Here is a 72,089-nt window from a genome sequence, read left to right as displayed (position 1 = left end):
GGCTCCATGAGAGAAATAATAGTGAAGGGCACTAGAGATTCTGAGAGATGGAAATGAGGAGGGATTCATTCCATGCATCCAAGCATAGAGCGACTAGTGCAAATTCAGGGATGTGGGAAATAATATGTCAGTTTTGACAACAGCTTATAAAGAATACAGATTGACTGGAACAGACATCGTATGGATGGGAGTAGTGTGAAATTAAATTGGGAGGATAAGTGGGAGGCAGATAATGGGGGATCTTAAAAACCATGTTAAGGAATTGGTAATCAATCTTTGAGTCGCAAAAGATGTCTGAACGAGAAAGTGATATGGTCAGATTTGTGCCTTTGGCAAATTATTTAGGTAGCCGGGTGGAGGAGATGTCCCAAAGGGGAGAAGTTACAAGCAGGTCATTGAATTAGAATGGGTCAATGGTTGGGAACCATTTTATAATACCACTACAATTTTTCAAAACCACAAAATTGCAGTGATTTATATGACTATTTAAAAATTTAAAGAGTACCACTCATTAGAATGATGTAGCCAACCTTCATTCAAGGTTTTATATTTTTATTTTATATATATATATGTATATATTTTAATGTTACTTATATATAATTTATTATATATATTATATTATTTATTATTATATATATTATTATCCTATATATTATATATATATTTATAGGATATAGACACAAATATATTATTGTACTATTTCATAGGATGGAGAATTTTCTTTTTTTTTATTAATTTTATAATTATACATTTTTGACAGTATATATGCATGAGTAATTTTTTTATAACATTATCCCTTGTATTCATTTTTCCAGATTTTCCCTTCCCTCCCTCCCTCTACTCCTTCCCCTAGATGACAGGCAATCCCATACATTTTACATGTGTTACAGTATAACCTAGATACAATATATGTGTGTAAATCCCATTTTCTTGTTGTACATTAAGTATTGGTTTCTGAAGGTATAAGTAACCTGGGTAGATAGACAGTAGTGCTAACAGTTTACATTCACTTCCCAGTGTTCCTTCTCTGGGTGTAGTTGTTTCTGTCCATCATTGATCAGCTGGAAGTGAGTTGGATCTTCTTTATGTTGAAGATATCCACTAGGATGGAGAATTTTCAAAGGTTAAAACAAAAGGACACAAAACCTGCCAAGCTAGAAAATCCAGGGACCACTACATTGGACATTTGAGAATAAATTTATTTTGCCCACAACTTGTGCAACAGTGTCTAGCTGCTCATCCTCTCCACCTTCCTTACTGCTCTCTTCTTCCCCTCTCTCCTTCACATAAAATATTTTTTCAAAACTTAAACAACTCCCTGAGACTCTCAAGTTCCAAAGAGATAGCTGATCTACATCACTAGAGGTTAGATTCATGCTGAGAGTTCCTTATACTGATGAAGGCTCAAAACACAGAGCTGGGAGATGTTCCTAATGGTGTGTTAGAATTGGGGCCTGCCTGAATGGAAGAAGTCATGAATGGGAAGTCCAGTCATGAGTCTTTTGCTGATTCTCTACTCATTAGTCTTTCTTCCCTCTTGAAGTTATTTTTCATGACTTTAGAAATAGCCATTTCTCTGTGTGCCCATTATTGTTGCCGGTAGAATGGATGCCCTTTAAGCGCAGAGACTATTGAATTTTGGTCTTTGTAGTCGTAGCTAACTCTAACACATAATAATAGATTAAAGTCGTAGCTAACTCTAACACATAATAATAGATTAATAAATAATAATAATAATAATAATAATAATGAATTGAATTGAAGAATCATAGGGCCATATACTATCTAGCCGCTTACCTGGAGCATTGTGCCTCTGCTCTATTGGTTCTACGCACCTTGAAGGACACCCTGAAACTCCAGACAGTTTTCCTCCCCCCACCACACACACTGTGAGAATCAATCTACTCAATTTAGAAATAGTACCCCAGGGTTGAGTGACTCAGCCAACCTACAATAGCTAACCAGTCTCAGATTGTACTGTATATTCAGTCATGGATTCTAGGCATCTTATCATTTTCCCTCCACTGCTACCCCCAATTTCCTACTTTTGTTCTGTGAATCCTAACCTAATCAATATGACCATTGCCTTCAGAAAGGGTAAGCTTTGAATTCCCTATAGATCTACCTACTCAACATCATCATTAACCCCGGTGACTGCAGGGTTTAGATCTTGAAAGAACTTAACACATCATTTGGTCCAACACTTTCCTTTTTTTTACAACTGAGAGAACTGAGGACTAATGAGAAATAGAGATCATAGATTTAGACTCTGATCCAATCCTCTTATTCTATAAAAGAGGAACTGAAGGCGAGGTGTTTCAATAGACGTGGCCATGCTTCCCTAAGTAGTGTCAGGAAAGAGATTTGGTTCTGGGCCCTTCGACTTCAGCCCCAATGTTTTGTCCACCATCCCACACTGATCTCCTCACCTCCAGTTTTACTTTTTTTGAATGCTGACGTGGACAATAATTTTGTATGACTAGAAATGTAATCAAGCCAAATGGAAATATAGTAGCATCTGTCCAGTCTTGGAGAATAGCAAGAAATCATAAATATGCAACATATCATGATGGCATTGGGAGGAAGAATTGTAGCATTGTGAAACAGCCTGTGCCACCTAAGTGGAGTGACCTGGAGATTCATCAAGACTTGGTCTGACAGCCATTCAGGCAGAGAATATGAGAAATGTAGTTAGAAATGAGCTGTTTGTGTTGTTCTCGTGTCATCTGACATTAACTAGTCACTATTCTTGGGCTCAGAGATCACTTGAGGGATACTGAGGGAGTCTTTATGTAGAGAGAAATTCTAAAAGTAGTTGTGATACAGAGGTAAAAACGTTGATTCTAAAATCAGAATTATATGGATTCAAATTCAAAATATATGGTACTTGTGTGATTTGGGGAAAGTTAATTAGAATATTAATGAGAAAAAGATAGTCCATATGATTGAATTTTGAATTTAGAGCAGTTAAGTCACATGGTAGATAGAATATCAGATCCACAGACAGGAAGTCATTTTCCTGAATGGATGCCTCTAAATTGGAGAAGGGTTGGGTAAATTATGGTATATGAATGTGATGGAATATTATTGTTCTGTAAGAAATGACCAGCAGGAAGAATACAGAGAGGCTTGGAGAGAGAGACATGAATTGATGCTAAGTGAAATGAGCAGAACTAGGAGATCATTATACACTTCAACAACGATACTGTATGAAGATGTATTTTGATGGAAGTGGATATCTTCGACAAAGAGAAGATCTAATTCAGTTCCAACTGATCAGTGATGGACAGAATCAGCTACAGCCAGAGAAGGAACACTGGGAAATGAGTGGAAACTGTTTGCATTTTTGTTTTTCTTCCCAGGTTATTTTTACCTTCGGATCCAATTCTTCCTGTGCAACAAGAAATTGGGTTCTGCACACATATTGTATCTAGGATATACTATAACATATCTAACATGTATAAGACTGCCTGCCACCTAGGGGAAGAGGTGGAGGGAAGGAAGGGAAAAATAAGAACAGAAGGGAGTGCAAGGGATAACACTGTAAAAAATTACCCATGCATATGTACTGTTAAAAAAAGAGATATAATTATAAAATAAAAATATATTAAAAAAAGAGAGCATTTCAAATCTACGACTGAACACTTACTATGTGACCCTGGGTAAGTCAGCTAATCCTATTTGTCTCAGTTTTCTCATCAGCAAAGCGAGCTGGAGAAGGACATGGCAATCCACTAGTATCTTTGCCCAGAAAATTTCAAATGGGGTTATAAGTTAAATATGATAAAAAAATGACAGAACAACAACTCTGAAGTAGTTAAACAAGTAATTGAAACTTTAAAAAGAAGAGAAAGGGATAACAGAAATGATCTTGACACCAGCTACAAAAATATCATCGAGAAGTTATATTAATCAGTATAAAATAATTGCTACAACAAGGACCCTGAAAGAATTTAGGAAGCCCCTGGGTCAGCAAACATCCAGCTCAGTGGCTAAATGGAGAGAGATGACTGCCAAAGGCTAGAATAGCAAATTGCTTATAAAATCTAATGAAGAAGCATGATGGATGGTTATGAACAAGATTATACCATAAGAAGAGAGAAGCAGTGGAGGGGAAAGTAGTTTAAGAAAAACCTTGGCAAGTCATAAATAGAAGCAAGGTTAAGGGCATTAAAAGATGAAAATGGAAGGAGGAATACAAACAGAAGAAAAATGGAAAAGATTTGCAAAAATCATTTGAATGAACTTTTTTTTTTTCCTCTCAAAGAGGGTGGGAATTCCCACACTTTGACCTTAATTTTATCATCCCTGAGGTACTTATGGAGAAAATAGATGTGAAGCTAAGGACAACAAAAGCAGGAAAAAACCAAGTTACATTGAATGAGTTCTTTGTAGAGGAGTTTGCACCGGAAGAGATGCAGTCCTGAGGACACAGAATCACTGCTGTGCAAGATATTTAGAGGAGAAGAAATAACAGAGGCAGCATGGCCAAAATCTCAGACTGTAACTCTGAAAAAGGCATTGAAGGGAGCATTATTACTATTGACCTATGCAACTGCACTTCTATAAACATCTTTGAGAATCACCTAGACAAGGATCAATGATATCCCTAATGGAGGTATTTTTTTGGGTGAATGAAGTCATTAGAATTCAGGGGGAGGGGACTGACAAAGGCTTCTTCCTGAAAGTAGAATTTGATATGAGTTTTTAAGGAAGTAGGGAAGCCACGAAGAAGATAGGAGCAAAGTGAACACCCTAGTCATGGGAGACTGGCGGTCAGAATGCAGAAAACTGGGAGACGGGGTGTCATATATGAAGAGCAGGAAAGAAGGCCAATGCTGATTGGTCACAGAGTATGTGGGGAAGAGCAAGCTGTAAGAAATATGAAAGACAAATGGAAAGGATTAGGTCAAAGGGCTTTGAAAACAAGAGAAGGGATCTGATAATTGGTTCTGATGGTTATTAAGTATGACGTGGTAAAACTTTCAATATAGGAAAAAATAAAGGAAAAAAAGGTAAAAGTTCCTGCTAATAAAGTTTCTTATAAGAGAGGGGTCTATCAAGGCATTTATTAGTAAATATTTAAGAAACAAATATTTTTAAGGAAAGGCTTCTCCCTTTCCCCCATAATCCTCCATCATTTGGTGTCTCTATGGCACTTCAAGGTTTGCAAAGCATTGCACACGTTTTATTTCATTTGGTTCTCACAGCAAACTTGTGAGATAGGTGATATTATTATGCCCATTTTATGGGTGGTCTCTGTTTCTTCAGCTACAAAATCACATGCATGAACTCAGTGGCTGTTAAGGTCTGATCCAACTTGAGATCTACAGTCCTGTGAAACTGGGGGAGGTTTGTAAACTTGGCCAGGGTGATACAACTAGTGAACATCTGAGACACGAATTAAGTCCTCTGACCCGGAATTTTATCCATGTTCTCTTTTTTTATATGATTAGCACCTTACATATATTATCTCATTTGGTTCTCATAATATTACATGGCAAATGGTATTATTAACCCATTTTACAGTTGAAAAAACTGAGACTCAGAGAGGGTAAGTGACTTATTCAAAGTCACTCAGTGTTTAAATGTCTGAGTAGAATTTGATAGAGTACAGCATTCTGTCCCCGTGTCACCTAGCTGCCTGTGGAACGTAATTAATCAGAGTTCACTAAATTCAACATCCTTTTGTCCCAGTACATGGGAGGATGGTGAGATCCCCTTCATTGGGAATTCTTCAATGGAGGCTGCATGAACAATTGATAGAGATGTTGCTTTGTTCAGTCACTTTTCAGCCATGTCTGACTCTCTGCGATCCTATTTGGGGTTTTCTTGGCAAAGATGTTGGAGTGATTAGACTAATCCTTCTCCAACTCATTTTACTGATGAAGAAAATGTGGCAAACAGGGTTAAGTGACCTACCCAAGGTCACCGTGCTAGTAATATCTGAGGCCTGATTTAAATTTAGAGACATGAGTCTTACTGACTCCCCCCTGCTCTATCCATTGCAGCGCCACGGAACTGCCAAGAAGTGTCTCAGATGTGAATAAAAAGGGGACTTGCTGTGTGTGGTAGTGAAGGAACTAATTACAAATGAATAACCAATAATTCTGAGGAAGGCAGCGGAGTGTGCATCCGCTAAAGGCAGACAATTGTCCGCACTCCATCAGGTGGGTTTCAGGCTGCCTATCGGCAGAGCTCTTTCCCTTTAGGGATCAATATCGCCAGAGATCATTCTTCATATAAGCTCATAAAATCACTAAAGGTCAGAGCTGAGGGAGAACGTTTGATGGCACAGTTCTACAAATCTAATAAAAGGAAACAGAAAAATGCTCCGAAGGTTCCTTGTTATTAAAACCAGATCTGTCTTGCAAATTTCTTTTGGTCTGACTCCTGCATACATCTCTGGGCTTCCGTATTCCTTGAGCTTCTTTGTATGGTTTCGGATCATAGATTGTCAGGGGAACCTTTGTCTCCCATCTACTATGCATTGGGATCCTATGCTCATTCGTCTCAGAGGCCTCTAAAGGGAGGCAGGATCTCAAGTCAGAGGAGCTGGGCTCACCTCCTGCCTTTGCCATTTACTGTGTATATGACCCAGAAGAAGTCATTTCACTTCTGAGCCTCAGTTTGCTCTTCTGTAAAATGAGAGTATTGGATCAGGTTTCTTCCAAGGTCCCTTTCAAATTTAAATCCATGATCCTATGCAGCTGGCCTCTCCTCTATCATGTCTCTTACAAATAAAAGGTCTCCCATCTTGCTGTTTCCCAGGAAGCCCATTCCTTCTTGGGTAGTTGGGTTGACAAAAAGCCCATATTATTTCAAATTAATCTTTTTTGTAAATTTTTGTCACTGGTTTTGGTTTGGTTTAGTGGGAGCCAAAAGTAATTATCTTCTCCATGAAAAATCTTTAAATCTCAGAAATCTTATGCTGATAAAATGTCCTCAATCCCTTCAGTTGATTTTTATCAGTCTTCTCTTTTCATCTCCCACCATTTTGGTGTGGGAGGTAGATTCATTTCCTGAAGACTAGAACAAGGAAGAAAAGTCTATCCTCCTGAGATTACCCATAGAATCTTAACATTGGAAAGCTGGTGTCTATCATTGTTTATCTGAACAAGATTCCATTTTACATGACGTCCAATGACTGGTCATCTAGATTCGTTCTGGAGACTTTGAATGATGGGACATTTATTACATCTTAAAGTAGCATATTTCAAGCTTAAATAACTTAGATAATGAAAAAGATTTTCCTGACATTAAGTTCTCATTTTGTTCTTTGCAGTTTTTATTGTTTGATTCCGATTCAGCCCTCTCAAATCAAACAAGGCAAATCTTGTTTATACCTCTTGGTCATTGCAGACCTTCAAATATTTGAAGTTGACTATCATGTTCCTGTTGTTGTTTAGCTATTTCAGGCTTGTCTGTTCTGTGTTTTCTTGGCAAAGATACTGGACTGTTTTCCCATTTCTATCTTCAGTTCATTTTACATGTGAGGAATTGAGACAAACCGGGTTAAGTGACTTGCCCAGAGTCACACAGTTAGAAATGATCTGAGGTTAGATCTGAACTTACAAATATGAGACTCCCTGATTCCCATCTAGACATTCCCTTGCACCTCCGTGACTCCACTGCACTACCGAGCTGTCCCATTGTGTCCACGCTCTAAGTTTTAACTTCTCCAGATTAAACAAGGCTAGTTCTTTCAACTGACCCCTACATGGCATGAATCAAAGGTCTTTTTTTAATCTTTGTTGTCCTCCTCCGAATACTCTCCTGTCCATCAAAGCCCTTGCTTTGTGTGACATCCTGAATTTAACACAATAATCCAGATGTGATTTGGCCAAGCTGTCTGGTTGGATTGTGATTTCCCTCAGGTATGATCACTATCTTGCTCTTAATAGGTCTTACATTATACTTGCATTTTTACCTTCAAGATCACTTTTTTTTTTTTTTTAAATCATAGCGAGCTTGAAATTCACTCAAACTCTCAGGTGGTATTTTTTTTCCAGATGACCTGATTTTGCTCATCTTATTTGTGAAGATTTCTTTTCCTTAGGGAGTAAGACTTTATATTTATCCCTTGAAATTTCTATATTATTAGATTTTCCCCTATGTTCCAGTCTGCTTGCCTTATTTGGAATCCTGACTATTATCGAACGAGCCAGCTGTCCCTCTCAACTTCATGTCATCTCCAAGTCTGATCAGTTCTGCCAGTAATTAAGAAAAAGAAGTAAATGTCACTGACTTCATTTGTAATGAAAATGGTGGGGGAATCTCAAATGCTGCTTTTATGTATGGAATAGAATTCCTGTTTTCACATTTTGTATTATGTACACTGAATAACTCTCCTATGATTGGAGTGAGGCATTTAACGATACATGCTTTCGTTTTTATTTAGCAAGGTTGATTATGTGTATTATTGAAACTGGAGTCACCAATTTTTCATTCTTTATTAGATTTTTCCTTGCCTCCAAATGCTGAGCTTTTCTTTACATGTCTAGAAATTGGGAAAAGAGTAATTTTTCCTTTCCTTTTAAATCTGCAGAGACCAGGATAATGAGGCCTCCTGGGCAGCAGCAAGACTAAACTTTTGTTAAATTGTCAGTGGGAGAATTGCCTCAAAACATTCTTTTTATTTTACCCAGAGTTTCATGTTACAACTTTCCATAAATCCCCTCCTTAAGCCATATCCGTGTTGTAGGTTTATGTGCTCCTCTTTTTTCCCCTCATTGTCTAGGAAAGCTATCAATTATGGTGCATCTGGGAACAGAAAATATGGGCAAGTCAGGTGTGATGAGGGCCAGGCTCATGGGAGTACCTGGAGGACTAACTCTCAGCATGATCACTTGGAAATATTCACACACTGACCTGGGTGTCAAGAGATTTTGAGTTTCATTCCCAAATTATTGAATCTTAGAGCAAGAATGAAACCCAGAAGTCATTCCACCCAGCCCACACCTGACCAGTAATTATCTATAGAACCAATCTGAAAAATGGTTATTCCGTTTTTGTCAGAAAATCTTCCAAAATGGGGAACCCATCACTATCCCAGGCAAGCCTTTATACTTCTAGATGTCTCTAGTTGTTAGGAAGTTGGGTTTTTTCTCTTTCTGAAAATGTAAATATTTTTCTTTGAAATTCCCCCGTTTATAGATTATAGTGCTTAACAGAGTGCCTGGCACCTAGTAGGTGCTTAATTCACATTTGTTCACTGACTAACTGACTATCATGCCAACAGACAATAAGTATTTATTAAGTGCCTACTGTATACTAGGAATCATGTGAAGTTCCTAGAGAACAGGCAAAGGTAAAAGTCTTTGATCTTGGAGGGGTGATATTCTATTAGGAGAGAAATATGCAATTCATTGCTACCTAAAATAGATACAAAGCATATTTAAAGTCAACTTGTGGCCAAAAAGTCCAGGAAATTGATTGGTCTACGTCTGCAAGGAAACCTGTGATTCCAAGTGAGGGAGAGGAGGAAGGAGACCATGTGGGGCCATCATGGAGGAGCAGGTGGAGACAAAGAATATGTGAGGACCAGCAAGAAGCCTAGTATGTCTGAATCTGTGGCTGTCTGGGTGGGAAGCATATTTAATCAGACAGGAAAGGTCCGATGGAGCCTCATGGTGAGAGAGTTGAAAGCCAAACTGAACTATTTACATTTGAGCCTCTTTGAGCAAGGGAGACATAATGCACGAGATATGGTGAGACTTGAAGTTTAGGAAACTCATTTTGGAGGATGGATTGGTTGGTGAGGGTAGAGATTCCTAACTTTCCTATTACAATTACCCTCTTCCGTTAACCAGAAAATACTTTTCTTTGAAATTCCCCAGTTTATAGATTATAGTGCTTAACAGAGTGCCTGGCACCTAGTAGGTGCTTAATTCACATCTGTTCACTGACTAACTGACTATCATGCCAACAGACAATAAGTATTTATTAAGTGCCTACTGTATACTAGGAATCATGTGAAGTTCCTAGAGAACAGGCAAAGGTAAAAGTCTTTGATCTTGGAGGGGTGATATTCTATTAGGAGAGAAATATGCAATTCATTGCTACCTAAAATACATACAAAGCATATTTAAAGTCAACTTGTGGCCGAAAAGTCCAGGAAATTGATTGGTCTACGTCTGCAAGGAAACCTGTGATTCCAAGTGAGGGAGAGGAGGAAGGAGACCATGTGGGGCCATCATGAAGGAGCAGGTGGAGACAAAGAATATGTGAGGACCAGCAAGGGCTAATATATCTGAATATGAGGCTGTCTGGACGGGAAGCATATTTAATCAGGCCTCATTTAATGGGGTCTAATGGTGAGAGAGTTGAAAGCCAAACTGAACTATTTACATCTGAACCGCTTTGAGCAAGGGAGCCATAATGCACGAGATATGGTGAGAACTTGAAGTTTAGGAAACTCATTTTGGTAGTTGAGCGGAGGATGGATTGGGTTGGTGAGCGTAGAGATTCCTAACTTTCCTATAGCTGACAAAGGTACACTCTTTCCAGTCAACGAGGCATACAACCCAGACGTATTCCTTATTTCTGGATTCTCTCTCCTCTTCCATATCCAGTCCTTTCCAAAGTCTGTCCCTTCTACCTTCATAATATCTCTTGTATATACTTCTATTGCTAGGTATGTAATAATGATAATGGTAATACTTGTATTTATAGGGGGTTTGTATCTTTTCCAAGAAATTTTACATGTATTAACCCATATCACCTCATGATTCATCCAGGATTCTGAATAGGGAATAGTTTTTTGAAAGGAAAAGTATGGTTCATAGGCTATCACCTGATCAAGGTCACACCATCAAGCACTGGCTGAAAAGGAGCTTTTATATCCTGGTCTAGTGCCTTCTCCATACGTGGGTATTATTTATCCTAGGAAACATCACAGATGGAAGGAACAAGGAAGGGATGCAGGCCTCACACTTCAGGAAATTGAGGAATTGAGATAAGGAAGAATAGAAGCCAAATAGTGATGACATTCTAAAAGAGAGCAGAGGTTTCATTATCTCCCTCATCTTTTGGGCAAGCGTTTGTTGGTCTTCTGATTCATATTTGTCATTTTAATCTTTGAAACATCACAGTCATGGTTTCAGTGTAGCTTTGGATGGAACTCTTGGGAACTAAACATAGAGAAGTTACAGGGAGGCAGATTCAGGCCCAGATGAAATAACATTACTGAATGATGAAAAGGGTTCAGAAATGGGATTCCACTTTGTTTGGTTTACTTTAGATTCTGGTGACTCGATGATTGGCCAGTCCTTAGTCTTGTCTTGCCCTCTCCCATCTCTTTATGTTTATGTAAGTCAATGCCTGTGTTTGGTGCTGTAGAAAGTGTGTTGGGCTCGGAGACAGGGGATGTGGGTCCAAATCCTGATTGTGAGGCTTAAAGTCAAATTATGTGACTTTAATATCTCTGGACTTTGGTTTCCACATTTGTCCAATGAGAAGATTGACCTAGATGACTTCTGGAATTCCTTCTAGCTCTAGATATCAAGCCTAAATTTGACTCTTTCCCTCTTGTAATGATTCTTTTCTTTCCTCTTTCCCATTTCAGAAACCATGCCTATCATGATGCTTTCCCCTACTCCCTCAACCAGAATTTTTCCCAGACTCATCAATCTCCCATCCTGTTTTTTCCATCCTCTCTGAGACTTTCATCAGATGTAACAAATATTACATTATAGTTATTTCTACAATATTTCTTGCTTGAAATAGATTTCAAGCTTCTTCAGAGTAAAGACCGTGTTCTTGTCATTTTTGTATCTTCAAGTTCTAGCACGCTGCTTTGCCCACTAAGCCGGCATGCTTATGAAGCATGTAAGTTTTTGTAAAATGCTTTGCATTTGTCATTCCATTTGATTTTTAGACTAGCCCTGTGAGGTGGGTACTATTACTATTCCCATTATGTAGATCAGAAAACTGAGGCTGAGAAATTAAATGATGTGTCAAAGAGTCACTTAAGTAAGTAAAAAAAGAATAAATAAATTTAGGTTTCCCTTATCCCAAATACAAAGTCGATCCACCTTATATTTATCTGTCTCTGAGGAAACCTAAGTAGCTTTTTGGTTTGACAGATTCTTGAAAAAATATCCCTTATCTACACCGACATACTCAAAAGACCTCTCAGCATTTCCAGTGAAGGAGAATCTCAACTCTTTCTAACTTCAAATTCAGCACTTTACCCACTATAAAAGAGAAAGAGAATAAACATTTATTAAGCACTACTATGAGCTTGGCACTTTTAGTAAGCATTTCATAAATATCTTAGTTATTATTATAGAAACCCTGTGAGGTAGTTACTTTTATTATCATTTTAAAGATGAGGAAATTGAGGCAAACAGAGGCTAAATGACTTGCCCAGGGTCACTTAGGCTGCATTTAGACTTAAATTTTCCTGACTCCAGATCCAACTTTCTATTTAGTAGACCATGCTGCTTCTCAGCAGGTTTTCAATACATTTTACATTTGGATTGAGACAAAATACCCATGAGCTTTACTGTGAGGTTATTTATTTTTAGATAAATTTATTTTAAAATTGTTTTGAAGTCAACATGTAGAGAAGTAGATGCAAGAGGGAGTGATCTGAGAGCCAGGAAGGCATTGATGGGAGTTTGGTACTCTACTATCCAATCAGAGGAGAGAGGAGGCTGATAGAGGCAGTATTCAGTTGCTAGCCTGGTCCTGAGATGAAAAGTGATGAGTTAACCCTGGGAGAGGAGTTGAAAGCAGCCAGAGCAGCAGAGGAGAGTGGATATAGACGGGGTGAGCGCATGTGTCTTGGATAAGCGAGGATGAAGGACAAGAGCTGAGTTAAGAATCGAATAAGAGGGAGAGATTGAGTTCGTTTGCATTTGACAAATTGTCCAGAACTTTTAATGAAACCAAGCATCTCTTTCATATAAAAAGCATTTTTCAAAAGCAGAAATATTCTCCTGGTGATTCTGTAGGACTATGAATGATGAAGTGTGATAATCTGTAGAGATTTCCAGTTGTGGATGATACAGATGGCTATAGACATGATTCATGGTGATAGAAACATAGCTTAAAGCCTGGAAGTCTTTTTAGCCACCATCTAGGCCAGCATCTTCATTTTCTAGACAGGGAAACTGAGGTCCACCAAGCTTATATAACTTGCTCAAGGCCATAGAGATTACTAAGTAGGTCAGTGAAAAGAATACAGGATTTGGGGTTGGATAATACATATAGGATTCCCAGCACTATTGCTTCCTGCTTGTGTGGCTTTTTGAAAATTCCTTAACCTCTCCGAGTCCCCCTTCCTCATTTGTAGAAGAAGTTGGTGGTGTGGCAGATAGGGTAGTGGGCCTGATGTCAGCAAGATTGAGTTCAAATATGGCCTGGGAATTTCCCAGTTGTGTGACTTTGGGAAAGTCACTTAAACCCCTTTTGCCTCTTTTGCCACGGATCTCTGAAGGCTGATATAATACTTACAAAGTTCTTAGCACAATACCAGGCACATAACAAACATTATATAAATTTTTTTTGTTTGTTTTGTTTTGTTTGTTTTTTTCTGAGGCTGGGGTTAAGTGACTTGCGCAAGGTCACACAGCTAGGAAGTGTTAAGTGTCTGAGGCCAGATTTGAACTCGGGTCCTCCTGAATTCAAGGCTGGTGCTCTGCACCACTTAGCTGCCCCCATTATATACATGTTAGCCATTTTTAGTAATACTGTCCAGAATTGTGAGGATCAAATGAGATAATATTGAAATTCTTTCCATGGTGTCTTTTTAATAGATACTTATTATTTCCTTCCTCCTCTCTCCCCAAATAAGGATATTAGCCTGGATAAGGTTATTTCTAACTCCAAGTCAATGGCTTTTTGATAAGTCAGGATTTGAACCCAGTTCTCGTACCTTCCAATCTAACTCTCTTTCCATCACACCTCACTGGGTTATGATGACCTATGAATTGTTACCAGTGAATATTTAAAATATCAACGGATAATATAATAACAGAAAAAGAGGGGGGGTTGACCATATTGTGAATGAAAATTGTGGATTTTGATAGAGGAAATAAGTGTTGCATGGGTCCCCAAAGAAGTAAAAAGACCCAGAGGAAGGCCTCAAGCACATTGGACATATTCTCTGAAAAAATGGGGCAGGAATATAGTACTTGGTATCAGGAAGATTCATCTTCTGAGTTCAAATATGGCCTCAGGGACAATAGTTTGCCTTAGACAAGTCACTTAACATGGTTTGCCTCAGTTTCTCCTCTGTAAAATAAACTTTAGAACACCTCCATTAATCTTTGCCATGAAAACCCCAAATGATGTTATGGATAGTTGGATATGATTGAAACTACTGCTCAGTAACATGAGTTCTTGTTTTCATTCAATGACTCTACTTGTGTCTAATGAGAGGTAATGTTCTCAATGAAACAGGCTAAGTGGTCTTTCCCTCTATGAGGTCATATGGCTTAGAACTCAGGCCTAGTACTCTCTATTTGTTCTCTTCCATTTTAGGTAAAAAGAACTTCCATGACTTTGTGATTTATGAACTGTCCAGAGGGTACCTCTGCATCCCAGAATTCCAGAGTTTGGGAAACATGATCATCCCTGTGTTTCTTACTGAGCTTCAAAAGCATCTTAACATCAGTACATCAAAGGTCAAGGAGTGAAATTTTGGACCTAGGGGAATAGAATGAGAAATGAGGATTCATCTTGCAATTATACTGTGTTTTGATGTGAACTTGGTAGAACCATTTTTATGTAAGAATGGAGCAAAGTTGAACCCGCTGTCCCCTGAGAAAAAGATACGATAGGAGAAAGTATACCTCAATGTATTGGGTGGGTGGGAGAATATTTCTATCTATGTCTTCTATACATTTGATGTGACTATTCCTCTGTTAAAGATAAACAAAGATTGTTGGGAGAACGTAGACAAGTATTGCAAAGGGTAGGGAGAAATGGGATGCTTGCACATGTTCACCATTGGAGGGAGTATCGGTATCACTGATCCACTGAAGTATTTCACAGGAAAAAATGGGAGTTGGAAAGAATCTCAGCAACCATTTATAAGTTCAACCCTTGCATCAAAGGGATTTTCATTCTAACACACTCCCTCTGTAAAAATCCATTTTTGGGGGGGCAGCTAGATGGCACAGTGGATAGATCATTGACTCTGAAGTCAGAAGGATCTGAGTTCAAATACAGCCTCAGACACTCAATGCTTCCTAGCTGTGTGACCCTGGGCAAGTCATATAATCCCAATTGCTTCACCAAAAAAAAAAAAGAAGAAGAAGAAGGAGAAGGAGAAGGAGAAGGAGAAGGAGAAGGAGAAGGAGAAGGAGAAGGAGACGGAGGAAAAAAAAGAAAAAAATCCCAGAAATTTGTACTTGAAACAAGGATTCTTACAAGGTATTAAGTCAGCGGAATTGATGAGATAATGGTTATCTAGTTTAGCATGGTGCTTAATAGTTCTCTAGTTCAGTATGATTGAATTAATCTTGCAACAAATAATGGTTCCCTAGTGATTGCTTATTCTCTTACACTGCATATAACCTGGGACAAACTTGGCTCAGAGATAGACTCGGAGAAAACAGAGGATTGGAAGTGGGAGCTCAAGCTCTTGGAGCCAAGGAGACACATTCACTCTGTCTCCCAACACCCTGGTGGCTGACCTGTCCTCTAGCTTCCCCCACAGAAGCCAAGGCCTGTCTAAAGGGCCTCTAGAAAACCAGCCGAGCCCCAGACTTTTGGACTTTATCTCTGGCTACTTTTGTGGTGATTATTCAGCTGAAACAAAGGCTGGTCCAAAGACCTCCAGAGAACCATCACGAACACTACAATTTGTCTCCAATGTGCTCCCATCTCTTTATTTGTTGAGCAGTAAAACTGACTATTTCCCAGTTCTTGTACCTTCCAATCTAACTCTCCCAGGGAGCAAAAGAGGACCAAATTGGGTGAGAGTAACTTGGAAGCAAGGGATCATGAAAGGAAAACCAGAATAGAAGACATCATAGAAGATTGTAACAGCCCAATTATTTGGTTAGAGTGGGAAATAAACTATAGAATTCCATGTACTCCATGTGGGATGCTCATAATGCCAGGAAGATCTCCAGCACATACAATGGACCTCCCAGGATGACCTTATAGTAGGATGTGGAATCATTCAAGATGGGCAGACATAGATGAACTGCATCATTGGAAAGAACATTCATACAGATGAGATCGTAGATCCATGAGGTGTCCCCAAAGATTTAATAACTTGAAACCATACTAAGACTTATGGGATTCCGTATAGTCATGTCATGATGGTCAGCTGCAATTCCTTCTCTGCTCACTCCCAAACTCTGAGCCATCCTAGAGCCTTTCTGCTATGTCTGGGTGGCAAGAAGACGTAGCACTGGGGATACCTTTCCTCCTTTCCCCCCCTTAGTTTGGGTTACTTTTTTGTTCCCAGAGTTGGGAAAAGATGGGAAAGGACCCCAAGAACTTACCATCCACTCCAACTATCCCCTGTGGTCCTCCTTTATTATTATATGACCTATGGATATAATCTAAAGACCTCTGGACCTTTCCATGCCTTGTACCCACTACTGAAACCTAGGATTTCTGGGTCTTTTCAGCTTCCTTGAAACTGAGCTCTCTTCTGTATGTTTCTCCCCTAATTAGAGCACTCCTTGAGAGCTGAAAACCATCTCCTTTTTCTACTTCTATCCCCAGCACTTAGCACAATCTTTGGCACACAGTTAGCACTTAATAAATGCATTCTCAATCATTCTTAAAGGAAAAAAAAACTCACATTTTATCCCAGCAGTGAAAAAAAAATTGAATTTCTCAAAAAGCAGCAGATCAAAAACCCATGAGCAGCAATGACATTATTTTTCCTTATTGCCCCATGAAAATACTTAGCACAAATTAAGCATTGCAAGTTGTTGCTACATCCTGTCAAGGGGTTTATATAGATACCTCACCGGCATAAGTAATCTCTTCTCCCCCTTCCTTTCCTTTAATGACTGCCTCTAAGAGTCCACTTCAGAAGAGCATTTGGCTTTCTCCTCATTATATATACATAGGCCCCGAGCCCTTTTTTATGCTCCAATAATCATAATTTGTGTCTCACATCATGCTATGAGCTTCTCATAGAGTAAACGCTTTGAAAAATGAATTTATAAATATTTTTTATGGTTCAGTGCAAAAACCATTAAGGTGTTTGAAATGTTGGAAGGCACAAGGCTTGGGAGGCCACTTTGATATTTATAGAACCCTCCCCATGAGGATCTATAAAGCCAGGTCCCTGTATTTTATCACAAACACATCTAATGACAAGAATTTTCTTTTGGGGGGCCACAAATATGGATTTTATGCAAACAGCTAAAATTTGCTTCAAAATAAAATAAATAAAGACAAGGCCTGGAGACATTGCTCCTTGACTGGTAAGTAATGCAATTTGTCGCACGTTTAGCTCAAGTCTTGCCTCTCAAATACATGCATATATGTTTCCTTGGGGAGCTGGGGAAGTGTTCCCGGGGCAGGGTTTGAGACATGCTTAGAACTGTGAAGTGCAAGGAGATGGTCCGAGGGGGATCCGGTTGCAGATAATGATATGCCCTGCGGGACTCTGGTCTTTATCTAGTATTTATATGTTTTTGGTATAGTCATACTAGACAGAGTGTTTTTCTTTCTGATATGCTCTATATTAGGGAAACTATGGCTCCAGTTGTTCTTCCATTGTATTTGAGAGTAATGTCAGTTTATAAAAATCAGAAAGAGATTCTAGACGCTATACAATTCAAAGACATGAGAAGTCTTGTGATGTTCTCTTTTCTCTAAGTTATGATTGTTCTCTGGGAGGAGGTTTCTTGGGGAGCTTCTGGAGACATCCTTGGTTTTAGTTTCTGGTCAATAATCCTCAAATGCAGCCAGGAGGTAAAGTCCTTTACTGTCTCTTTCCAAATCTTATCTCCAGATCCTTTATTTTCTCCTTCAAGTCTTGTCTCCTTCACTTGGGGCTCAGCTAGCTTTCTAGAGGCCTTCCTCTCTCTTTGGTTCCTAGAGCTCTTGTCTGAATGTCTCCAGCCTGTCATCTTCCCCAATGTCTCTAGCCAGCAAGAAGGTAGAATGAAATCTTGACTCTGAATCACCTAGAGTGTGAAAATCAGACTGTGCTTCTGAGAGTGGGCTTGTGGGTACTCCCTGGGCTTGTGGGAGCTCCTTAAAAGTATGCTCTCTTAAAAGTGTGAACTCTGAACTAGAGAATTGTTAAGTACCATGCTAAATTAGGTAATTATATCCATTCCAGTGACTTGTAAGAAGCCTAACAAAGTCTGATGCTCTGAAGGAAAAATGACTTGTCCAAAGTCATACATAGAGTAAGTGGAGGATTAGGGAACGGACCCCAGGTGTGCTGACCCTACAGGATGTGGGAGGGTACGTGAAATTATTGAATTTAAGGTTCAAATTATCAATGTTATTTGCCTGCCAAATTGGCAGTTTAATCAGAATATTGTAGCAGAGAGAGTTCTGAGGAGTTCAAGAGCACCTCTTCAAGAAGACTTGGATTCAAATTTTATGTGTTTTGCCTGTTGCGTGATCTTGGACAAATCACATAATATCTCTTGGAAGCCGTTTCCTTATCTATAAAATGAGGGGGGCAGACTAGATGAGCTCTGAAGTCCCTTTCAAAAACAGATATTTGTTATCTGAAAAACTGATCATCAGTGAACAACAATGGAACCTTATTCAAATTGCTTTGTTTCTCTGAATATTATATAAGCTGAATGTTCCTTGTTAGTATGGATCTTACCTGAAATCCCACAAGTGTTTTATTGCTCTCATTAAAACATAAGAATCTCAAGGGCAGGGATTACATTTTTGCTTTTATTTGTATCCCCAGTGCTTAGTACAAGGCCTGGTTCATAGTACATGTGCCAGAAATGTCTGTTGCCTAAAGAAAGGACAAAAAGGGTTTATTAAGCACCTACCATGTGCAAGGAACTTTACTAAGTGCTTTAGAAATAAGATTTTATTTGAATCTACAACTGTGAAGTCCTAGTTGGCTCCATGTTGATCTCAGGATCAGCCAGAGTCAAGAGCAGCAAAAGTCCTTGGTCTTTAGGGGCAGAAGTAAAGGAGATGGATGAAACTCTACGAGGCTTGCCACCAACCTCCCTTCTCCTCTTTAGTGGTCCAAAGTGACTCTGGCTTGCCTTACTCCACCACCTAATCCCTCCTACAATTATCTGTATACATCAAAAGATCAAACCAGCACAGAATAATGGGAAGGGCCATTTTCCAAGCAAATGCTAATAGAGTATTGTCCAATTGGTAATTAGCCTTAAGTGCTTCAGTGCACCTATTGAGAGTTTCAGCCCTTTACATACAAGGACTGTGTGATGTAGATCCTGCAATTATGCACATTTTATAGTTTAGGCCACAGACAGACTGAATTAAGTGACTTGTTTGGGGTCACACAGCTAGGCTTGTAGGAGGCCATATATAAACTCAAGTCTTTCTGACTCCAAGACCTGTGCTCTAACCAATGTGCCACATCTCAGAATCACGGTAGCATCGGCAGGCAGGGGACAAGTATTTAAGAAAGTACTTACTATGTGGCCAGGACCATGTTAAGTGCAAGATATAGAAATACTAACCAAAAGACAATTCTCAAAAACTTCCATTCTAATGGGAGAAGACAGTGCAAAAGAAGAGACTGAAAGTATGTGTTCATGTTGTGTGTGTGTGTGTGTGTGTGTGTGTGTGTGTATGTGTGTGTGTGTGTGTGTGTATGTGTGTGTGTGTGTGTGTATGTGTGTGTATGTTGGTACCTGCAGGAGCCCATGCTAGCAAGGGATGAAAATTCAGAAATAGAACAGGAAGGGGAATAAGACATGGCAGCCTTGGAATGAGAACATTTTGGTTATAGGGGACGGTTTTCGCAAAGGTGCAGAGGTGGGAGATGACCTTTACAAGGGACAGCTGGTAGACCAAGATGGCCAGAATATAGGATGTATGACGGGAGAACTGTGAAATCTGGGTGGCTTGAGAAGTTTTTTGGAGTTAGATGAGGAGGGACTTTAATACCAGATGAGAGCTTTTGTTTTATCCTAGGCATCATGGGGAGCCAGTGAAGCCTCCCGGTCCAGGCTGTATTCCATTGGAATATTCATCCTCCTCACTAAGTTTTTCTGTCCTGCAGCCAAGCAGTAAAACAGTTATTCAAGTAGAAGGATCGTTAAAGGAAGGGACCATCAATATTCTTTAAAGATTTTCATTTTTCTTCCAATTTTGAAACGGGATCAGGCCACCTGAATCCCGTGTTCTCACTTGGCAAGGCCAGATTTTCCCATGTGCCTCTCTTGTTTCTTTCCTCCCCTATTAGCGGCTTCATTAGCAGAAAGATCATGGGGAATGCCAAGGTGTGAGGGGATAATGGGACGGGAAAAATGCTAATGAGAAACAAGGCCGATTCATGGCCCCTTGCCAGTTCAATTCTGCGAGGCGTTTCTGTCATACAGTCAGCTCCCCACTGAAGACGTCTTGCAGAACTGGGCCAAAATTGGTCCTCCCTGAATAATAACACCTCTGAGTGGCAGATAGTCAATAGGAAAAATTTGTAAATGTGATGGGACAACTGTTTCTGAAAGAGCCTAATATTCCAAGGACAGTTCATTGTGGTGATTTAAAAAACAAAGGCACAGCATTCCTGGTCCAGGGGCTGAGCATGGAAGGAAGGACAAAAAGGACAATTTCACTCTTGCCTTATTTCTCTTACTTCTACCTCTTCTCTTCAGACAGGCAGGATAATGGGTAAGATGCTGCTAATGGCGGGGAGGCGTGAGTCTTGTTTCAGCTCTCTTTGCTATGTTCTGGGTACCTTGGTTGTCCTGTGTGAAAAAATGGGCAGCTCAAAATACAGATGCCAACCCAAGGGGACCAGCAATTTCATTGGCATAAATGTCTCAGGAGAAAATTCTATTACGAATCCAGACTGTCCATCTTCTCCTAAACCTATAGTCTCAGAGGCTTGTAGCCACCACTTTGCTATCAGATGACTTTCTCAGGGTCTCACTGCCAGGAGGAAACCTTAAACTCAGGTTTTCCTGACTCCAGCTAATTCTCTAACCATTACAGCATGTCCAGGATTATTAAAAAGGAACATTTCAGTCAACAGCCAACCAGCATTTATGAAGTGATTCTTGTGTACCAAACACTGTCCTAAGCAAATGCAAATATAGGAAGAAAGAGAAACAGGTTATTCCCTTGAGGGTTTAGTGGATGAAGAGGGCACATAGAAGGAAGCTGGAAATGGAGAGGAGTATTTTACTTGATCTTGGGAGATTGGCAGAGAAAGTCTAGAGGGCTTGTTGGATGCATATGACACAAGGAGTCTGGGTATTCAGGAAACTTCTCCCAGAAATCTTGACTCTGCCTCCAACAGTATGGGATTGTGGGTGATATCCTCCCAGAGAATGGGGTTGTAGGTACTCCCTGGGCTTGTGGGAGCTCCTTAAAAGTATGCTCTCTTAAAGGTGTGAACTCTGAACTAGAGAATTGTTAAGTACCATGCTAAATTAGATAATTATATCCATTCCAGGGACTTAGCACCTTGTAAGAAGCCTAACAGGCATTCTCCTTAAATAGAGGCTCTGGGAAAGGCCATCCAGTCAGAGGAAGACGCTAAAGCATGAAGGGTATGAATTCTAGGACTGCACGGAGGGTGCAGTGAGGATGAAGAAGATTTTTCTTTCTCTGAGGCAGTGAGGGTTAAGACACTTAAGATTTTAAGTGTCAAATATCTAGGCCAGATTTGAATTCAGTTCCTCCTGACTCCATAATTGGTGCTCTAATCACTGTGCCCCGTCCCTGCTCCAGTGAAAAGGTTTTTGCGCTGTGGTAGAGGCAACCCAGAGTACATCCTGGAGAATAATGAGATTTATAGTTTGTTTAAAAGTCCGCAAAGCAAATATCTTAAAATAAAATAGATGCTCATCTCGGGGGGAAGATTAAACAAGTTGTGATAGATGAATGTGGTAGAATATTACTATTCTATGAGAAATGACAAATATGATGAGAATCATAAGAAGACTTACATGAACCATTTCAAAGTGAGGTAGCGGAAGCAGGAAAATCATAATCCTGTTTATACCAATGCAAAGAAAACAACAGAGACTTACATCTGTGGATATGATAATGACCAAATTTGACACTGAAGAGATCTTTTAGGGGGAAGAGAGACTCTGGCTATGCAGCCCTGCGTATAATAGCAGGCTTTCTTTTTTTGTTTGTTTGTTTGTTTGTTTGTTTTGTTTGTTTTTTTGTTTTGTTTTTATTTTTGAGGCTGGGACTAAGTGACTTACCCAGGGTCACACAACTAGGAAGTGTTAAGATTTGAACTCGGGTCCTCCTGAATTCAAGGCTGGTGCTCTATCCACTGCGCCACCTAGCTGCCCCCCAATACCAGGCTTTCTTATGTTGGTTTATGGGACGAGTATTAGAGGTCTAATTAGCCCTTTTTCACAGGTGAAGAAATGGCCACTCAGAGAGTTGACAATTATTACCTAAAGGCCTTGAGCAAGTCACCTTACTGTTTCCTCATCTGTAAAATGATGAGATCAGCCTAGATACTTTTGAAAGATCTTCCAATTCTTTGCGTATGATCCTACCAACCTAACTGGCATTCCAGGCAAGACTCAGTCCTTGATCTTCTGTCTCCAAGTTTGGCACGCATTCATCCATACCTAGGTGGGAAAGGGACCAGCACAGTGGAAGTCTAAGGAGAACCTTATGACATGATGTGACCCGAGAGTCACAAGGCAATCCCTCTGGGGCAGGGGCAGACAGTAAAGGGACTTGAGGCTCATTTTCTCTGCTATTCAATTTGTGCTATTCGATGATGTTAGAATCCTCACAAAATTCGCTATTCTTGAAAAAGTTAAAAACAGTGAAAGCTCCCATTTGACAGCAGCTTTTAAAAGTTAATAAAATGATATGGTTCTTAAAATGTAAACAAAAGAAGTCGATAAATAGGAGGCTATCTCAGAGTTCATTCTGTGCCATAAAAATGGAGCAAATCACAGTGAATTGTCTGAGAGGCAATCATCTAACATGCCTTAGGGAGAGAGAGCTAAAAGGGCAATAAACAAAGAGATTAAAAAAATTAATCTGTAATCTAACTCGTCCCTCCCCCAACTATGAGGGAAGCTATGTTCTCATGTTCTCTGCCATGTTAGAATCAAGCTGGCTTGCTGACTCTTACCTGCCTCCATGATGGTCTTTGCACAGGCTGTTTCCCCCATGCCTGGATTGCCCCTTCTTTCTTTGCCTTCATCTCTCAGTATCCCCAATTTCCTTCCATCCAACTCAGGTACCTGAGCCAGTTAGGTTGGTAGGATCATACACAAAGAATTGGAAGATCTTTCAAAAGTATCTAGGCTGATCTCATCATTTTACAGATGAGGAAACAGTAAGGTGACTTGCTCAAGGCCTTTAGGTAATAATGGTCCATGACAGCCTCCCCCTAGGTGTTTATACTCTTCATTTCAAGTTAATTGTGTCTCTACCTTTGTTCCAATTTGTCCCCCATTCAGCTGCCACATCGATATTGCAGTAACACAGATGTGAGGATGTCCTGTCCTTATTCAAATATCGTCAGTGGTTCTCTGTTCCTTCCAGGATAAAACAGAGTATCCTAAGGGTGGTATAGAAAATCCTCCACAAGGCAGCCTCCAGATACCTACCTTCCCAGTCTTATTTCACATTACTCTTCTTCAGGCGTTCTCTGTTTTAGTTAAATTGTCCTCACACGTAGCATCCTAGCTCCCACAATTACACAAGTGGTCCCTCCTGTCTTAAACAGAGTCCTGTTCACTTTCGCCTCCGGATTCCCACCAAAGGGGCCATATTCAGGGCTTTCCTGCCTCCACCACTTAGTAGTCTCTGCTCCTTTTGGAAGTGTTTCTTATCATTTGTACCAAAAATTTTATCTAACTATTCATGGATGTATTTTATCTATCTCTGTCTGTCTTGTTTCTCCTTCTGTGCATAAATTCTGAGGGTTATTGTGAGGATAGAATGAGATAATATTTATAGAGTGCTCTGCAAACCTTAAAATGCTATATAAATACTGCTGCTGTCACAGCTGTACTACTACTACTACTACTGCTGCTGCTGCTGCTGCTGCTACTACCACTGCTACGATCACTGCTAGTAGTAGTTGTGGTTATTGCAATTATCAATGATTATCTTCCTAGTAGAATGTAAACCCAACCTAGATGGATGCCAGGTCTATTAGATATATGGGTATTTAGAGGAAACAAACTGTGCTAAACACTTACATAACCTGTCAGGAGTTGTGGTAAGCACTGGAGGTACAGACATCAGCAAACAAGACAGCTCAGTTCTCAAGAATCTCACATTCTAACAGAAGAAGACAACACTTAAAGGGAAGCGAGGATATACGAAGTGTGCTGGACGTGTGTTGCATGTAACTGGCACTGAGGATGTAGAGTGAAGTTTAAAAATGTATTATATAAAGCTGAATGCAAACAGTGATCAACATCATTTACACACACATTTCCTTTAAGTGGAGGCTTTTCCTTTGAAAGAAATCTCACTTTAGAGGTGGAGTCTGGATTCAAAAGTGATAAGTATAATATCCATTTCGAACCATATGAATGTTCTCTCTCTCTCTCCCTCTTCCTTCCCTCCCTCCTTTCCCTTTCTCTTCCCTCTTTCCCCTCCCTCCTCCTTCCCTCCCTCCTTCCTTCTCCTCCTCCTTCCCTCCCTCTCTCCCTTTTCCTTCTTCCCTCCCTCCCTCCCTTTTTCTTCCTCCCTTCCTCCCTCCCTCCCTTTTTCTTCCTCCCTCCCTCCCTTCTTTCCTTTCCTTCCTTCTTCTCTCCCTTCCTTCCTTCCTTCCTTCCTTCCTTCCTTCCTTCCTTCCTTCCTTCCTTCCTTCCTTCCTTCCTTCCTTCCTTCCTTCCTTCCTTCCTTCCTTCCTTCCTTCCTTCCTTCCTTCCTTCCTTCCTTCCTTCCTTCCTTCCTTCCTTCCTTCCTTCCTTCCTTCCTTCCTTCCTTCCTTCCTTCCTTCCTTCCTTCCTTCCTCTCTTTTTTTCCCTCCCTCCCTTCTTCCCTTCTTCTTTTCCTCCCTCCCTCTTCCCCTCTTTCCTCCCTCCCCCTCTCTCTTTTAGAATAATCCCTCCTCAGGAACTTTTACAGAATAACTCTTTTCTTCCTGGAGGTTCTAATTATTTTTCTGAAAACTCCAATCAAATATGTACTGCTTTGGCTGGATGCAGTCAGCTAGAGATTTACGCGGGGAGGAATACAGATTTAGAGGCATGGCCCCTCTGCCAGTTTCTCTGTCTTACCATGGGGTGGATGTGGGAATTGGAAATTTACCAACAGGAACTGAGGCTCAGATTCTGGGGAAATATAAAAATATGAATTTGTACAGACAGAGCCAGCTCTGCAAGACTGAGTGTAAACAAAGTCAGCATTGTAAAGATCTGAAACCTGAATGCTGAATAAGGAGGCAGGGTAATGGACCAGTCTGAATTTGGGGACGGGGTCACACATCATGGGCTCAGCAGTGTTTATACTATGAGAATATTCTTGTCATAATTCTTGATGAAAGGGGCAGTATCCTATGAGATAAAGAGCAAATGAATTCAAGTTAATAGGGATTCTCGCTGCACTCTATCTATCCCCATACTATATTCCATATAAATGTTGGGGAAGAGAAATAGATTTTTCCTTAGACTCTTTATCTGATGCATTATCTTTCCATAGGCAAAGAAGAAAATGCAAATTGACAAACCATTTATTAAATATCCTTAGTGTGCATGATGATTCTATTTCCATCTTCCCAAGGAGAATGAAAAAAGGAAGGCAGCAAGCATTTATTAAGCACCTGTTATATTTCAGATGCTGTGCTAAGTAATTTAGAAATCATTAAATTCTTGTAACAATTCTCTGGGAAATAAATGAAATTATTACCCCATTTTATTGTAGAGAAAATTCAAACACGCAGAGGTTACATAGTTAAGTCACATAGTTAAGAAGTGTCTATGTTCACTTCAAACTCGGGTCTTCCTGACTTCAGGTCCAAAGCTTTATCCACTGCTCCACTCAGCTGTTACTGGGTGAAATGTCACAAGTGTGTCCCATTTGTATTGTACTTGATCATTATAAAGTTCCTAATTGTCTCTGAGGAAAAGAAAAATGAGTAGATATAGAAAGAAAAAAAGAGAGAATGAAAGAAAGAAGAGAGATAAAGAGCTAGACACATATGAATATCCATCTTAAATAAATTTAAGTAGACAGGTGTTATACATATAGACATTGGTCTATCCATCTTTCTATCTACTTATCTATCTATACGATACATATATATAAATATATTTACATGCAAATATTTTTATGTCTCTCATCGACATATAGATATCTGTATCTATATATGTCTGTAATCTTTCTAGATATGTTTATATCTACTATCACTAGTGTTAAGTGTATACATATATATTTAGATAGATAGATATAGCTATATCTATAGAAAGACATATCACACACATATATAGAAAGAGCTGTATCTATAGAAAAGTAGACAATATATCATCTACACAGACTATATATAGATAGACATATACATATATCTATATGTAGAAAATATATATGTGTAGATATAGTATATATATATATAAAGATATATACATATATATATAATATAAAGAGACAAAAAGACAGACAGATAAGTAAGCAGATAATCAGATAAGTAGATAATAAAACATTTCTTAAGTGCTTACTATATATTTTAAGCTCTGTATTCAGCATTAGGGGAAGAAAACAGGCTCTTGCTCATGAATTTTATCTTCTAATAAGGAAAGAAAAAGAACCAAAAGGGGCTGGGAAGCTTGGTTAAATGACTAAGACTCCTTTCATAAGATGAAAACGACTAGAGGCTAAAGCAAAAGTGTCATGAGCAGTTTGGTTAGGGCCTCTCATGATATGATGCTTTCAGACTGAGACCAACCAATCCCTGAGTAGATCTCCAAGTGGTGCTGTCCTCAGGGGATCAAAGCAGTCAGAGCAGGGTCTAAAAAAGAAGACGGGCAGAAGATTCAGAGATTTAGAGATGAACAAAACCTCTATAGTTGAGGAAATTAAGACCTGATGAACTGGAGGGATTTGGTCCAGGTCAAAAATAGCAGAGTTGGGATTTGGGATTTTGAACCAAATTCTTTGACTCCACTTTTAAGTCAATAGTGCAATAAATGTTGATCTGTGTTCAAATGCTGCCTTAGATGTTCATTAGGTGTGTAACATTGAACAACTCTCTTGACCTCTCTCAGCCTCAGTTTCCTTATCTTTAAAATGCTAACATAACAATAGTAGTACCATCCTCACAGGGTTATTTTTCAGGATTAGATGGTATTTGCTTTATCATATATGATAAATACAAATTTATCATTTGTATATATGTACATACAAATACATGTATTTGCTTTGTGGGCTCACCGAGAAATGTTCTAATTGTGTGGTTATTTTATTAAAGTAGGAAAAGAAGATAGGAAGAGCAGTGAAAAAAGTGCTGTCATTAGACTCTGGGAGCATGGGTTCAGATTCTTCCACTGATATTTGCACTCTTGGCACATAAAAGACATTTAGTAAAGGCTTATTGACTTGACTTCCTACCTCACAGGGTTTTTGGGAAGATCAAAAAAGAAAATATATGTTCAGTGCCTTTCAATGTCCAAACACCATAGAAATATGAACTATTATTGCAATTAATATAAATAAAAAGCTTAAATCTTACTTGAATTCACCACTGTGGCATGGAGGGCACTTTGGGTACTCAAATTCTATGGCAGTGGAGAATAAGCTCTGTGTATGAATCTTAAGATGAATCATCCATCTATTTCCCGATAGAATCATCTACGGGTGTGCCACAGGGAGATGCATTTTGGGCCAAAATAATTCTCAAATTGCCCCAGTAAAGTCCTAGAAGTCAAATGTCATTAGTGTGCTCCTTAGTCAGAGTACACCAATGAATATAAGGAAATGAAGGATTAATAGTATGATAGTCTTCCTCTATGACTCAGATTAAAGTATAAGACATTTTGCTATGTTTCCACATCGTTAGGAAAACTTATTTATGACTATGTAAACTTTCCCACACAGTGCTCCTATCTCCAAACCTTTGCTCAAGCTATACTCTATGCCTGGTGTGTGTTGTTCATTTCTGCCTCTTGAAATTCCCAGTCCTTTTCAAATCTCAACCCAGATGCTACCTCCCACTTGAGGCCTTGGCCAGTTGCTGTTTTCCCCACCCCACGTTATTTTGTGTTTATTTTGTATTTATTTCTTTTTATGCCTCCTGCTCGCTACTTTACCCACCAAGAAAAATATAAGCTATTTGAAAGCCAGCGATAATTGCACTTTTTCCTTTCTATCCCCACTTCCTAGCCTAGTGGTTGGCCCATCTTAGACAATTAATAAATATTTATTGAATATTCATGCATGGGTTAGAGCCTGCAGTGGTCCTCAAACTTTTTAAATAGGGGGCCAGTTCACTGTCCCTCAGACTGTGGGAGGGCCGGACTATAGTAAAAACAAAAACTCACCCTCTGTCTCCGCCCCTCAGCCCATTTGCCATAACCCAGAGGGCCACATAAATGTCCTCAGTGGGCCGCATCTGGCCCGTGGGCTGTAGTTTGAGAACCCCTGGAACCCTCAAACTATGGCCAATGAGATTCCTCTTAACTATCAAACTCTGCGATTTTGAATGAATGCATAATCAGTCAATGAATCAATCAACAAGTATTAAGCACCTGTTCTGTGCCAAGCCCTGTACTGGGAGGTGGAAAAAACAAGGATAAAAAAAATTAGAAACAATCTCGACTTTTTCTGGACTGATGTTTTATTTAAGACTTTAAATCTCACGCTTTTCCCCATGGTGACTGGTAATAGACAGGAATGATTTTCTTCTGCCACAGGAGTGGATAAAGGGTTGGAGGGTCAAAAGATGTGAATAGATTCAGGAGGGATCAATAGAATAACAAATGATGTGCCAACGCCTTGGCCCAGGACCCAGTGTGTGCCTAGAGCTAAACACTCAGTATTTATTATTCTGCAATGGATTGGCTTTCAGTGGAACACCCACCAAGGTAGCACTGAGAAATTCTGGCTGGGCCATTTGAAAAGCCAATTTGTTTATTCAGAGAGATCACTGGGGTGGAATGGTGTAAGGTACCCTTGACTAATGAAAGGGACCACGGCTTAGCATGACAAATCTTATGTGAGGGCATCTTGAACCCTGGGGACATGAGACACAGCTTGACATAAAGAATACATCTCTAAGCATGATGGGTCAGTGGATTCTCCACCGTAGCAGTTGAGATCAATTTTTAAAAGTTCAGTTATTTGAAGTCTCAGGTCCAGACCCAGCTTCCTCCGGAGATGGCAGACAGGAAATTCATAAAAAGAATAAAAGCAAAGCGACCAGCATGAGTTCCTTGTTGGGTTTTTTCTCTCTGATAGCCCTGAGTATGGGGGATCGGGAAGAAGACCCCATTTTCCCCTCTAATTTCCCTTCTTCAGCTTAAAGCAGCTCATTTAAGAACTAGATAGAGTGGCTGACAGCTGAGGATCCACGAGGCTGGATATTTAGAGAAACATGGACACTTGGACAGAAATGGGTCCATTTCTGTAGCACTTCAAGCTTTGAAACATGCTTCCAGAAACCTGTGAGATCCCTACTTTGATTATCCCTATCTTCATTTTATGGAGAAGTTTAATGGAAACTCTTAGGAGTCAATTGATTTGTTTAAGATTACACAGGGTGTAAATATGAGAGGTAAGATTCGAATCCAGGCATTCTCATCCCAAACTCCATGCACTATCTCTTCCACAATTCTATATTTTTATTTTATTCTCCCTTCTGGAACATTTGAAGGAGCTTTCAAAGAATCAAAGAGGTGGAAGGAATTTTAGTGGACATATATTACAACCAATACCTAGAAAGAGTCTCCACTGTAATGTACCCAATAACTAAGCATTTATCTCTTGGATTCAGTTCTCCAGGGAGATAATGTTTCTTCTATGCCCTTTGATTTGTACTCTTCTTATAATACCCTGAACTTTATTTTGTAGCTAAATCCATCAAACTGTTGACTTTCCTTTTGAATTAACCACTTTCTCGTAAAAGGAGAGTGATAGGTTTTGAGAGGGAAATCTAGTTAATGAAGCATCAGTTAATTTAGATTCTACTTACTTATTCCTGTATGTTCATTTAGTTATAGATTGATAGGTCATCAGAACTGGAAGGGAGTATTCTTTTTCTTATTGATCCTTTTTCTGTGTTACAGGGAATTCTGGTCATTTCCTTTTGCCTCAGAGCTGCCTTTCTGGCTTGGGAATCTTAATTAAATAATTCTGTTATGACTACTGGAAAACATGTGTCAATGTAGATTTCCCCTGGTTCCACTCATGATCCCTGTGACTTTCTAAATAAAAACATCCCTCCCTGATCATCACTCCCCTTCATATGTTGATTCCCCCTATCTAATAGAATATAAGCTACCAGAAAGCAGGGACCATTTCATTTAAAAACATTCATTCCCAGCATTCAGCTCATCACATCGCTAATGTTTAATAAGTGCCTTTCAGTAATTAATTAATTTTTTTCAAGGTGGGTATGGATTGAAGATACTGGTGTCTAAGGTAACCTGAGAATCTTACTCCATTCAAGAATCAGAAAACCAGAGCCAAGAGGAATTTCAGATAGCCCTCTGTGAAAGACACATCTGGGGCTGAAGACAAGCTTTCAGCTTTTGATTTGGCTACAAAGCAGAACCTTTCCAGCTTTGAAGGGGCTGGAGGATTTTGGACTCCCAATCTTCTTCTCTGCATCCTCACATTGCCTGCCCAGAACAGTGGCAGCAGGTAATGGCATCTGTATAGAGAGTCAAGGACAGAGAAGGTATAGATTCACACTTAGCACTCAGCACTGTGCTAAGTTCTTTACAAATATTATCTTATTGGATGATCACAACACCCTTGAGAGATAGGAGTTATTATGATTTCCCTTTTAAACTTAAAAAATCTGAGCTAGACAGGTGAATTAAATTGCCCAAGGTCACAGTTAATAAAGATCTGAGACTAGATTTGATCTTAGATGTTCCTAATTTCAGACAAAATGCTTTTTCTGTTCACCACTTAGTTGTCTCTGTTCCTTTTCTTTTCTTTTTCTTTTTCTTTTTTTTTCTCTTTTTGCTGGAATATAGAAAGCAATGAAAGGAAATATCACGCAGCAGTTTTAGTAAGACAAGACAGAGCAGAATTATATAAGGCTTCAAATACCAAGCTAATGAGTCTGCAATTAGTGATAAAGGCAAGAAAGAGTCACTGATGATGTTTGGGTAGGGGAATGACATGGTCAAATCTACATTTGGAGAAATTATTTTGGCAGCTGTGTGAAGGATGAATTAGACAGTCTGGAAACTGGAAGCAAAAAGACTAACAAGTTGAGTGTTGTAATGAGCATTCCCATCTACAATTGCACTGTATACTTCATGGATGATGGACATGACAATCTTGTGTCAATCTTATCTGCTTGTTTGGGTATACTGCGGTGAGTCGTCCTTTCACGTTTAATTTGGACATGGCTGCCAAGGTCCTTCCTGATTCTTCCACTTTGTGATATTAGTTACCTACCTGGTCTTTATCTGTAAAATGCTGAGAACAGATTAGATGTAGATGGCCTCTTCAGTCCCTTAAGGCTTTAGATGAAAAATTTAGATGAAAGTTTCCATGTGGACTGTCTTCCATGCCTAGAATTGTTCTTCCCTAGGTCTGCTTCCTAGTTTCTTTCAGATCTCAGCTAAAATCCCATTATCAGCAAGATGCACTTATCAGTCCTCAATCTTAGTATCTTTTTCTGAGATTATCTTTTAATTTATCCTGTGCATATGTATCTCACTTAGCAATAATTATTGTACATCATCTCTACTATTAGACAATAAGATAGCTTGAGGGAGGAGACTATCTTTTGCTTTTCTTGGTTTCCTCAGCATTTAGCCCAGGATGTGCCAGGTAATAGTCTTCATAAATGCTTATTAACTTTCATTTTGACCTTGGATTAAGTCCCTGTAATTCCCCTTAGTTTTTTCATTTGTAAAATGAGGGAGTTGAAAGAGAATACCCTTCATCTCTTAATCTAAATCCATGATCCCACATCCCTAGTATTGTGTCCACCTTTGTCGTGAGGAGGGAAGCATATATATATACATATATATATATATATATATATGTATGTATGCATCTATGTCTGTGTCTGTCTTTCTGTTTATATATATACACACACACACACACACACACACACACACATATATATATATATATGTAGATAGATGGAAATAGATTGATAAGAAAGAAAGAAAGAAAAAAAAAGATAGATAGATATAGAGTTATAGAGCTAGCTAGAATCTGGGGCCACCTTGTTTTTACTTTTGCAGGGTTTGATTTCCTTTCAAGTCATCCTTTCAGTTATATTTTCTTGGTTATATCTAGTGTTCTTTTAATTCTATTTCCTGCTTAAATAAAAATGGAAAAAAAAAACTGGAACAGAGTATCAGCTTTGGCTCCTCAACTTCCTTCTGATCTCTTCTCAAGGGCGACGTGAATGTTGCAACAGATTTTAATTTGTTCTCCCTTCCTGAGAGAAATCTTATATCACTGACGTGTTGAAAGGTTAGAAACCAAGGTAGGACCTTGGTAGCTGAAGTGTGAATATGATTAAAGGCCAAACTTATTCATTGCTGTAAGTGTAAAAGAAGAAACTGAAGGTCAAGTTTGTTTATTGTGAGATATCTTTTCTCCTCTGAGATGGAAAATGGAAACTTCATACTTGAGTGGAGTTGTTGGCCAGGAATCTGCCTTTGGAGACTTTTCAGGCTTCCATTGCTTTGTTTCAATTTTATTTCATCGGAGTCCTCTTCAAACATTTCTAATCTTGAGATTCTAATCTTCCTGTCATTTTTACTTTACTCAAGCTCCCAATACCTTCCCCTTCTATTATTTCAGAATCTCCTAATTGTCCTCCCTGCCTCCAGTCACTTCTTTCTCTTATCTGTCCTCTACAGAACTATCAAACCTATTTTCCCAAAACATTCATTTCATATTATCCTCTTTCTATTTCAATGATTTCTTCTTCCCTCTATAATAAATACTAATGTCTCTTTAGCACCAAAAACATTAACAAACTGGATTGCAACTCTCTTTCCAGAATGAATTTATTCTGGAAGTATATTTCCCTTTCATATATTCTTTGTTTTCACCAAACTGGCCTAATTCCTATTCCCCATGAGGGAAAATTGATCTCTTCCCTGTATGCCCTTGTCTAGGCTGTTTCTCATGCCTGGAATCCTTTCTTAATCATCTCTTCTTAGAATTTTTTGTTCCCTTCAAAGTTCAGATCAAATATTTCTTCCCAGAAAAGATCATTCTTGATCTTCCCAATTTTTTGTGTATCTCTTCCAAAATGACTTTGTTTTAATATTGTATGTGTTTTGTATTTATCAACTTTTATGTTATTTCTCCTTGGTTGTCTGTAAACTTGTTGGAAACGGGCTCTATTTCATTATTATTATTTTTTTGCATTCCTACAGTGATAGAGAAGGCATGAGGACTGTTGAGTACTTTTTAGAGCTGCTGACTGCTAAGGATTTTTCAGGGCTACTCAACCGATTTTCTTGTCTACCTGGCACCCAACTTTCACCTGTGGCTCCATGAAGCTGTAGTATGTGCAGTAGCCACCCCATAGTAAACCAAATCAGCAGATAGGCTAATCCAGATTGAAGATAATCCAGGTTGACAACCTCAAACCCATTGGTGGATTAAGGGGGCAACTGCCTCAACCCTAATTATCCTGGTAAACTAGATAGAATGAGAACAATTTGTTCCAATGGCCATGAAGGTTGCTAAATCAAGCACTATGGGGTGATTAGTTTGTTCAGACATCAGACATAAAGGTCATCCATTGTATACCACGCCATCATTAATCATCTGGTCTTGCTGCTGAACAAGAGAGGGAGGCTGACTTTTTGTAGTGGCAAGGAATTGGAAACTGAGTAGATGCCCATCAGTTGGGGAATTGCTCAATAAGTAATAGTATGTGAATGTAATGGGATATTGTTGTTCTGTAAGAAATGATGAGCAGACTGATTTCAGAAAGGCCTGGAAAGACTTACAGGAACTGATGCTGAGTGAGGTGAGTAGAACCAAGAGAACATTGTGCACAGCAACAGCAAGATTATGTGGTGAGCAACTGTAATGGAATTGGTTCTTTTCAACAATGAGATGATTCAAGACCATTCTAATAGATTTGTAATGGAAAGAGCCATCTTTATCCAGAAGGGAGTATGGGGGCTGAATGTGGATCACAGCATAATTATTTTCACTTTTTTGGTTGTTTGCTTATTTTTTTTTCTTTCTCCTTTTCCTCCTTTTGATCTAATTTTTCTTGCACAGCATGATAAATGTGGAAATATCATTAGGAGAATTGTCCATGTTTGACCTATATTGGATGACTTGCTATCTAGCAGAAGGGAGCAGTGGGGAGGAAGGGAGAAAAATGTATAACACAAGGTTTTGCAAGGATGAATGTTAAAACTATTTATGCTTGTGTTTTCAAAATAAAAAGCTTTGTAAAAATAAAATAATGTAAACAATAAAAATAATAATAGTGGCTTTTTATCTTTTGAAATATATGCAAAGATAGTTTTCAACATTCACTCTTGCAAAACCCTGTGTTTCAATTTTTTTCTCCTTTCCTTCAACTCTCCTCTTCCCCTAGATATCAAGCAATCCAATATATGTTAAACATGTGCAATTCTTCTATACATATTTCCACATTTATCATGCTGCATAAGAAAAATCAAATCAAAAAAAGGAAAAGAAAATAAAATGTAAGCAAACAACATCAAAAAGAGTGAAAATGTGATGTGATCCACACATAGTCCCCACAGTCCTTTCTCTGGGTATAGATGGCTCTCTTCATCACCAGACTATTGGAACTGGCCTGAATCATCTCATTATTGAAAAGATCCACATCTGTCAGAATCAATCATCCTATGCTCTTGCTGTTGCTGTGTACACTGTTCTCTTGGTTCTACTCACTTCACTAAGCATCAATTCATGTAAATCTCTCTGAATCTATTATTTTTTATCTATTTCTTTCACAATCCTTCTTTTCCTTTAAGCCTCAGTATAAGGGTGACCTTTCCCTTGACTTTTTACCATATCCTTCCAGATGAGAACACATTGACCTTTCAAAACTCGTTTTTCTTAGAATACTTGGTTTCTTCTCGCCTTCCCTTTATCTCTCCCTCTCTTGGGTTATACTTATTTGTGTACAGAGTTGTATTGTCCTCTTTTCCCTTCTCTAAAACATATAAGTTCTTTCAAAGTAGGGTGTAGACTTTCACAGGACACTCAGCAAAGACCCAGTGGACATAGAGCTGACTTTAGGGTCAGAAAAATCAGAATTTAAACCCCACACTTGTTGTCTACTGATTGCTATTGAACTACTTTTGCGAATACCAGCTGTGCGACCTAAAGGCCAAATAAGCCCTTCATCTTCTAGTTTGGGTCGAATCTCCCTAAAACTCAGCTTCTGAAGAACTGAAGATTGGCTTTGGGAGAGGAAGTTCTTCATTTGGAAAAGAGGCAATTCCCAGAATAAATTCATCCTGGAAAGATGGTTTCAATCCAGTTTGTTAAGGCTTTTAATGCTAAATAAAGAAATTGGTATTTTTTTTTATAGAAGCAAGAGGGAGTTGTGGAAGCAGGAAGGTGATGGAGTTAGATGTAGACTATAGCAATGAAATTACAGGTCCTATTAAAAAGGAAATAGAATAAACAGGAATCACTGCTACTATTATTGTCACATAATTAAGCTAACAGGATTTTAAAGGTCACTTTAAAGATTATAAAATTAAAACCTAAAGCGGGAAAGTGAGTTGGTCAAAGTCCTACTCAACTAAAACCACATCATCACTACCATCACCACCATCATTATCATTATCATAGCCACCACCCACCTCAACACCACCATCATAACAGCAGCAGCCTATTCTCAAACAATCAATAAAACAAGCTCCCTCAGTCAAAGTTGCTTTGATATTTTTCTTTTCCGTTTTGCTTTGATAAAACATTTACTGTCACTGCTTTATCCCAGATTTCTTTCTTAATTCTCTCTTGCTTTGAGTCCAGCATGAGTCAAATTTCTTATCAAGTAGTTATTTTAAAAAGACTCTTCATGCACTAGCCTCCCAAGGTATAAAATCGTGAGGGGAAAACATTGAAATGCAGCTCTGGTATTTTCTACTGGTGCAGAATTTAATCTTCTGTGATAGCATCGGGGCTCGGAAGGCGTTCTGCTATTACAGTACTCGAGGTGGCCTTAAATGATTGCTCCCAAGCAGCGGCTGAGGGGCATCAGAATGTTTGGGGCTTCGAATCTGTCATGTATTATCAGCTGTGATCTGACAAAAGAAAGGTTCTGGTCCTCAGACAGTACATGATGTTCTATCTCTGAGTGCTGTGGGGGTAGGGAATACCTGTTCTTTTTTTAGGATGTCACAGACAGCGTTCAATAAATAGGGCCACAATTGCTGCCAAGCGCAGCCAAGTGATTCAAGAATATAGTGCTGAGCCTAGAGTCAGGAAGACTTGAGTAAAAATCTGACTTCAAATGCTTCCCAGCTGTGTGACCTTGGGCAAGTCACTTAACCCTGTCCGCCTCGGTTTTCTCATCTATAAAATGAGCTAGATAAGTAAATAGCAATCCCACTCCAGTATTATTGCCTAGAAAGTAGCAAATGGGATCATGAAGAGTTGGATACGACTGAACAATGACTGCACAACAAGTGATGACAAGGATATTCTTATTCACACTGACATCGTCTGAGCTCCTTGCATCTTCCTTAAAGTATTAATGTGAAAAGATTTTTCAGAACAGTCTGATGAAAAGAAAAATTAATAAAAAACCCATAAAATTATTATTATAAACAATATTTTAAAAATAAATTTGATGTCTTATGTAAAGAATGGGACATTTAAGGTCCTTAACATCTGTGTGCACTATAATTATAATAATTTTGATTGTAGAAGTGATAGAAAGATTCTATGAATGGCATTTCAAAGAAAACTTGCTAATGTTTAGGATCACTGCCTTATATCATTGTATGCCATGTCTTTCTCTCCTAGAACTTGCGACATAGCAGGAGAGAAAAGTAATTCTGCAAGAAGCATTTTTATCATTGCTTCACCATGGTGTGGAATTGACACCAGTCTAGTGGAGCATGCTCTGTAGCAGATCATTCGATCAACATTTATTAAGCACTTACTATGTGCCAGGCACAATGCTAAGTGATAGAGATACAAAAGGAGGCAAGAGAAAGTCCCTTCACTTAAGCACCTCACAATCTAATGGGGGAGACTAGAGAACAAGAATCTGCTTATTACTTTTGTGCCTGGAGCATTTTAAGCTTATTTTGGGGGTAGCTAGGTGGCGCAGTGGATAGAGCACCAGTCCTGAAGTCAGGAGGATCTGAGTTCAAATCTGGCTTCAGGCACTTAACACTTTCTCAGCTGTGTGACCCTGGGCAAGTTACTTAACCCTAAGTGACTCAAGAAAAAAAAAAAAAGAAAGAAAAAAAAAGCTTATATTGGTCTGATCAGCTACAAGCAGATACACTGTACCTTGACTCCAATATGGTGATGTTATTTTGGTCATCTTCAAGAACAAAGGACAATAACCAACAAACCTGGAGCTAGATAATTGTCTAAAAATTACAATTGTCTTTGGCTTCTAGCATTCTTTTATGTGTTATATTTTACTGTTTATCAAATCCTGTCAAATCAATTTCTGCAAGATTTCTGATCTATCTTCTCTACATTCCCCTCCCTCTCACCATGCCGATTGTTGCTCATTTGGAGTGTTGTCATTGTAACTAGGATTTCTTCCTTCTATTTTCTCTCCTCTTCAAGTCTTTCTGTATTTTTAAAATTTTGATTAATACTTTTTTATAAAACATTGTAGTCATTTCCTATTAAACTCCACTCCTCCCTCAAGTAAATCCCTCCCTTCCAAGAAAGGAAATAGGTGAAAAAAATTAATCAACAAATATTTATTAAGAATGTGCCACATGCCAAGGACTATGCTAAATTCTGAGAATATAAAGAAATAACAAAAACAGAGACTTCCCTTAAGGAGCATACACTGTAATAGGTAAGATAAAGTGTATATAAATAGATATATTCAAGATACATAAAAAGTTCTTGTAAACTTACAGGGAATGAATCTAGCAACTGGAGAAAATTAGGAAAGGCCTCCTCTAGGAGATGATGTTTGGGCTGAATCTTGGAATCAGAAAATAAGGGAGATAGAAATGAGCAGGGAGAGCATTTCAGATATATGGGATGATGCAAAGCTACAGTGATTGGAGATGGAGTTTTGTGTGTGTTGAGAAAGAAGCAGACTGGTGTTATTGGGTTGTAAAGTTTATGGAATAGTAGTAGGAATAAAAACACTAAACATGGAGGAAGGGGCCAGGTTTTAAGAACTTTAAATGTCAAGAGAGAAATCGACATTGCATTTAGTCCTAGAAGCAACAGGACACCACTAAATTTTATTGAGAAGGAGGTGGAGTGACCTAGGCAGAGCTTAACAGGAGAAAAAGGACTTTGGTATTCTAATCCAATGGATTGGTGTGGGGAAAACCTTAGTGAGGAAAATCAGCTAGGAGACCATTGCAAAACTGAAACATTAACCAAATCATCCGTCAAAGGCTGGGGTTACTGTTTATCATGTTGGGATTTCCATCCAGCACTGCTTCTGACCACACTCAGTGCATTCTAAAGTATAATCAACTTTGTTAAAATTCACTTTCCTGATAGTCTCTGTATCAAAGCGGAAGGTCCTCAGCTGCCTATCAGATATTTTAAAGTTTTCCTGCGTCAGACTTTTTCCAAAAAAGGGGAAAATAGGTCTAGTACCAATATTTGAATGAGGGTTAGAAGGCACCACCATTTATCCTTGCCCTAGTTGCTCATTTGATGCCTTTTCTCAACGGGTTGAAGAGAGGAGGAGAGAGATGAGATTTTTGACAAGGAACTTACTTTAGAATCAAGGTGAGGACTCAGAGTATCAGAACGGTGAATGGTCTACTTCATATTTATCCTAATTTCTTTTTCAGTGCCATTTTAGGGTTTATATAACCTTTCTCTGAAACAATATGTGGACAATAAATAAGGAATGAATATATTATTCTTCCTATTTTATTAATGGGAGAGTGGGTCTCAGAATTATTCAGTACCACTTATCAAGTGTTAGAGCTATAAAAGGAATCCAGGCCTTCTATTATCCTGATCACGACCCTGTCTGGTACACGTTACTACCTCCTATAGGATAAGAGCTGATTGATTTTCAAAGGTAGCAAAAAAAACTCCAAAAAAACCAATCTGCATATATATCAGTTTGCCTGAAATCTACCACAGAATCTGAATTTAAAAAGCTTTATTTCAATATGATACTAAGTGGATGTAACAAGGAAGGGCTTATATTTGTTCATTCCTTGACTTTTTTTTCCCCTTTAAAGTAGGAACTTCTAGATTTCTTCTGCAATTAATATTTTGAAATCTCTTGATCACTTATTCATTCCATATGTCATCCTTCTTATGGTTCATTAAGACCTGCTTAAATTTGTCCATTATCAACCTTGGGGATATGGATGTTCAAGCCACATCAGATGTGTCTTTAAAGCTGAGATCTTCTAAGGTCAGCCTCCTTAAGTAGCTGGAAAGATTTCTGGGATATGGAAAGCAAAACAAACAACCTTCCCTCTCAGATATTTTTTCCCTATAAATACGATTGAAAAATATATCATATTTTGCTGATTAATATCAGGATCAAATATAAACAATATTGGACTGGAAGTCAAGAGTATGTGACTTTCAATAGGTCATGAACATCCTATGTTCCTCTGTTTCTACATATGTAACAAAAATAATGAGTTTCTAAGAGCTACAGTCAATAGAGTTAGCCTCCAAGTCAGGAAGACCTGGATTCAAGTTCTTATGATTCTTCCTCACTGTGTGACTCTGGGTAAATCATTTTATTGCTCTTTTTCCAAAAACTCTAGAATATTATAAATTATGGAGAAGATCCTTATTTGTATTGGTATAGGAAGTTTCTTCATTAGGACTTCCTTTTTCTAATGAAATAATACAATTTACAATTTTCAAGGAACTTCACAAATATTGTCTCATTTTATCTTCCCAACAATCCTGAGGATAAGGTGCTATTATTATCCTCATTTTATAGATGATTGAGCTGAGTGAGGTAGAGTTCAGGCAACACAACTAGGGTAAATGTCTGATTTGAACATCCTGATTGGTCTTCCTGATTCCACATCTAGCTCTCTATCCCCTACTCTACCTTTGCTGCCATTTGATAAAAGTAGTGGTTCCATTTATTTAGTACTTTACCATTGTGGATTTTTTTTTCATAAAAAGAAATTGTGGTATAATATAAAGGCTACTTAATTTGGAGTTAAAAGTAGTTGGTCTCATGTGTAATGTCTGGGCTAGCTTTCTGGAGGGCCTTGGGACTAGACTTGGTCTCAGTAGAATAATTACGAGAATAGTCAGGAATAAAGTCCAAAATCTTTATTGTGTCCTTCAGTCTCCCAGTCTGTGTCAGCGGTCTCAGTCCGTCAGCCAGTCAGCAGTCTGCACATCTCAGTCTCTGCTCCTACTTCGGTCTGACTTGACCTCTTAAATACTCTATTACAATTAAATCAATTCATCATACTGAGTATAAGCCAATCATTATACCACCAGGGAACCAATTATCTCATCAATTCCACTGAGCTAATATCTTGTTGTAAGATTAAATCAATCACAATGAGCCTTGAGTATACATTTTCAGAGTTCCTGCCCTCTACACTTATGTGGAAAGGGTTAGGTGATGGGTTTCCTCTCCATCCTTGAAGCTCTTTCAGTAGAGGTAGGATGACTATTGTCATGTGAGCTGGAAAAACTGGTTTGAATAGTATTATAGGAGATCCAGAAAATCAAAATAGGCTAATGGTAATCCAGAGACTGGGCATTGCTCTTCCTGTCTTCCTGTGCTTACATGGCATAGAATTATGTCCTGGTTCATATCCTTCATATGCCTTTCCTTAGATAATTCAGAAAATTTCCTCATTTCTTTGATTCAGCCTATTTCACTCTTTTTCTATGAATGACAAGGTGCTATGCTAGCTCTTTGTCTAAAACTCTATATAAGTTAGGGCCCTGAGGGGCTCTGGATCTTTGGCTAGAGTACAAAAATTACTGCGTGGTTGTCTGTCCAAAGCTGTCCAACTGCCCAACTGCATGATGCCCTTGGACTAAAGCAATGGACAAATGCCAAGATTGTTCCCTCGTGCATCTGATCCCCTCCCCTCCTTGCGAATAACAAGAGCCAGCTCTCTTTCTACCAAATTATACTGCCTGCACCTTCCATACGTATGAGGTGTATGACTTTAACCTCTCTGTTCCTCAGTTTCCTCTTCTATAATTTAGTATTAATCAAAGACCTGGATTTCAATCTTGGATTTGCTTTTTATAATCTTGACCTTCAGCAAATCACTTCATGTCTCAGAACCTCAGTTTCCTCTTCTGTAAAATTGGACTCAATCACTTCTGAAGTCCCTTCCAGCACTGGATCTCTGATTTTGAGATCCTACTTATGTTTCTCTGACTTAGAAATCCTCTCCCCCACCCTCACTATTTGCAACTCAGCAAGATAGCACAGGCAGGAGCTTGGGCTAAGTATCCCAGGGTGTCTTTTTAGCCAGAATTGTTTTTATTGGCCTTATTAATTCATAAAAATTTATGAACACACCATCCAGGGACTGGGCAAAGCTGGCAGTAGCTCATTCCAAGACAGCTAAATGGAAGGATGATCATTCTCCTCAGATCTCTCTCCTATCCCTTGTTCCCTGACCCCCTTTCCAGCCAAAATGAGTACAAACCACAGCCCTGAAGGTGAACTAATTAAGAACGAGAGGTCATGTTATTGAACTTGGAAGCCCAGGTGGGCTTCATGTGAGCATAGACTGGCTCCAGGCCTGCTGAAGGTCTGATCTTGTGACATGGGTTTAGCAAATATTGAGGGCACCCAACCTGTGCAGTGTGGAATGACTGTGGAATCACAGGACCCGAGTTTGAATCTTAACTACTCTGTCCCTCTATCAATCTGGGCAAATCATTCCCCCAAATTTCCTTATGTGTAGAGTGAAGTTGATATATCAAAAAAGCTCTAAGATTCTTCCCCTCAATCTGAACCCACCATTCTAATTTGATGTTCAATGCCTGCCAATTTATTCAGGGTTTTGGCTCAGGAAAACAAAAATTCAAAAATTAATTTAACCAATATTTATTATGACTGACGATGACTATGTCAAGTTCTGAGGTTACAAAGACAAAATTAAACAATGTCTTTCCCCTCTTCCTCCACAAATATCCTTTTTTTGATGTCAGAAGATCTTGTTTTTCATGGCTTGTAGGATTTAATTAATAAATCCATGTGCCTAGGTAATAATAGAAGCTGGACACCTCCACTGGACCCCAGCATATGGGGATGATAGTCTGGGGCATATGAATGCCTTGTCTCAGTTCTGATCTGACTCTTTCCATGGATAGATTAGTAAGTACCTACATGATGTGGTTTCAGAAAGATGTTGGGTCTTCCACAATATCTTCCTAAAGAGCTTCTCATGACCCTTTGGTGCAACTTGGGCTGACATTCCCATCATCAGAGGGAAAAGGCAGGGGGTTTGTCTCTAGAAGGCCAACGTCAAAATTCTCTAAATATGATCCTGGAATAGAGAAGTGTGTTTGTGACTTTGGGGAAGGAGCTCCAGTTTTCCCCCATTTGTTCAGGAACAGACTTAATCTGACAAACTAACTATTAATTTGCAAGTCATAAATTAAGGGTGCTAAAGGAATGAGATAAGGGACAGGAAAGTCTAAATAGCTTAGCTGCAAGAAACTTCCAGTTCAATAGGAAGAAAAGATGATTATAATAAAAATTTATATAAGTTCATTAATGTGGCAAAAGACAAATCATAATGTGTTGGTGAAGATGGGAGGTTGTGACCAATGAGGGAAATCAGGCAAGGCTTCATGGAGGAAGTGACATTCGAACTGAGCTTAAAAGGATATTAGGAACCTAAGAGTTAAAAAGAGACATTCTGGACAATAGGAAACTGTGTGAACCAAATCACTGAGGTGGGAAATTGTGGAGCATATTTGAATGGAGGATAGAAAGTAGTTCATTTTGGCTGGAACATAGGAGGCATGCAAATATAGATAGGAATCGAGGATGGTCAGGTAAGGTGAGGTCAGATTGTGGAAGGCCTAGGATGCTAGGCAAAAGTGTTTGAATTTTATTTGATAGGTGATAAGGAGTCACTGAAATAAAACAATAGAATCAGTTTTTTTAGAGTTAGAAGAGACTTTAGGATGGGAAAATGTTAGTCATGAGTGTCCTTAGAAGGAAGCATGGGAGAGGTAGATAAGACATTCTATTTAATAGACATAATAAAGAATGTAGGTAGTATATATATATATATATATATATGTGTGTGTGTGTGTGTGTGTGTGTGTGTGTGTGTGTGTGTTGTATAAAACTTTAAGGGTCACAAAGTACTTGACAAATTTTATCCCATTTGATCCTTATATAGAAGAAAAATTAAGGGATACAGTAGTGAAATGATTTGCCCCAGGGTTATAAAAACTAGGAAGTGTCTGAGACTGGATTTGAACTCAGGTCTTTTTTTTTTTTTTCTGACTTATTTGTTTGTAACGTGCTCTCCTGGCAGTTACAATTACTAGCCTGTCCTAGGCCCAACAGAGTACCTTTGACCACTGACCTTTGCAGTGTGAACTCTACCTGGCTCGCCTCCTCTGAGGCCTTCAAAGGTCTCTGGCCACGATCTCTTGAATCTATAGCTTAATAACCAGTAGCGTGCTCAAGAACAGCCATGTGTAATCTTAAAAACTTTTATTATACCTACTCACATAATGCCCTGACTTGATGCCCTGACTTGTTGGTTCCCGAGTGAACACCCATGTGTTCACTACCAAAAATCCTTACCTCTTTTGGCTACCCATCTTGGCTTGGCCACCCAGGCTAGGAAGCCAGGGTGAAGAGCGCCAGGTTAAAGAGAGCGACTGCTGCCTGCAGTGGGCTTATAAAGGGCCTGTGAGGTCACACACACAGCCAATCAGCGAGAGAGTCACCCATTACGAAGCTATCTCAAAATGGCCAGGATCCCACCTACAAGGCAGTCCTAATATCCACAGAAATTACTTCTGGGCCTCAATCTCCCGATGCACTGTGTCCGCCCATTTAAAGGGCCCTTACATTTGTTCAATGATTAAAGTCCTATATGATCTGAGTTCAGACCGGAAAAATCCAGGTAGGTTTCTATCTGTAAGTTAATTTCTCCTAGTATGAAAGGACAAGAGAAATGGGGCTAACATCCCTAATTCAAGACCCATTCTCCATCCACCATGCCTCTTAACAACTTCTAACTGGGATGTTAAAACATAGAATATCAGAACTGGAAATGCCCTCAGAACATGGAACATGCAATATTTCAGTTAGAAGAAACCATACATACACAGAATGCAGAATATCCGAGCTCGAAGGGATCTTAGAATAAAGAGTGAAAGGAACCATGGAATTATCTTTGCCAACCCATTTATCTTATAGAGTAAACTGAGATCCAGAAAATGGGACTGCCTCCACAGGCCACTTGATCAATAACTTAGAAGTCTCCTAATTTTTAAATATTCATTCAGTGCTTTTTTCAAGATAAAAAAGACATCCCCCAGACCAGTCCTTGCTTTTGCTTGCTTTGGTTATTTTTTCTTAAAGGGAAGACACTGAACCTATCACCCTTTGCCTACACTTCATTCATAGCAATAGATTCTCACCCTTCTAGGTAAAGACTCAGGAAAGATATATCCCCCTTTCAAAGAAGCTTAAACAATATTTTGAATTCTTCTATGGAAAAAAAGAGCTTTAATTGTTCAAGCTTGATTGAAAGATTCATCAAGGAGAGAACATGATGCTGTTCTTTCTCAGCTCTAATCTCTAACAAACCAGCTGGGGACAAATAACCAGACAGAATAATTGGCAGAAATCAAGATTTTAAAATTTTACAGTTGAATGGACCCCATCTAAAAGGAAATCTCTTTTTGTCTTTTCTTCCTCCCTTGATGATGAATGTCTTTCAAATGTGAGTTTAGCCCTGGAAAGTGACATCTTTTTCAGGCCCGGCAAATGTGCTCCAATTCCATATGTTGTGGAAATGTTTTTTTGTGATATAGGTGGGCCTTTCAAGCTCAGGAAATTTGACTGAATATAATTTGCATGTGAGATCATCCCCATGGCTCTCACTTGGAAAACACTGACGCTTTGGAGCACATGGAGAAAATCAACTCTTGGAAGCTTTGGAATCCAGAGGACTCAGGCTCACACTTATGTCTGATGAAAACTTCCTCTAGTGGCAGATGTTACTTGGATGAAATAGAGCTTCCTGATGGGAAGCTGCTCAAAGGAGGAAAAGGGATGCAGTTAACCTCTCACCATAGGAAAGTCAAGTTAGAGTTAGTGATCGGAAATGTTCCTTAAGTCAGGTACAGAATCTTAAGTATTTGTGTGACTGGTAGTTGTGGTTTTCAGGAACTGGCAGAGGTCAATGAAGGGGGAATGTACAAGCATTTATTAAACACTTACTGTTTACTAGGTGCTCATTTGATCCTCACAACATTCTTAGGAGGTAGTTATTATTTCAGTAGCAAGTCCAAACCTACCAAGAACAAGGAAGAAGTGTATGAGAGGATATATATGTGTGGAAAAGAAGAGGGACTGGGGACATGTTTGCAATGAGAAAATTAATAAATAATCCATGTGCTCTATTGCTATCCTTGTGATTTCTTTTTTATATTCATTTATTCATTTTTTTTACAAAAAATTTTATGCATAGGTAATTTTTCAGCATTGACCACTGCAAAACCTTTTGTTTTAACTTCTCTACTTCTTCCCCCCACCCTTCCCCCAGATGGCAGGTTGACCAATACATGTTAAATATGTTAAAGTATAAGTTAAATACAATATATGTATACATGTCCATAGTTATACTTACAATTTCAAGAGAAATTGAGGATGTCAGAGAAACCCACTGTGCAGAATAGAATACATAGACAGACATGGACAAATTGTGATCTTACCAAAGAAGTCATACCTCCATTTGGGGATTTGATATTTGAGAATCTGATCTTTTACCAATTATTTTTGTTATGATTTCTTAGGCATAAGGATAAAGACCAATGTGGTGCAGAAAGAAGTATTTGACCTGAAATAGAGAGAAGAATAACAGCGATTCCCCCCGCCCCCATATTATTTAGCACTTCTTTCAATGCATTTACCAAATAATATTGTATGCTGTAATAGTCTGTGTAGATGGCTTATCACTCTAAAAGACTATAAGTTCCATCAAGGCAGGGATTGTATCCTTTCTAAACTTTTTTTTCAGAAGCCAGTCCAATATTAGGTGCTTAATACATGCTTATGGAATGAATTTACATATGACAGTGTCCAAGGGAAATTAGAATGTTCCCAAAGGACAGCTTAGCATTTGCAGATGGATAGCTGCTGTTTACATTAGTTTGACAATAGAGTTGTGCTCATGTCTGATTTCTTTCAGACCTAGAAAATGGTAAGAAAGAGAGGCTTATGCTAAACCAGTTACAAGCTTCTTTTGAAAGTCCTCTGGCAAAAGATACCCATCAGCAGAGAACAGGAATAGAAAATCTGGGCAGTAAGCAGCAGGGTTTTTCAAAGAATAATGAGAGCAGGAGTATTGTCAGGATGATTCACCCGGCACTGAGATTTTGAAAGAAGTAAACAAGATTTTATTAAATTCCTACTATGTGTCAAATACTTTATAAACATTATCTTATTTGATCCTCACAGCAGATCTGGGATGAAGAGGTTATTATTCTCATTTTGTAGTTGAGGAAACTGATATAAAGGTTACTGATTTGTGCAGTCACACAGCTTTTATTGGAATTTTATTGAATTTGAACTCAGGTCTTTCTGACTCCAGATATACTATTCTAGCTGCTCGATCACTTAGTGGCCTCCAAGCATTTTGATTTCTTTCTTTCTTTCTTTCTTTCTTTCTTTCTTTCTTTCTTTCTTTCTTTCTTTCTTTCTTTCTTTCTTTCTTTTCTTTCTTTCTTTCTTTCTTTCTTTCTTTCTTTCTTTCTTTCTTTCTTTCTTTCTTTCTTTCTTTCTTTCTTTCTTTCTTTCTTTCTTTCTTTCTTTCTTTCTTTCTTTCTTTCTTTCTTTCTTTCTTTCTTTCTTTCTTTCTTTCTTTCTTTCTTTCTTTCTTTCTTTCTTTCTTTCTTTCTTTCTTTCTTTCTTTCTTTCTTCTTTCTTTCTTTCTTTCTTTCTTTCTTTCTTCTTTCTTTCTTTCTTTCTTTCTTTCTTTCTTTCTTTCTTTCTTTCTTTCTTTCTTTCTTTCTTTCTTTCTTTCTTTCTTTCCACTGCGCCACCTAGCTGCCCCATCTAGGCATTTTGAAAAGAAAGAGATTGAATGCATGGTCTGCCTTCAAGGGTTGCTGATAAAAAGGATGGAGACATTCTTGTTTTTCTTTTATCAGAAAAGATGAAGGATTCCAGAAAGAATAGAAACAAATGGTTCAAGAAGAAAATGAGACAGAAAAAGACTGAGAAAGAAGGAGAAATCTAAACCCATTAAGATGTAGTGATAGGATTTCAAAATGTGAAGGATAGTGAAAAGGAAAACTAAATTTTGCATGATTAGAGCTATAGATATATGAAGCTTTTCTTATAAACCAGGGATTACTTAACTGGTAACTTGTTTAATTTTTAAAGAAATATTTTGCTATCTGTATTCCATTATCATTTGTTTTCATTATAATTGTAATACGTTTTAAAACATTTCTGTGCAAAGGAGTCCTAGAACTGACCAATTTAAATTTAAATTTTAAATTATGGCTCTCCAGGCCATTTAAGAAGATCAGACTATCTGAGCATCTGACAAAAGGAGGGGGTAGGTGACAGTCACTGAAATAAATTGCATGGGTTCTTAACCTTTATTGTTTCATGGACTTCACTGGCAAGCTAATGTCAGATGATCAGGGAGTGTGATCATCTTAAACTGTCTTTTTCTAGAATTTGGATCTATGCTCAGATTGTAATTGAGAGAGGAATAGAGAAAGAGGAAAGGAGAAGAGAGACAGAGACAGAGAGAAAGAGACACTCAGAGACATACACACAGAGACACACAGAAAGAGAGAGAGACAGAGAGAGACAGAGAAGCAGGGAGGGAGGGAGAGAGGGACAAAGACAGGGAGGGAAGATTAGGGAAATGCTTCTAGTAGGGCCTGAGGCCTGGAGCATGTGAGATTTTGTAACTCTTTTTGGTAAACCTACCACAAGGCTGGAAGGTTGGTTTCCATTATTCACATAATTAGAATGGTAAGAATCTTCAAAAGGGCTCAAATCAGCATCCATATGACTTTTGCTGCATTTTTTTCTGGAGAAGCAAGGTGACTCCATCACTCTTGATTTTCTGTGAGAGATCTGTGTTATGAGGGGAAGGGTTGTAGAACCTTGGCTTTTTGGCCTTTTTTTTTTTTTATTAATTACTCCTCTATTCTAGGTGGAAATAGAAGTCTGATTTGGGCCAGGAGCTTAATTCACGGAAATCTCAGAGTTCAGTAATTCAAATCTGGGGTTGCAGTTAGCCTTGCCCAGATGCTCTAAAGAACAAGTTCCAAGATTCAATTTAATAGAATCTGTCAATGATGTCACCTTTGGATGCAAACTTGGTGGGGTCTATGCTATGTAGAGGGCCATAAAATTATGTTGCTGAGATATTGCAGAAAAATTTTGTTCTTGCTATATCTGTAGAGTAAATATTCATTTCTAAAAGTTACTTGATGTTAAAGAGGTAGAACTGAAGTAGTGGTCAGTGAGATCCTAAATTGTGAGAGTGGGAAGGAAAAGAGAACTCCAAGATGCTTATTAGGGTATCCTAGATCCCTGATGTAACAGTCCTGGCCCTGAGATAATGGGATAAAATCAGCCACAATGAATTTTAATGATAATTTTTAAATAGTTTTAATTTACTAGACATATGCATGGATAATTTTACAACATTGACAATTGCCAAACATTTTGATCTAATTTCCTCCCCCCACCCCAGATGGCAGGTTGACCAATACATGTTAAATATGTTAAAGTATAAGTTAAATACAACATATGTATACATGTCCAAACAGTTGTTTTACTGTACAAAAAGAATCGGGCTTTGAAATAGTGTACAATTAGGTTGTGAAGGAAATAAAAAATTGGAATACAACATTTTGCAAGGATGAATGCTAAAAACTATCTTTACATGTATTTTGAAAATAAAAGCTATTATTAAAAATTAAAAAAGAAGAGTTCCAATATTTTTCAAAGAGATAAAGAAACATTATGAGAAAATACTAGAGATGGATAAAAGATCCCCTGCCAGATGGAGGAAATGGATGAGTTCCCAACACAAATTACAACACTAGGATTGACACAAAGAATAATTGTGATGGAGGAAGGTAAATCTGTGGCACAGTCTCCAATAACACCAACTGTATGTTGAAAATATTCATTTAAATATATCATAGATATTCTCTGTTCTGCTATCCGATCCACTTTCAAGTCTTGTTGAATCTACTATGGCAGTTCAGAACTTATAACTACTTGATTGGATTATTGCAATATCTTCCTAACTGGTCTCTCTGCCTCCAGCATCTCACTTTTCGAATTTACCCTTCAAAATAGTTTTAAAGCCCTTCTCAATCTTGTTCCAGTCTGATTCATTTTTCCAGGATAGTTTCACTCTATGTTCTAGCCATCTTGGCTTGCTTACAGTTCCATCTACAGCCCACACCACCTACTAACTCAATGGAATTGTACATGCTGTCTGTGCTCTTGCCTAGAATCATGACTTGTATCTTTTGGGACCACCAGGTCCCTTCCAAGGTCATGTCAGATTCCCTCTTGCATAACTTTTTCTTGATCTGTGTAGTTATTATCCCTGAACAAGCTTTATATTTACTTTGTATATGCTTTCTATTTATATACACTTTGTTTCTCTAGGTCAAATATAAGCAACTTGAGGGAGGTATTATTTTTGTTTTTGTCTTTGTATCCCCAGCCCCTGGCTCAAAGCCTGGCACCTTGCAAGTGCTTGATAAATGTTGGTTGAATTTAATTAAAATGGTTTTATACTGGAGTGCTAAAAATAGAATATAAATGCCTTGTAGATACAGGGCAAAGGAAGCGACAAGCAAAATTCTTCTCTGAATGTGATTCTGACCAACAAGGAAGAACATGTTGGTGAACAAAATAATGGGAACCTGGGGGAAAATGACTATATTATTCATCTTAACAACTTATGAGATATCAGGAGGGGAAGTCTTAGACAAAGTCAGACATGACCAGGATTTTAAATTAGTACATTTCCCATCAATTTCCAAATCATCCTGCCTGCACATTAACCAACTTCCTCAGTGTCTCCCACTGGATTTTGACACTCTCTCTCTCTCTCTCTCTCTCTCTCACTCTTGCTCTCTAGCTCTCTCTGTCTCTCTCACTCTCTCTCTCTGTCTCTCTCTCTTTCGCTCTCTCTCTCTTTCACTCTCTCTCCTATCTTTCTCTTCCTTCTCTCTCTCTTTCCTTCTCTATCTTTATCTCTCTCTCTCTGTTTCTCTGTCTCTTTCTGTATGTGTAAAAGAAAAGTGGTGGAAGAGAGGAAAAGAATCATGATTTTTGCCTTATTTTATCCGGAACAAGGCCTCCATATCACTCCTTAGTCATTTTCAAATGATCAACATGCTGTTTTACTTGAAAGCTGTCCATCTGTTAATCTTCTGTTTTCCTCCATGACCAGCTCATATTCTTTTCTGATCTTATAGAAAAGCTTTACATCATTAGCTTGATAGCCTTACACAACTATTCCTGCCTAATTACTAATGTGTTGTGGCCTACTCACACCCACCATGTATTCCTGTAAGCTGTTTACTTGGCAATGCATTCTTTGTTGATGGCAACCCATGGGACAGAAGAACTCAATCCTTAGCAACAAGGAGAAGGGCAACAGGAACTTTGAATATTTATTGAGTCCTTTAATGTTTGCAGAATGCCTACATACATCATCCCAAGGGAATCTCATAATCATATTGTGAAGTAGATACTGCAGATATTAATTCCCATGCTTTGCAATGGAAGAAACTGAGGCACAGAGAGTTTAGTGATTTACCCAGAATTATAAAAGTGAGCAAATGTCACTGGTGGGACTTGACCCTAAATATTTTCTGTTTCTAAATCTATGCCATGCTTACAAATTGCTTACATTTAGAAAATGCAATCCATTTGAATAAAGTGTGTATTGGGAGCCTATTAAATATTTAGAATGAAAAACTATATCAAACCCTTTGGATGATAAAATAGCAACCTTCCTCCATTTGTCTGGTTCTTCCAGTTTCATAAGATATTTCCCCAGTAATAGGTAGATAGTGGAAGCATTATTGTCACCTTGTTCTTGGGGAGAAAATTACACATTCATATAGCTGGTGTGTCTGGGTCAGAGTGTGAATTGCTCCTTCTCAGTCTTTGCTATATTTTCATTTTGTTCAGACTCACTAACTATCCCACCCTTCTTTGCCTCTTTCCTCTTTAATATCTCATTTGATGATCCCAGCAGCTCCTGTGGATTAAGTAGCATTTGTAGGCAAATGATTCCCAATCCTATGTCCCATCCTAATCTCTCTTTTGAGTTCATGTCTTCCTTACTGACTCACTTTTGAACATGTCAAAATGGAAATCCCAGAGATAACAAACAGATCCACAGAAAATTCATTAGTTTTCCTTCCCCCAAACTCCCTTGTCACCCTCGCAAGCAGGGCTATCACTATCTAGGCTGACAATTTTAGTGTCATCTTTGTCTCCTACTTACATAAATCCAATATGTCAAATCAGTCAGCAGACACTTGTTTTTTTTTTTTAAGAATGTTTTTATTTCCTTTTCAATTATATATAAAAGTAATTTTTGATATTTAAAAAAAAAGAAATTCTGAGATGAAATTTCTTTTCTCCTGTTGCCCTTGAGATGTTAAGTACTTTGATATACATTACACATGCAAAGTCATGCAAAACATACTTCCATATTAGCCATGTTAAAAAAAAGCAGACAACAAAAAGAAAAAAAAGAAAAAAGGAAGAGAGAAAGAACTTTTTTGGGGAGGCAATTAGAATTGAGTGACTTGTTTAGGGTCATGTTTCTAGTAAGTATCTGAGGTTAAATTCAAACTCAGGTCCTCCTGACTGCAAGGCCAATGCACTACCCAGTGTTCCTCTTAGCTATCCCAAAGAACATACTTCATTCTGCATTCAGACTCCTCCAGGTTTTTCTCTGTAGGTGAGAAGCAGCAGATCAGAGTCAAGATGACTGGTGATGGCTTGAGATGCAGTGGATAATCTTGGAACCTTTGATATCTAACCAAGCTCTGAGAACTCCACAATCCCTGCTTTCTCTGCCTTCACAGTTGTTGGAAGTTGTTTTCATAAATCCCATGCCACCAGGGGAATTATTAATTTATTTGGGATAGGCCCCATTAACTTGCTGATAGAATTGAGATCCCTAGGTTACCTTCACCCTGATTTAGCCAACTTCCAAAACAGTTTAACAGGGTCTGTCCACTTCTACAATTTCTAGAATCCACAGGTGAGAATTAGGTGGATGAGATGGACACCAAATGTGGAAAGCCATCCAGAAAAGTGTTTGGCAGTCCTGACATCAGAGGTACTAGAATTCCCTGACCATACTCTATATTCTTTTACAAAAAACCCAAATAAATCCAAATGAGGTTATGACAAGTTGGATACAATTGAAAAATGACTGAACAACAATAAACTATCTCTTAACTTTTTGACTTGTACTGGCTATCCCCAGTGCCTAGAATATTCTATCTCATTTCAGTTTTTTAGAATCCTTTTGGAGGTTTTTCATATTTTGTCCACTCTTTCTTCTCCCTGACCCCCAGATACTACTAATTTCTTCCATTTGAAATCACTTAGATGAAAATAGCTGCTTGTCCTCTCCCCCATTAGAATATGAGTCCCTAGAGTTTAAAGGTATTTTTGCCTTTCTTTGGAATTTTGAATGCTTAGCATAGAGATTGAGTTACTCCAAGGACTTAATAAATGCTCATTGATTAACTAACTGACTGGTCTGGTACTTTTCCCACTAACTCATATGACTTCTTCACAAGAAAGGGAAATGAGATAGTCTCTTTTTTCAAAGGCATTAGAATATAATTTGGGAGAAACAAATAATAGGATCCTTGAATCATAGATGGAAAAATAATAGGGACCTTTGAAGCCAGGAAGTCCAATTCCCTCATTTTACAAATGAGGAAACTGAGTCACAAAGAGGTTAAGTGATTTGTTCAGGTTCATATAGCTATTAAGTATTTGAGGTGAAATTTGAAGTAATCTAACTCCAAGTACGTTAACTCCCTGCTGCTCACCTCAGCGGAGGTCAACTCGCTCTTACCTTCACCAGGTCTTCAGATGTCTTTGGCTCTGGTTATCTCAATCAGAGAGCTACCTCTTTAGAGGTTCCCCACAGCACACCCGAGTCACTCAAGTATGTGGCGTTCCCTTGGAGTCCCCTCCTCCCATCTTCTACAACCCTCTTTTTATAGTCCCCAGATTATGTGTCTGAGAGTGCACAAGCTTGAGCATGATTAGCAAGAGTGAGGAGGCCTTTCCTCATTACTGAGGTTTATTCAATACCGTCAATGGCCTGTTTATCAGGCTCTGGCATAATAAGTGCCTCTTATACTCTGCCCTTGAGATCTGCCTTTTACTCTAACATAAGTACAACACTCTATCCATATTCCATGCACAAGATGATAGAACACCTGAGTCCCTAAGGTGTCTGAACAAGCAATGCTCAGGGAGGGGTTAATAATTGAGTAGCTGATCACTTTCCATTTTTGTTTTGTAATCTAGTGTCAAGGCAATGTGTTTCTGGTCACGATTCTTTACCATTTTTATCAACAACAGCTCAAACGTCACATCTCATTCCATGGTTTACTTGTCACTACAGTTACAGGTTATAGTGAGAATCTTCTTTCTCTTTGGCTCTATTTTTTTTTCTTTCTGAGTATAAGAGTCATCCTTTCCAAATCCATCTAGCATTGGAAATGTAGCTTCCTAACTTGGCTTTTCATTACTCAGTCTTCTGGATCTCCTGCCAGCAGTCAGTCTATAATCCATCTGTGTTAGTCATGTTGGAGCTGACACTCATTACTCCACCTTCCCCTTCAGAGAGAAATACAAATTTTGGAGACTTGATATATCTTGGCTGCCATAGATGTTGATGAAATGCCCAAAGGTGGGCATTTATTTTTGCTTCGTTGTGCAACTCTGATTAGTCTGACTGGTCCATATCACCTTCCTCCTACAAATACTATCAGATGGCTCCTTACCAGTTTTATTATAACCTTAGACACCTTTAGAGCAACATGGAAAGTAAGTCTCTGAAAATGCTGAATAATGGAAAATAGGCCAACTACTTGTATCTCTAGACTTAAAGTGTATCTGTCTTCAGTTCTTGTATAGGCAAAGGAAAAATACAGATCAGACAACAGTTCCTTTGGCTTGTTCTGCCTGGAGTTGGGATTTGATTTGGTGTGAGTTGGAGTTCAAATGTTGCCTCAGATACTTACTGCCTGTAGAATCCTGGGTAAGTCAGTCAGCTAGCATTTATTGAGGGTGCTAAGTACCCTCTTTTGGGGCTAAACTTCTCAAGAAAGATCCTTATAATCAGTACCTCAATTTTCTTTCCTTTGACTCTCTTTTTAAAAACTCTTTGCAGAAGGTTCCTTGCAAATTTACCAATGATTCCTCAGTAGTCAAATCTCAATGACTTTTTTTTTAAATCCTCATTGTTCTTGACCTTTCTGAAGCCATATTAATCACTCTCTCCTTTAGGTTTTGGGGTACTATTCTCCTCTGGTTCTCCTCCATCCTATTTCACTGCTCCTCAGTCTCCCTTGCTGAATTTTTATCCAGGTGACTCTCCATCAAGGTTTTGTTTTGGAATTTCTTCTCTCTCTATCTTACTTCAATTGATGATCTTATTAGCTATTGTGGATTTAATTATTATCTCTAGGCTTGTGATCCTCAGATTCATTCATCTAATCTTAAATCTCCATGTTGATATTTAGTCTTACATCCTCAGCTTCAATAAATGTCTTAATCTTAACAAGTCCAAAATTCATCCCATCATCTTTCCCATCTTTTCTAACTTTCCTAGATATTGAAGGCACCATTATTCTCCTAGTGACACTCTTAGACTCACAACCTAAATGTCATCTTCAACTCCTTATTCTCTCACCTCTCCACATCAAATCTGCCAAGGTATGTTAGTTTTAACTTCTGAACAGTTTACATATTCCATTCTTTCTTCTGACACTGCTGCCACCTTGATGCAGGTCTCTAATACTTTTTAAGTGGACTAAGGCAATAATTAGTGGTTGGCCAATCTACTTTGTCTTTCCCTAGCACTTAGCTTCCAGAGCAGTTGTGAGGATAAAATAATATAACATTATGTAAATTCGAGTGTTATTTTCTTATTTCTCATGTCAAAATTCTCTTTTTCCATCTCTTACTCTGTCTCTGTTTCTTTCACTCTCTCTCTCTGTCTCTGCTTCTCTCTGGAATCAGAAAGACTTGCATTTGAATTCTGCTTCAGACACTACTTGTGTGACCCCTGAGCAAGTTCAACTCTTGATCCATATTACATTCCCCATACATAAACTAAGGAAAAAATAGTACCTATCCCAACAGAATTGTTGGGAGGATAAAATGAGACAACATATGTACAATACTTTGCAAACCTTAAAACTCAAAATAAATTTTAATTGTTCTTATTCTCTCTATCCCCATCAATATCTCAGTCTATGTTTTTAGCTCTCTTTTTGTTTCAATATCTCTTTGCTTTGATCTCTATCATCTATATTAGAGTAGATCAAAACCACAGGAACAGAGTAAAGTGCCTTCCATCCTTGCTCTGTTTGACGTGCTTACAGTGAGTCCCCGAGACTGAATTATCATCCTAATAATTTTATTCAGTGGCAAAAATCATTATTTTTATCACTCATGAAATAATTTAAGAGTAAATATGGAGAAATAATAGCAAGGTCATCTAGAGGAAGGGGTGAAGGGAAGGAGGGGAAAAGTTGAAACAAAAGTTTTTGCAAGGGTCAATGTTGAAGAATTACCCATGCACATGTTTTGTATATAAAAAGCTACAATATAAAAAAGTAAATAATAGCAAGGTTTATCCCAGGACTATTTTGATTTGAAGCCCATGAAAAAGCTGAGAATAATGGGAGGAAGAGGTTGAAGATGACAATAATCTTTATATTGTTTAAAGTTTGTGACCATTATCACCTCCAATTTACAGAAGAATATTTTGTGGCTCCCAGGGTTTAGATTACTTACTAGGGTTCACAAAATCAATCTTTAAGATCAGATTCAAATCCAGGTCTCTTGACTCTTGCCAAGCTTCCTAAGTGGACTTTCTTCAGAGACTATGGAGGTGCAGATGCAGAGGAAATGAGCTAAGACAGGGCAAAAGTGATTGGATTTCCATTTTGGGTAAGTTTCTAAGTAGATTCAAAAGAATCTGAGGAAAGTTCAGACTTATGTTTTGAATTTGACTGCTCAACTCATATTCCCTTCAAACTTCGACCTGACAGCATCTTAGTCTATCTTAAAGAGCCTGTCTTTCTCATTTCCCTCAGCTTTCACATCAGGTAGCTCAAATATGAATGATCAAATAGGACAACATCAAGGATCCTGGTGGTTCACAAGTGAGCAGCTGGGTTTAGATTTCTCTAAATGCATGCTGATGTTGCTTTCAAGTTCTATAGCCAATGTTTACCTTCTTTACTGTGCAGAGAAAAATATCCCCGAAAAACTCATTTGGGAAAAAAATGCATTCCCTATGCAGTCTCAGTGATGGCTTAATGACCTTGAATTCAGGAAATATAGGGAGAAGTTCCACCAGAAGATAAGGCTGAGTCACTTCCTCCAGCTGTCTTTTCTTAAAGTATATTCTATGGCCTGGATTTCAAATGCTGCCTTTTTCAACTATCCATGGACTAAAGGTTAGCCAAAATATAGTGAATCATTGCTTCTAATATTAAAAAAAATCTTCTTCCAAGGCCTGCCCATTTTTAAGCACTATTTTAACATTTGTTTCTTAAGATATTGTTCCCATGAGCATCCCCTTCCAATGCTTTCTTTGGTCAAGGGGCCATCTAATCATCAAAGGCTGTGTCTGAAGAACAGGAGCGTGGGTATGTCCTACAAAGAATAAGTCAGACAGATAGCTTTTATTAAGCCCTTATTTTGTGCTAGGCACGGTATTAAGAGGAACAAGAGCTTTTGGAGTATAAATATAGCTTTTCTGGGGCAGCTAGGTGGCGCAGTGGATAGAGCACCAGCCCTGAATTCAGGAGGGCCCGAGTTCAAATCTGTTCTCAGACACTTAATACTTCCTAGCTGTGTGACCTTGGACAAGTCACTTAACACCAACCTCAGGGGGGGAAAAATAAATATAGCTTTCTGCTCATAGTATCATGCCATCTCTCCTTATCCTGTAACCAGCCTCAGTGAAATAATAAATATAATCAACAGTGCCAATGTGTTTCTTTTTAAACTAGCCCCAGATGGATATACAAACCTTTCCTCTGAGAGAGAGACTTCCAATCCCTCAGCATTTAAGGAAGCAGTCTCATTTGTCAGAGCTCATTCCCAGCTTGATTTATTAGCAAAATCTCCTTGAAATTGGGGGTCTGGGATATGGGGGAAGTCATGACTAGTTTGGTCTAGGCCTTTAGGGACATGTACTCTAATGGAGCTATTGGTCACAATACCTGCCCTGCAATAAATCTCATTTCACTCTATATTATTAATATGTAAGCTCACCCTTGCATAGTGCCTTAAATTTTATAAGATAGTTTATATGTATTCTTTCATTTGGGACTCCTGACAATAGGTACTGAACATTTTATGATGTCATCGAATTTCAGAATCACAGAATTTGAGAGGTGGGAGGCCTTCTTTATTTTTATCTTTATATTCTTGCCATTGCACCTGGCACATGTTCAATCATGTCAAATTCTAGCAAAGACACTCAAGTGTTTACCACTTCTTTCTTCAGCTCATTTTACAGAAGAGGCAACTGTGAGAAAACTGTGCCCAGGGTAACTCAGCAAGTAACTGAGACTGAGTTTGAACTCAGATCTTCCTGACTCCAGTCCCAGCACTCTCTCCACTGCACCACCTAGTTAGCTACTTCTACATGGCACATGGTAATTGCTTTAAAATGCTCGGTGGTTGATTGACTGATTCATTTCCCAAATCACATTTTCCACCCAAGAGCATAAAATTAGATATTATAAGGTTTATCTACACAATTCAAATAGGGAAATGATGGATTGAATTTGAATCAAGGTCCTCTGATTGCAGATTTCATACTGTTTTCTATCATATTGCTCCTCTCAATCCTTCCCAAAATTAGGAAGTTGCAGAAAGAATAAAAAAATCCATTACATTAAATGCATGATGATTGTTTCTTTACCAACCTATGAGGCAGGTAGTCTAAATATCATTATCTTCATTTTACAACTGAGAAAACTAAGGCTCAGAGAGTTTTAATGACTTGCTCAGAGCCAAATAGTTAAGTGAAATGCCAGAGTCCAGATCTGAACCTAGATTTTATGACTCTCTCAAATCTAAATCATTTTTTTCTACAATACCACACCTCTAAACATATCATGCTTCTTTGATTATTTAAATGCTAAAAATACTTTAAGAACTGTGACTTGATCAGTGTGAATACTCCTTCTGGTAATACAAGTTGTGAAACCCTCTGTGAAACCTAATCAATTATGATGTCAGATCATCCGCTAATGATCCCTTATGAATTAATCAGTTAGGGTGATTTTTCAATGGCTATTGGGTCAAATCTGGAAGACTTGTAAGGTAAGTAGTACCTTCTGGGGTTGACACTCTATTGGCACAGATTTTGAAGGTCCTGGGTCACCTCCACACCACAGTGAGATACTACATGAACACGTCAGCAGAGAAAATGCAGACAGTAATGGAAGCAAATTGGATACGAATGCCAAAACACTTCCTAATCACTTGCACTTTAATGGGTGATTGGTTGTTAACGTCATTTGTATTTGAAATCCAAGGACACTGGTGTGCAGATTCATCTTGAACTTATTGCCAAAGGTGAGGAGATTGGGAAGTGGTGGTCAGATAAAGTCTCTGACAGTTAGATTATGTGAGAAGCACACAGAGAGCTAAAGATGGAATAGACAGAAAAACCTTGAATGAGATCAGAGTGCAAAAGAGGAGAAAAACAGACTATTAAAACTGGAAGGGATTCCTTCAGGATTATAGAGTCCAAATCATATCTATAATGCAATCACACACATACAAACACAACAAACACACACACATACACACATAGAGACACACAAAGAGACAAGAGACACTCAGAGAGAAATACAAAGACATATAGAAACAGAAATCTTTTAATGGGTACTGTGCTGTTTTTTTTTTTTTTTGAATTTTTTTCACAGTATATATGCATGAGTATTTTTTTAATAATATTATCCCTTGTATTCATTTTTCCAAATTATCCCCTTTACCTCCATTCCCTCCCCCTGATGACAGGCAATATGGGTACTGTGTTTAATCTGGTCCACATTCTTTAAGGGATCGTGTTCAGTGCCACAAGATTAGTATTTACATCTCTTGATCCTTATATTACAGGATTTCCCAATCCAAAGGCATGCTGCTGACTGCTCATCTAACTCTTAATTGAATAAGAAACACCATTTACCATATACTTCAAATTGTCATCCATCCTCTACTGGAAGACCTCTAGTGAAGAGGGACCGAAAAGCATCCCATTCTATATATGGAGAGCTCTTAGCTATGACCCCAGTCCTTTGAAATTGGAAAATTCTTGCCTGGAAAATATTTCAGTATCTAATTCAGTAGAGAGTTCCTAAATATTAAAGATGTCTAGCTATCTCTGATATTTATAGCCCTCCAATTATAAGCCATCCTAAGTTTGACAATAGTGGGTATGTATTTTGTACAGATAGTGAATGAGGTTTTTATTATTGTAGTTCTCAAAGCTGGACCAATTTGTATTGAAATTTAGAGCAATCACTAATTCTCATTTTGCTATGCTATGTGGTTAATGATCTTTTTAAAGGCCATATTAATGTTTCTCATTAACAGCATCATGTAATAATTCTGTGGGAAAAAGTAAAGCAATATCACAAAAGATCAAATCCTCATTCAAAATTAATTCCATGTTGTATAAATCATGTTCCTACCAGTATTTTTATTAAAGGATTTTTGACCTTTAAGTGCCAAAAATAAAGTACAACTCAGCTAATCAGAGAATGGAATTTCAGTGCAATTGACCCATTTATTTTTTTAATCTAGTTAAGTGCTGCTAAACATTATGCTGAACTAATAATAATAACACTAATTAATGACAATAACTCCCCTGAACAGTCTTTATAATAGTCTTTCTGGCACTAGTAATGGGGTAGCTTTCTTTAAAAGAAAATGGAAGTTATTTTTCTACAGCCAAGAGTCTGAAAATAATAAATTTTTTTTGACCTGAATGAGCTGAAACAGTATATTTAATGAGGAAGTAAAAAATTGCAGCTGTCCTTGGGGATCCCCAGCAAAGGAACTTGGGCATTGTAAAGGGAGGGGATGGTCCTCTGACTTGGAAACAGATCACAAGAATTAGAAAAGATCAGTGGCCTGTCCCTCATCCAAATTTGAACATTATGCCTATTATTCAGCATAGATACATATATGGAAAATAATCATAAATGGTAATCAGTAATGGGTAAAGTAGAGCATACCATGTGTGCTTCATTAGCAGGATCACTGATTATTCATTCATTAATTCATTTCACTTGGCCATCTCTATAGCCTCAGATTTCTCATAGAACTTTGCCCTACACTTCTGTTTGGCCCTGATCCATTAAAATATGAGCTCCTTGGGGGGGCGGAGCCAAGATGGCGGAGAAGAAACACACGACTCAGTGAACGTCCTCACTCCCTCACAACCAATTAGATAAATTAAGTCTCAGAATTAGCCCAGGACTGATAGATACCATAAGGACTGGAAGCACGACTTACCAGCTGAAGAGAATCTGGAGTTTCAACAGGAAAGGTCAGTTCTCAGGGGAGGAATAAGAAAGACCAGCACAGACGGTGGGGTAGGGGCACACTGCGCCCATTGCGCTGGGAGGGGCTCTGGGATCAGAGAAGCCACTGAGGTAAAGGAATCTGGCACAGGCTGTTAGCTCTTCTCTGCTAATTATTTAGCAGTTCAGAAGAGAAAGCCAAAATATTTTAAAACTCAGATTAGATTTCCCCCTCCCCCACCCTGGGGGTGACTCGGCAGACTCGGCACCAGGGGGTGTGGCCTCAGCTACCACCTGAGAATAGTTAAGAGACTGACAAGTGGGTGGATACGGCCCAAGGCAACACACACGGCCTAGCTTAGCTGGAGGGAGTGGAACTCAGCTCCAGGAAGTCCCAGAGAAGCGGAACCTTTGAACTAGGGACCGCGGTTTCTGGCAGACACTTCCAGTTTGAGCACAGGGGCTTCTCACGTCACCTGCTGCAGACATCCACTCCCCACCCGGACACATAGGCTGAGCTTCTTGCTGTCTTCACTATTCTACGCCCTCGGGCACAGCAGTGCTAATCACCTCTGAGGCACTTCCAGGGAGGGGGTGGGGAACTCTCTCCCAGAGCTCTCTCTTAGCGCGGGCGCGGGGGCCGCTGCATCCATCCGGTCTGGGAGGAAGCTGGTAAAGAAGTAAATAATTTCCTACCCCAGGGACAGACCCCAAAACATTTTTTAAGTATGAGCAAAAAAGCTAGAAAAACTATAGATTCCTTCTATACAAAGAAAGAGCGGGTACCCAACCCCGAGGAAGTTAACAGCAAAGATTCAGAAGATAACAACCTAAAGGGGAACGATTCCTGCCCCCCATCACATAACTCTCTCCTAGAAGAAGCTCTTAAGAAATTGAGGGAGATCGAAGAAAAATGGGGCAAGGAAAGGGAAGTTATGATAGAGAATAACAACGTCCTGAAATTGGAGTTGGAAAAAATAAAGAATTCACAGGAGATGCAGGGAAACAAAATTAGTGAATTAGAAAAGGTTAAAAAAACACAGGAAAGTAGGATTTCTGAATTGGAAAAGATAAAAAAGTCTCAAGAAAATAGAATTTCTGAATTGGAAAAAGAAAATAATTCTCAAAAAAAAAATTAGGGAAATGGAAAAAAATTCAATAGAGCAAAATAATTCATTTAAAAACGAAATTGGGCATTTACAAAAAGAACTAAAAACTGTGAAAGAAGAAAATAACTCCTTAAAAGTCAGGATGGAACAAATAGAAATGAATGATTCACAGAGAACCCAAGAATCAGTCAAACAAAACAAAAAAAATGAGAAGCTGGAGAACAACGTCAAATACTTACTGGGAAAATCTATAGACCTGGAAAATAGATCTAGGAGAGATAATCTGCGGATTATTGGACTTCCAGAAAACTATGACCAAAAAAAGAGCCTAGATTCTATTTTACAGGAAATTATCAAAGAGAACTGTCCAGAGATAATAGAAACAGAAGGGAAAGTAGATGTGGAAAGAATTCATCGAACTCCTTCTGAAATAGACCCTAAAAAAAGAACACCACGGAATATTGTGGCTAAGCTGCAGAATTACCACACAAAGGAGAAAATCCTGCAAGCAGCTAGAAAAAAACAATTTAAATACCAAGGTGCCACAATAAGGGTCACCCAAGATCTGGCTGCCTCCACATTAAAAGATAGAAGGGCCTGGAACCTGATATTCCGTAAGGCAAAAGATCAAGGACTGCAACCAAGAATGAACTACCCAGCTAAGTTTAGCATCTTTTTCCACGGAAGAAGATGGTCATTCAATGAAACAGAGGAATTCTATATGTTTCTAAGAAAAAAACCAGACTTAAACAAAAAATTTGATCTACATCCACAAGACTGAAGAGAAACAGAAAAAGGTACACAGAACCCTTGAGAACTGTAACTCTGTTGTGGGTATATAAAAAATACTCAAGGATAATTTGATTTTACTGATATAAAAGAAAAAAAGGGGGGTGTAGTAAAGGGAAGGAGGTCGGTTCAGAAAAAGGGGAAGGAGTGATAAAAAGAGGGAAACTACATCCCAGGAAGAGACATAGAAAATACACCATATCTGAGGGAACTTAGTGAGGGGGAGAATCATTGTGTGAATCTTACTCTCATCAGAAGAGGCTCAAAGAGTAAATAATTAACATATTTGTTTTTCAGAGAATTTTCTCTCACCGCATTAAAAGGGGGGAGAGGAAAAGGGAAAAGGAAAAGGGGAATAAGTGAAGGGACTTGGAGGGAGGGGGGAGGGATCCTAAAAAAAAAAAAAAAAAAAAAAGAGGGAGGGTTGCGCGTCACAAGGGGGGTCTGTAAATTAAATATCGGGGAGGGGGATCAGGGGGGTCAAGGGAAAAAAGCATAATCTGGGGATAATACGATGGCAGGAAATACAGAATTAGTAATTTTAACTGTAAATGTAAATGGGATGAACGATCCCATCAAACGGAGACGGATAGTAGATTGGATCAAAAAGCAGAACCCTACAATATGTTGCCTACAGGAAACACACTTAAAGCAGGGAGATACATACAGAGTAAAGGTAAAAGGTTGGAACAGAGCCTATTATGCTTCAGGTAAAGCCAAAAAAGCAGGGGTAGCTATCCTTATCTCAGATCAAGCAAAAGCAGAAGTAGATCTCGTTAAAAAAGATAAGGAAGGAAACTATATCCTGCTGAAAGGTAGCATAAATAATGAAGCCATATCAATACTAAACATATATGCACCAAGTGGTATAGCATCTAACTTTCTAAAGGAAAAGTTAAGAGAACTGCAAGAAGAAATAGACAGTAAAACTATAATAGTGGGAGATCTCAACCTTGCACTCTCAGATTTAGACAAATCAAACCACAAAACAAACAAGAAAGAAATTTAAAAAGTAAATAGAACATTAGAAAAACTAGGTATGATAGACCTTTGGAGAAAACTGAATGGCAATAGGAAGGAATATACTTTCTTCTCAGCAGTTCATGGATCCTATACAAAAATTGACCATATATTAGGACATAAAGATCTCAAAATTAAATGTAGGAAGGCAGAAATAATAAATGCCTTCTTCTCAGATCACAATGCAATAAAAGCTACATTCAGTAAAAAGTTAGGGGTAAATAGACCAAAAAGTAATTGGAAACTGAATAATCTCATCTTAAAGAATGACTGGGTGAAAGAGCAAATTATAGAAACAATTAACAATTTCACCCAAGATAATGATAATGATGAGACATCATATCAAAATCTTTGGGATGCAGCTAAAGCGGTAATAAGGGGAAATTTTATATCTTTAGAGGCTTATTTGAAGAAAATTGAGAAAGAGAAGATTAACGAATTGGGCTTACAACTTAAAAGGCTAGAAAAAGACCAAATTATAAACCCCCAACCAAAAATTAAACTCGAAATACAAAAATTAAAAGGAGAAATCAATAAAATTGAAAGTAAAAAAACTATTGAATTAATAAATAAAACCAAGAGTTGGTTTTATGAAAAAGCCAATAAAATAGATAAACCTTTGGTAAATTTGATCAAAAAAAAGAAAGAGGAAAATCAAATTGATAGTCTTACAAATGAAAAGGGGGATCTTTCCACCAATGAAGAGGAAATTAGAGAAATAATAAGGAGTTACTTTGCCCAACTTTATGCCAATAAATTTGATAACTTAAGTGAAATGGATGACTTCCTCCAAAAATATAGGCTCCCTAGATTAACAGAGGAGGAGATAAATTGCTTAAATAGTCCCATTTCAGAAAAAGAAATAGAACAAGCTATTAATCAACTCCCCAGGAAAAAATCCCCAGGGCCAGATGGATTCACATGTGAATTCTACCAAACATTTAAAGAACAATTAGCCCCAATGTTATATAAATTATTTGAAAAAATAGGGGATGAAGGAGTCCTACCAAATTTCTTTTATGACACAGACATGGTACTGATACCTAAACCTGGTAGATCGAAAACTGAGAAAGAAAATTATAGACCAATCTCCTTAATGAATATTGATGCTAAAATCTTAAATAAGATATTAGCAAAAAGACTTCAGAAAATCATCTCCAAGATAATACACTATGATCAAGTAGGATTTATTCCAGGAATGCAGGGCTGGTTTAATATTAGGAAAACTATTAATATAATTGACCATATTAATAATCAAATTAATAAGAACCATATGATCATCTCAATAGATGCAGAAAAAGCATTTGACAAAATCCAACATCCATTCCTACTAAAAACTCTTGAGAGTATAGGAATAAATGGATTATTCCTTAGAATAATCAGGAGTATATATTTAAGACCGTCAGTAAGCATAATATGCAATAGAAATAAACTGCAACCTTTCCCAGTAAGATCAGGAGTGAAACAAGGTTGCCCACTATCACCATTACTATTCAATATAGTACTAGAAACGCTAGCCTCGGCAATAAGAGCCGAGAAAGAGATTCAAGGAATTAGAGTAGGAAATGAGGAAATTAAACTATCATTTTTTGCAGATGACATGATGGTATACTTAGAGAACCCCAAAGACTCTGCTAAAAAGCTACTAGAAATAATTCAAAATTTCAGCAAAGTGGCAGGATACAAAATAAATCCACATAAATCCTCGGCATTTTTATATATCACTAACAAAATGCAACAGCAAGAGATACAAAGAGAAATTCCATTCCAAACAAATGTTGATAGTATAAAATATTTGGGAATCCATCTACCAAAGAAAAGTCAGGAATTATATGAGAAAAATTACAAAACACTTGCCACAAAAATAAAATCAGATTTAAATAATTGGAAAGACATTCAGTGCTCTTGGATAGGCCGAGCGAATATAATAAAGATGACAATACTCCCCAAACTAATCTATTTATTTAGTGCTATACCAATCAGACTCCCAAGAAACTATTTTAATGACCTAGAAAAAATAACAAAATTCATATGGAAGAATAAAAGGTCAAGAATTGCAAGGGAACTAATGAAAAAAAACTCAGAGGAAGGTGGTCTAAGTGTACCTGATCTAAAGCTATATTATATAGCAGCAGTCACCAAAACCATTTGGTATTGGCTAAGAAATAGACCGGTAGATCAGTGGAACAGATTAGATACAAAGGACAAAAAAGGGTACATCTATAGCAATCTAATCTTTGACAAACCCAAAGATTCCAACATTAGGGATAAAAATTCATTATTCGGAAAAAACTGTTGGGAAAACTGGAAATTAGTATGGCAGAAATTAGATATGGATCCACACTTAACACCATATACCAAGATAAGATCAAAATGGGTCCATGATTTAGGCATAAAGAGGGAGATAATAAATAGATTAGAGGAACAGAGGATAATCTACCTCTCAGACTTGTGGAGGAGGAAGGAATTTATGACCAGAGGAGAACTAGAGATCATTATTGATCACAAAATAGAAGATTTTGATTACATCAAACTAAAAAGTTTCTGTACAAATAATACTAATGCAAACAAGATTAGAAGGGAAGTAACAAATTGGGAAAATATTTTTAAAAACAAAGGTTCTGACAAAGGTCTCATTTCCAAAATATATAGAGAACTGACCATAATTTATAAGAAACCAAACCATTCTCCAATTGATAAATGGTCAAAGGATATGAACAGACAATTCTCAGAGGAAGAAATTGAAACTATATCCACTCACATGAAAGAGTGTTCCAAATCACTACTGATCAGAGAAATGCAAATTAAGACCACTCTGAGATACCACTACACACCTGTCAGATTGGCTAAGATGACAGGAACAAATAATGACAAATGTTGGAGGGGATGTGGGGAAATTGGGACACTAATACATTGCTGGTGGAGTTGTGAAAGAATCCAGCCATTCTGGAGAGCAATCTGGAATTATGCCCAAAAAGTTATCAAACTGTGCATACCCTTTGACCCAGCAGCGCTACTACTGGGATTATATCCCAAAGAAATACTAAAGAGCGGAAAGAGACATATATGTGCCAAAATGTTTGTGGCAGCTCTTTTTGTTGTAGCTAGAAACTGGAAGATGAATGGATGTCCATCAGTTGGAGAATGGTTGGGTAAATTGTGGTATATGAAAGTTATGGAATATTATTGCTCAGTAAGAAATGACCAGCAGGAGGAATACAGAGAGGGTTGGAGAGACTTACATCAACTGATGCTGAGTGAAATGAGCAGAACCAGAAGATCACTGTATACTTCAACAACGATAATGTATGAGGATGTATTCTGATGGAAGTGGAAATCTTCAACATAAAGAAGATCCAACTCACTTCCAGTTGATCAATGATGGACAGAGGTAGATACACCCAGAGAAGAAACACTGGGAGGGGAATGTAAATTGTTAGCACTAATATCTGTCTGCCCAGGTTGCATGTACCTTCGGATTCTAATGTTTATTGTGCAACAAGAAAATGATATTCACACACATGTATTGTACTTAGACTATATTGTAACACATGTAAAATGTATGGTATTGCCTGTCGTCGGGGGGAGGGAATAAGGGAGGGGGGGTAATTTGGAAAAATGAATACAAGGGATAATATTATAAAATATATATATATATATATATATAATAAAAAAAATTAAAAAAAAAATATGAGCTCCTTGAGGGCAGGAGTCATGCTTTGCCTTCTTCATTTCCCAGGAGTTTTAGTGTATAATAAGTCTTGCTCTTCAATAAATGATTAATTCATCTTGAGTTTTGTTGTATAATAGTTCTTTCTGTACTCGACTTTACTTCCTTTAGATTACAAGATCCTTAAGGGCAGAGACTAAATCATTTGCAATATATTCTCAGCACTAAAAACAGGGTTATAAATATCTACTAAATGAGAAAAACCCAGTACCTAGTCCTAGGTATCATGGGATATTCCCAGATAGCAGCTCAGGTTCGGAATCAGAGATTGAGAATTATGGGCCTTTCAGAACTGGAAGACATAGCAATGGCCTTCCCTTCCAGCTAATACCTTGTTATTTTGGATTTGCTTCAAGACCTCCAGTAAAAAAGAACCCACTGTATCCCAAGAAAACTTTTTCTACTTTGGACAGCTATCGTTCTTAGGAAGCTTTTTTTTCTGCAAAGATTCATTTTGTTCCTTTGAATGTGTATATTCAATAGTTCTCATTCTATTAAATGAGACCAAAGAGAACATACTTAATTTTTTTTTTATTATTCTTACCTCTTTATTCCTGCCCTCCTCTATAGATGATACAGTAGATAGAGCTCTAGTCAGGAAAACCCGAGTTTAAGTCTGCTTTCAGACACTTAATAATTGTGTGCCATTGAGTAAATCACTGAGCCTCTGTTGAACTCAGTTTTCCCATCAGTAAATTGAGGCTAATAATGCACCTGCCTTCTGGGGTCATTGTTAATATAAAAATATGATCATATTTGTAAATCACATATGTAAATCATTTGGACACTCGCTCAATTGTGTCTGACTTTTTGTCTTGTTTAAGGTTTTCTTGACAAAGAAAATGAAATGGTGCCAGTGTCTTCTCCAGTTTTTTTTTTACAGATGAGGAAACTGAGGCAAAGAGAGTCAAAAGACTTGCCCAAGGTGACCCAGATAGTCAGAGTCTGGTCAGATTTGAATTCACTAAAATGAGTCTTCCCAATTTAAGGCTGACATTCTATCTACTGCACTGTTACCTGGCGGCCATCATCATAAACTTTAAAGTATTGTTTAAATGCTAGATAGTATTTTTCTTTTCCAGACCAAACATCCTTAGTTATTTCAAGTTACCCTCTTTTGGATCATTTCAAGGCCATTTACTATGCTTATATCCCTTTTTGGCAACTCTGAAGCTTGTAAAATTAATTCATTGAGTGTGTTTATGATTTTACATTTTTAAAATCATTTCTTCTAAATCATTTTAGTCTTATATTTTAACCTTTACAGTTCTTTTTTTAAAACCCTGACCCATCTTCAACCCCCTATATGTTACCTATACCTTCTAGCTTAGAGTCTTCCACAAATTTGAAAAGCACATCATTTATGCCTTCATCTAAATCAGTGATATGGATGCAAAATAGTATATAGTCAAGGACAGATCCCTGAGGTATTCCACTTGAGACCCTTTATTTTAATAATCCCTATTATTTAGCTCTAGTCATTGAATCAATTCTGAATCTATAGATCTTTATATCCACCTAATCCACATCTGTCCAACATTTCTACACAAAAAATCCTAAGTAAACAATTCACATCTGGCTTGTCCCTTTCCTTTTTCTAACCCATAAAGAAACTGGCTATCTCAATTATTTAAACATCTAGGGAATATTGCCTATACTTTGAACACCAGATGACACTATCCTCAGATCACAAGTTAGGGACCAAGTCCAAACGTATTCAGTGTACATACACTGGCTTTCTCAAAGGCTATGATTCCATTTTTGATCACTAAAATGCTATCATCCTACTTCCTTTCTTCCTTGTGGAGTCTGGCTCTCCTGCTAGATTCAATATAGGTCTAGGGACAAGGTCTAGAATATGCCCTAAAATTACTAAAATTGGAAATCCTCCTATTTCTGTGCACAAGATCATCTTCAGTGTGGGAAATTTTCTTTTGATTTTCCAATTGACTTCATTTAACTTAGCTAGTTTTTGGGGATCATTATTTTATTTATTAATCTAACCATTTATTTATTTATATGCAATTAACAAGCATTTATTTTATCTCCTTCACATCTTCCCCCCCCCTCCGGAAAAGGGAACATTTTAACAAATATACATATTTAAGAACAAATTCCCAGGTTTCATTGTACAAAATGTCTTTTTTTTTTTTTTTTTTGTAAATTGTATCTCATTTTGCAAATTTAGTCTTTCTTCTTTGTCAAGAGATGAGTAACATGCTAGATACTCACTAGCAGTGTGACTCTGGGCAAGTCATTTAACTCCGCTTTAGTTCTTCACCTTTACAATGAATAGAAAAAGAAAATGAAAAAATTATTCCAGTATCTTGACCAAGAAAACTCCAAATGGGATCATGAAGAGTCAGATATGAATGAAACAACTGAACACCAACAGATAAGGTGTATGTTTGATTTGCTACATAACAACAACTAATCTTATAACAGATAAAAACACCACTCTTTTGATAGCAACTCTATAATGAAACATCTTCATTAGATTCTTTGTTGTTCTTATCCTTCTTTCAAGCTTATATAATAGGGAGAAGAGTAGAGGCAGAAATTGTGAGATGTGGAATTCACTAAGACTAGCTTGGAATCACGAAGATAAATGGGAAAAGCCACAAGGGTTTGGAGTGCTGTCTGTGGCTTAGGGTTCTCATGGCAGCCACCAGTTCTATTCAGACTTGCTCAAGGATGATTTGGTATTGCAGCAGGATCATCTGTTACTACTTGTGGTCCTACTCTTGCTTCAGATCTCTGGATGATTGCTGCAGCTCTCCATGTGTATTTCCTTTTCCTCCTTTATTACATCCAGATCAGGTTCAGGTGAAAGCCTTGGCAGGGACAGCAGATGAAAGAAAATAATGCACTGGAAGTTCTTAGCACCCTGGGAAGTAGATATTATTACTCTCATTTTACAGAGAAGGAAATTAAGGCAGACAGAGGCTGAGTGATTTGCATAGGATCACATAGCTAGTAAGTTTCAGAGGCCAGATTTGAACTCTGATATTTCAGATTCCAAGCCTGGAGTTCTATTTGCTTTATAACTTTGCTATTTCCTTAGCTTAGGTTTGAATTTCACCACTGATTAGTATGGCCTTGAGCAAATCATCTTAACTCTTTGAGTATTAGTTGTTCTATAACCATTGTTAGTTATAATAATAAGCAAACTCCTCAAGGACTGAGACTAGTTTGATTTTGTCTAGGTGATGCAGTGGGTAGAGCACTGAACCTAGATTCAGGAAGAACTAAGTCCAAATCCAGTATCTGGTAGTTATTAGACATGTGACTCTGGGTAAGTCATTTAGTTTCCTAATCTTTAAAATGGAGATACTAACAGCACCTAACCTCTCCATCCTCCCACAGGTTGCTATAAGAATCACATAAGAATGCTTAGCACAATGCCTAGCTAGCACATATTAAATGCTAAATAAATTGAAGTAGTTGTAGTAGTGGTAGCAGTAGGAGAAGCAATAGTAGTAGTAGTAGCAGCAGTAGGAATAGTAGTAATATTATTATTAATAGTAGTTGTAGTAGTGATAATAGTAGTAATGATAGGAGTAGAAGTAGTTACAGTAGTAGTGATAGTAGTAATAGTAGTAGCAGTAGTAATATTATTAGTAATAGTTGTAGTAGTGATAATAGTAGTAATGATAATAGAAGTAGTGACAGTAGTAGTAGTGATAGTAGTAGTATCATTAATGGAAGTTGTGGTAATAGTAGTGGAAGTACTAATAGTAGTGATGGTAGTAATAATTGGAGTATTCTTAATGGCATTAATAGTAGTAACAGTCTTTGGTCCCCAAGTTCCTAAGATTCAGAGCTTCTATATTAGCAGAACTCAATGTCCATATATCAAAAGTTCTTTTGAAAAGGTCAATTTTTCAATGCATTGTTGACTCCAAATAGAATCATAATAACTGTCATTTACATGGTCAAACTTATCTTTGTTATTTCAGGGTAGGATCACATGGAAAGTTTATAGAAATCCTATGTAGTACAAACTA

This window comes from Sminthopsis crassicaudata, chromosome 2 (genome assembly GCF_048593235.1).
Source record: "Sminthopsis crassicaudata isolate SCR6 chromosome 2, ASM4859323v1, whole genome shotgun sequence".
NCBI classification, from domain to species: Eukaryota; Metazoa; Chordata; class Mammalia; order Dasyuromorphia; family Dasyuridae; genus Sminthopsis; species Sminthopsis crassicaudata.
The sequence above is the reverse complement of the archived record's forward strand: the minus strand, read 5'-3'. Positions refer to the sequence as shown.